Genomic DNA, 72,089 nt, shown 5'->3' with positions numbered 1-72,089 from the left:
ACCTGATGGAGTGGAGTGGCGGTGGTTCTGTTTTATCCTATGTCTTCCTTTTTATTTTTAACTTATGAGCTAAAGAAGAGACATAACAAACAACATCACTGTGTGTTAGCAACCTTGCCAAGTGTAACAGATGAACATACTTCTATTGAGTATCACTCAGTCTTAGCCAGTTGGATTGCTCATTGCTCTGCCTCAACTACTAGGGGAAAGCATCTTTTTAAAGCTATAGATTCTACTTCTGATTCAAAAAGACCTGCTTCCTATGGATTACTAGAACAAATTAAAAGCAAAATCCTGCTTCTTTGGATCAAATTGAATACATTTCTGATTGTCAGGTGTTTACAGAGTTCATAGGTGAAAATGACTCAAAGTAGGGACTCAAAGGATTTGTTTCTCTAATATTTAAGCAAACTAATAGCTTCTAAGTTCTAGTAACAGTTTTCTAACTAAATGGCTTTATGAATGAGGTTTATATCAACTGTCTTTGTATTTGAAGCCTGACTATATTAAAACTCGTTAAATGAACTATACAATGTGGCAGAGTCTATTAGCTGTCCAACAAAATTTGTTCTCTTTTTTGTCATGGTAATAGAGTAGTACCTGAAATGTGGCTGGTCAGCTGAAGATTAAGTTTTCCAAACTTCCTTGAAGTTATGTATAGCCACGTGGGTTATTTCTCTTCATTAGGATGCAGGAGGAAGTGAGGTGTACCACTTCTGGGCCAAGCCCTAAGTTGATGAATGTGCCTTCCACACATATTCTTCCCTCTTGCAATGAGCTGCAAAGGCAATGACTAGGTTGATCTTGGAAGTTGTAAATGTAGATCCCCCATCAGCCTGGGTCCCTGAATGACCATGTGGAGGAGAGACACTTGCCACGTGGGCATTTTTGTGAAAGAGGGATAAACTTATGGGTATTTGAGTCCTTTGGGATTTGTTACAGATGTTTGGCACATTCTAACTAATATAAACTATATTTGTTGTTATATTGGTAATTATCCGATTCAATAATAAGGCAATATCACAAATCACAAGTATACCTGTTGAGATAATTTTCTTTTCTCTCAGAACACACTTTTATCCTTAACAGTTATAATCTTATTTATTTTACCTTTCATTTATGCTGGCTGTAGATGTTAGTTGTAGAAGTAGAGGATATCTGAACTGGAAAGGGTCAGACAGTCCAAATCCTCATTTTACCAATGGGGAAATACCCATAACTTGCCTGCCTGATATGACATGGCTAGGGAGTTGCAGGAATTAAACCAGAATTCAAGTTACCTGTTTTTCATTCCAATATCTTTCCAATATATCTAAGAGGTGTAAATAACTCCATTTAACTTGCCATCTCTGATGTGGTAGTGCCTTTCCAGACCATTGTTTTCAATAGTATGAAGCCACATTCTGGCCCATGGAAGAGAAAAGGAGAGTAGAGACAATTACACATTAATGCAATCTCACACCAAGATATGTTCTGTGATGTATCTTGGCAGTATTGTAAAAGTGATAGTTTTGTTTATCTTTTGAACAGTGACAGTCTGAACTGAATATTCTGATATTGTCATTATTAACAGAATTAGCATCCTAGTGTAGTGAAATGAACATAGGACTGAGTGCAAATCTGTTTTTTTTAGCCTTAGTGTTTTTTTTTTTTTTCCTAACTTGACATTAAGCAGATCATTTTAACACACCTAAACTCAAATTTGCTCATCTGTAAGATAATGTTGTGGTGCAAAATTGTATTCCAAGTGCAAATTTTTGTTATTCTATGAGAAAATTTCAATGATAGAATGTAGTAAATATAGCTTCCTGCTCTTATAAATATATCTGTGTCTATCATCTTTCTGGCATCTATCTATCTATCTATCTATCTATCTATCTATCTATCTTCATCATTATCATCTTTCTATCATAACCTTTAAGATAAATATTTAATCAGAGTAACAAAATATCAAATTTTAATATTATGACTAATTATCATAAAGGTACATATTTATATGGCACTTTTATTTGTATTTTCACATTGATCTCTACGACCACTCTGTGAGGTTGGTAGAGTAACAATTGCCTTTAGTTGGTTTAGATCCTTTTTTGTAACATGGCATGGCATGAACAAAGGACTCCATTTACAGGTAATAAAGCTGAGGCTTGGGAAAAGTAGATGACAAACTCTAAATCACTTAACACTTAAGTGAAGAAACTGGAACTTCATTTCAGACCAGATGTACATTTTCTCTGGATCACACTTCCTTCATAATCTCTGAATTCAAACAGTTGTACCTTGCTTTGAAAAAATTGTTATGGAGACTATTGTGGTGTCTTCAGGGTAATTCAGATTCTGGACATTTTGGGTTTTATTTAGTGAATGTTTGTTGCTGTTGTTGACATATGTCATAGAGATTAATGATGTCCTCTCTTCTGTGTTTAGCAGTTGAAGTCACACTCTGCCACACCTCATCAGAGGTTTCTCTTGGCCCTAGTTCTCTGTTTGTCCATGCTTGGCTTAAGTTAACCCCTCCTACTGAGTCACAGTGGATCTCTGCCACAGCTTTTCAACTTAGCTTCAATGTGAACCTTGGATGGGAAAAACTCAGACTGACCCATCAGGGAGACCAAGATGCTCCACAGAAGAGCATGGAGGATGTAACATCTGTACCGAATCAGAGAACTTGGTTACCAAAATACACTTCATGTGCTTCCCTCTTTTGCTTCTGGGTTGTACTTTCACCAGGCAACACTTAACAACTGAGCTGTTGGGTTGTGTGGTGAACTCTGTACAGCTGGTGTCTTTCACTATTGGAAAAGTTTCATGTTGCTTTACAAGACAGGGTAGATTGTCTATCATGGTAAATGGCTTGGAAAATTACTTTCAGGATTCTATCATCTTCCATTCAAAGGGAAGTCTCTGGTTTGTTTAATATCTCTCATAATGTTCTTTGGGATTAGATGTAGAAATATGGGCTCAGTGTAAGCATGGTTAGGTGGTTCCTTACCTGGTTAAAGAGCGGTTACTAAATGGATCAACTCGTTCCTAGTGGTAGTCTAGCTTGGGCCCTGTTCTGCTAAATATTTTCATTTAAAATTTGGGTGAAAGATATATATATATCTTACATATATAGGTGTGTGTGTGTGTAAATATGTGTGTATATATACATACATATATACATATATACACCTATATATGTAAGATATGTAAGATATATATATACACACACACATATATAATTTGCTTAACAAATTTTGGATGTGACAAAAAATTAGAAGAACAGATAATATTGTATGACAAGCTATTCATTAAAAACTATATTAAGAGTCTACAATAATCACTTGAAACTAACAAGATATAATTCCTGAATTTAGATTTAGAAAATAAAATTCTTTGTGAATGTTCATGAAGAGGAAGACTGAGTTTAGCAGCACTTTGGGACAAAATATTTCTGTTGATTACAGGCTGAATAAAAGCCAACAGTACAGATGCAGCTGTTGGGGAGGCTGCCGCAGTATGAAGGGAGTGCTGAGAGAATATGATGTTTGGATTTATGGGGGTGATGGCTTCATCGTATTGCGCACTGGTCAGAACCCATCAGGAATATTGGGTTTTATTTTTGATGCCATGTTTTAAGTGGATATTGTTAAATGAAATAAATTGGATACTGAATAAGTTAGAACAATTCAAAGAACTGGGATGTTTAACCTGAACAAAGATAGTGATGATGAGACATAATAACTAGCATGACCATATGCTTGATTTCACCTGGGTCATTCCCCGTTCATGCCTGGTTCCCAGTGTCTCATCTGGCTTAGCATCTGTTCCACATGTGTTATTTTTACTTTTTTAGACAGAAACTTATTTTGAAAAATGCTGTCGAGTTACAACTTTTAAATAAACCTCCCAATATATTAAAAACGGATATTTGATTAACAAATATAACTTCCAAAGCTATAATATTTTAATTATTTTAGTGCCACTTTTTATTTTCAAACTTGTCCCCATTTGGGGTAGTAAATTAATAACAGTCTTCCTATCAGGAGGGTTCTCTTTTTGAGCGACTTACTTTTGTGTGAAGATTACTTTTATGTAAGTCACAGGAAAAGGACTTTGATCAATTGGTGGACGTTATAGGAAGTTCAGTTTCAGCTCAATGTAAGCTTTATGCAGTGGTAGTCTCTCATCTCTGGGAAAGTTCAAGTGAAGCCTGATAACCTCTTGCATTCCAACATTTAAAAATACCTTCTTATGGGCTGGGCACTGTGGCTCATGCCTGTAATCCTAGCACTTTGGAAGGCTGAGGTGGGCAGATCACTTGAGGTCAGGAGTTTCAAACCAGCCCTGCCAACTCCATCTCTACTAAAAATACAAAAAAATTAGCCGGGCATGGTGGCAGCTGCCTGTAATCCTAGCTACTCAGGAGGCTGAGGCAGGAGAATTGCTTGAACCTGGGAGGTGGAGATTGCAGTGAGCTGAGATCACGCCACTGCACTCCATCCAGTCTGGGCAACAGACTGAGACTCTGTCTCAAAAAAACAAAAACAAAAACAAACAAACAAAAAAACCACACAAAATTTGTTATGGAAAACTTTCAAATACACCAAGATTTGAGCAAATAATGTAATGTCAGAAATGTTTTGAAGATGGAACTTTGGCATAGTAACCCAAGGGACCTACAGCCATCTAAAGAATCATCTTTGTTAGTGGATATGGGAATACTGGCCAGGATGAGGGTATATGCATACTAGATCACATCACAGTCCATATGATATTAACAACAGGAATTCCATTGCCAAGTTTCACTGATAGAATCACAGTTTCATAGGTATCAGGAGTCTCAATTTTCTTCTATAGTTTCTTTGATGTACAGTTCCTCATGCATAGCAGTTACTTTTTCATTCTGTCTTTCCTGTTCTTCCCTAGTGGAGGGTCTTGTTGGAGATGTGGCCCTTCGCTGCCTCATCTGGCCCCAACCCAGATGACCAACCAGCTACTAATTCACAGTGTCTAGCCCATGGTAGGTGCTAATACACCTTTGTCAACTGAGTGAACGGCCCTCTGGCAAGCTGCTGTCCTTAGAACAATAAAAGCCTAACATAGTTTCTTCCCCTCTAGAAAATGGGATTTGGAAGTAGTAATTTTCAGTAGAGGGTTGAAGAAACTGGAATATAAGAGAACTCTTGGCATTGATGCCACTCTAGGGTGATAGCTTCTGGATTCCTCACTTATTAAACAAACTAATTAGAAAGCAGACATAATCTGTTCTCATAACCTATTATGTAAATTTGAGGAAATCCCAGTTCTCTCTGCATTTAGATGCCACAACCATCATCTTGCATGAAAAGTTTACTGAGGGCAGACACAACTACATTCTCAGAAGGAATTATATACCCTCATAATTGGAATCAGAAAATGAGAAATTATCTTAATTAATGGCTGAAATAGGGCCCCTTGGAGAGCAAGACGTGGGTGTCGTCTCCAAGACCGTAAGGATAGAAGTTTTGTGGGGTTCTGTTTCCTCCTCAAGGAAGGGCAGAGTGTCTCTAAAACTTTAACCAAGCCACATGTCTGTAACACTTGGTTATTTCACCAGTGAGAGCCATTACTAAGATTCATGATGGCATTTCACCAATAAGACAAGCCACTAGTTTCACCAATCAAAACCTGTTTATGACATTTTGCTATGCTAATGTGCAAAGTGTTTGATATTGATCAAGATATGGTAATCATTACAATTGATCGATCTGATATTAATCAAGAACCATTTGTAGTAGTCACTGCTGAAACATGGCATTTCTTTTTTTGTGTGTGATGATGATGATTATTTTTATTTTACTTTAAGTTCCGGGATACACGTACAGAATGTGTAGGTTTTTTATACAGGTATACATGTGCCATGGTGGTTTGCTTCACCTGTCAACTCATCATCTGGGTTTTAAGCCCTGCATGCATTACGTATTTGTCCTAATGCTCTCCCTCCGCTTGTCCCCCATCCCACAACAGGCCCCAGTGTGTGTTTCTCCCTTCGTTGTGTCCATGTGTTCTCGTTGTTCAACTCCCACTTATAAGTGAGAACACGTGGTGTTTGGTTTTCTGTTCCTGTGTTAGTTTACTGAGAATGATAGCTTCCAGCTTCATCCATGTCCCTGCAAAGGGCATGATCTCATTCTTTTTATGGCTGCATAGTATTCCATGGTGTATATGTGCCACATTTTCTTTATCCAGTCTATCTTTGATGGACATTTGGGTAGGTTCCAAGTCTTTGCTGTTGTGAATAGTGCTGCAATAAACATATGAGTGCATGTGTCATTATAGTAGAATGATTTATAATCCTTTGGGTATATACCCAGTAATAGGATTGCTGGGTCAAATGGTATTTCTGATTCTAGATTCTTGAGGAATTGCCACACTGTCTTCCACAATGGTTGAACTAATTTATACTCCCACCTACAGTGTAAATGTGTTCCTATTTCTCCACAGCCTCGCCAGCATCTATTGTTTCCTGACTTTTTAATAATCACCATTCTGACTGGAGTGAGATGGTATCTCACTGTGGTTTTGATTTGCATTTTTTAGTGACCAGTGATGATGAGCTTTTTTTTCATATGTTTACTGGCCACATAAATGTCTTCTTTTGAGAAATGTCTATTCATATCCTTTGCCCACTTTTTGATGGGGTTGTTTTTTTCTTGTAAATTTGTTTAAGTTCCTTGTAGATTCTATATTAGACCTTTGTCAGATAGGTAAAATGCAAAACTTTTCTCCCATTCTGTAGGTTGCATGTTCATTCTGATGGTAGTTTCTTTTGCTGCGCAGAAGCTCTTTAGTGTAATGAGATGCCACTTGTTAATTTTGGCTTTTGTTGCCATTGCTTTTGGTGTTTTAGACATGAAGTCCTTGCCCATGCCTATGTCCTGAATGGTATTATCTAGGTTTCCTTCTAGGGTTTCTGTGGTTTTACGTCTAATATTTAAGTCTCTAATCCATCTTGAGTTAATTTTTGTATAATGTGTAAAGAAGGGGTCAAGTTTCTGTTTTCTGCCGATGGTTAGCCAGTTTTCCCAGCACCATTTATTAAACAGGGAATCCTTTCCCCATTGCTGATTTTTGTCAGGTTTGTTGAAGATCAGATGGTTTTACATGTGTGGTGTTATTTCTAAGGTCTCTGTTCTGTTCCATTGGTCTATATATCTGTTTTGGTACCAGTACCATGGAGCATGGCACTTCTAATAGAATACCTGCTTATCTTCCCTAAAGTCTGAATTCTCAGGGCAACTGGCTGCCTCTAGATTTAAGGCATAAACTCATAATATCATGATCAACTTGATGAAGTATTTTAAGGTAAATTTGCAGACACTGTAATACTAATGTAATTAGACCCGAGCCCCATTCAGTAGACTTGGATCTGTCTTTTTTGCATGACTCTTGTTGGCTTCAGTTTTCATGTTGGTCATTGCCTTTGGTTTTCTCATTAACACCTTGCATCTAGGTTCTTCTTGGCCTATTCTGTCTTTCTGAAGCTATGTCTCCATCCAGACTTGTTAGGTATAATGTGTGTGAGCTTATCTTGAACGGAATTTTGTATATACCCACTGAGATATGGTTATGGTAGATTATTGGTCTTCACTCTTTCTAGAGATGAGTGTCCAAGTGCTTCCCAGTTGCATAACTCCTCTTCTTGTTCGTATGTAGTATTTACTAACTCTGATATGAGAAGCATGTGATGAGGAGGGTGTATGGGGCAAAGTCCCACTATAATGAGAAGGCAGTATTTGAGATGTAGATTTTAGATTATAAAAATGGTTTATTAAAATATAATTGACAGAAGATGAGCTGTGCATATTTAAGGGGTACAATTTCATAAGTTTTGATGTAAATGCGCACCCATAAAACCATCACCACAATCAAGATAATGAAGATAGCCATCATACCCCTTTGCAATCTTATCCTGTCATCTCTCCTTCCCTCACCCCTAACTCCAGGCAATGACTGATCTGCTTTCTGTCTCTATATTCTATGTTCTCATTTTCTAGAATTTTATAGGAAGCAACCATACAGTATGTACTCTTTTTAAATTGTTTTTCTTCACTCAGCATACTTATATTGAGATTCACTCATGTTGCAGTAGGAATCAAGTACCATTGAATGTAGTGGGTTCATTTTCATTAATGAGGAGAATTCCATTGTGCAGATATACTAGTTTGTTTATTTATACACCTGTTGATGGACAGCTGGGTTGTTTCCAGCTTTTGATTATCATAAATTAATTTGTTATGAACATCAATGTATGGTGTTTGTGTAGACATATGCTTTCTTTTCTCTTGATAAAATACCTAGGAATGGAATAGCTGGATCATATGGTAGTGTTTGTGTAATTGTTTAAGAACCTGTCAAATTGTTTTTCAGAGCAGTTATACCATTTTACATTCCTACTAGTGTTCCTGGAACAAAGCCGGGTCCGGCTGCGTTTTCTCAAGTCCCAACAACGAGACACAGACAAACTAGGAAGAAGGGAATTTTTTTACTGTGACTGGATACAGCGAGAAGGCCAGAGGCAATTCCACCAGACCAACTCAGAGTGTTACAATTTTCTTAGTCCTTATATAGATTGGAGTTGTGTGCCTACAGCATAGCATTTGCCTAAGCCTTTTGGTAACTAATTTTGTTCCAACTAGAAGGTCAGGGGCAAAAAATGTTTGCTAAGTCTGATTAAAAGGGCCCCAGTACTTTCAAGGCCTGCCTACTGTGGTACAGGAGTGATTATTTCTATCTTATCTCCTTTACAGCTTGGTCTGGAGAGCTGCCTGAGACTCTCCAATGAATCTATTCAAACAGCTGCCTCTGTTACCTTGTCTTGTCTCAGATTTTGTTGACCCAAGACAGGTCCTGGCACTAGGAATGTAAAACTGTTTATTATTTTGGCTTGCTCCAACAAGGGAGAAGCCCACGCAAGCCTCCTACTGACCATATGTTTCATTTCTAGCTTTGATGTCTGGGCACCTATTTCCCTAGGTTTAACTATTTGCTCAATGTGAAGGCAGCACTGTGGAAATTTGTCTGTGTAACTGGGGTGCTATGCAGGCCTGTCTGTGTGACTGTCATGCAGGCCCATCTGTGTGACTGTCACACAGGCCCATCTGTGTGATAGCCAGGGAGAATTGGCCTGCCACACCAACAATGTATGATTCTTTATAAATTCTAAATACAAGTCCCTTAAAAGAAGTACAATTTGTAATTTTTTTCCTAAGATGTGGCTTCTATTTATTCTCTTTACAGTATTTTTTGAAGAGCAAAATTTTTGATTTTGAGGAAGTCCAGTTTGTTCTTACATGGATTGTGCTTTTGATGTGGTATCTAGAAAATCTTTGCCTAGAAAATCTAGAAAATCTTTGTGGTATCTAGAAAACTTTTGTTTTCTCCTAGAAGATTTTTACAGATCCATGTTGAATGATTTTTTTGTACATTTGTATGTGGTTGGGGTATGAATTCTTTTCAGTGTGTGTGTGTGTGAATGGACATCAATTTTCCGAGCATCATTTGTCAAAAAGACTGTCGTTTCTTCACTGACTTTTTTTGCATCTTTGTGAAAAATCAACTGCCCCTATATGGGTGAGTCTGTTTCTGTACTTTTCATTCTGTTTCACAGATGCATTTGTCTACCTTTATATTAATCCCACTATTTTGATTATTGTAGCTTTATAATAAGTTTTGAAATGAGACTGTTAATTCTCCAACTTTTTTCTTTTTCCAAATTGTTTTGGCTCCCCTGAGTCTTTAGTGTTCTCATATGAATTTTAGAATGTGTTTGTCAATTTCTACGTTGCTGGGATTTTATTGGGAACATATCAAACCTATTAATCAGTTTGAGAGAAATGACATTGAGTACTTCAACACACAAATTCAATATATATTTCCTATATTTCCTTTGTTTAGGTCTTCCTTAATTTCTGTCAGTATTGTTTAAAGTTTTTAGTGTTTCATATTTTTTATAAGTTCCATCCCTGATTATTTAATATATTTTGATGCTATATAAATAGCACTACTTTTTAATTTCAATATTTGAGTTTTCACTGCCAGTATATAGAAAGCAATTTATTTTTGTTATTATTATTATTTTTGAGACAGGGTCTCACTCTGTTGCCTGGGCTGGAGCACAGTGGTGCAAACAGGATTCACTGCAGCCTTGATCTTCTGGGCTCAAGCAATCCCTCCTCCTCACTGTCCCATCCGCGTAGCTGAGACTACAGTTCCTTGCCACCAGGCTTGGCTAGTTTTTTTATTTTTTGGAGAGACAAGGTCTCACTATGTTGCCCAGGCTGGTCTTGACTTTCTGAGCTCAAGCAGTCCTCCTGTCTTGGCCTCCCAAAATCCTGGGATTATAGGTGTGAGCCACCATGCACAATTCAGTTTTGTTTATTGACATTTTGTTAAATTCACTTCCTAATTCTAGTAATTTTTTTCTGTAGATTCCACCAGATTTTCTGCAGAGATAATCATGTCGTCTTTGGATAAAGACAGTTTTACTTTTCTCTTTTCTACTTGGATGCATTCTGTTTCATCGTTTGCTTATTGTACTGGCTATGACCTCTGGTACAATGCCGAACAGAAGCTGTGAGGGTGAAAAGCCTTGTCTTGTTCCTTATCTTAAGGGAAAATAATTCGGTTTTTTCTCGTGATGTTAACATACAAATAAAATATTAGTTGTGAGTATTTGTCAGGTTGATGTAGTTCCCTTCTATTCCTAGTTTGATGAACGTTCTTATCATGAATGGATGCTAGATTTTGTAAAATCATTTTAGTGTTTCTTAAGAGAGATATATATGGTTTTTCTTTTTTAGTTTGGTAATATGGTAATTTATATTGATTGATTTTCTAATGTTAAACCGACTTTACATTCTTGGGATAAGATCATACTTTGTCATGACATCAATTTTATATCTTCTTCGGCTGGGCGCGGTGGCTCAAGCCTGTAATCCCAGCACTTTGGGAGGCCGAGACGGGTGGATCACAAGGTCAGGAGATCGAGACCATCCTGGCTAACACGGTGAAACCCCGTCTCTACTAAAAAATACAAAAAAAAACCTAGCCGGGCGCGGTGGCGGGCACCTGTAGTCCCAGCTACTTGGGAGGCTGAGGCAGGAGAATGGCGTAGACCCGGGAGGCGGAACTTGCGGTGAGCTGAGATCCGGCCACTGCACTCCAGCCTGGGTGACAGAGCGAGACTCCGTTTCAAACAACATCTACAAAACAAAAAAAAAAAAATTTATATCTTCTTCAATTTGGTTTTCTAAATGTTGATTAGAATTTTGAATTTCATGTTCATAAGGAATTTTGGGATATAGTTTTTTTTATTTTTAAATAATGCCTTTATTTGGCATTAAGATAATGCTGGCCCTATAGAACAAGTCAGAAAACATTCTTGCCTTTTCAGTTTTCTGAAAACAGTGTTTGTAGAATTGGTATTATTTCTTTTTTAAAGTTTTAACAGAATTCTCCAATAAAGTCAAGTGTACCCGGACTTTCCTTTGCAGGAATTCTTTAACCTATAAACCCAATTTTGTTAATAGACCTAATGCTTTCCGGCTATTTCTTCTTGAGTGTAGTTTGGTAGTTTGCCTTTCATGGAATTTGTCCATTTACTCTACATTGCTGAATTTATTTGCATAAGATTGTTCAAAATGTTGCCTTACTATCTTTTCATTATCTGCAGAATCTTTGGTGATATAACCTCTCTCATTATTGATATTAGAAATTTTTGTTTTTTCTCTTTTTTCACATTTATCTAAAGTTGTCAACCTAATTGATCTTCTCAAATAACCATTTGTTTTATTGTTGTTCCCTTTTCTATTTAATTGATTTCCACTCTGATCATTATTATTTCCTTCCTTCCACTTACTGTGAATTTAATTTGCTCTTCTTTTGCTAGTTTCTTAAGGTGGAAGCTTAGATTGTTGGTTTGAGACCATTTTTCTTTCCAAATATAGGCAATAGGTACTATAGATTTCTCTTCTAGGTACTACTTTAGCAGCATCTGACTAATTTTGATATGTTTTCATTTTAATTCAGTTCAGAATTCTAATTTTCATTTTGATTTTTTTTGACTCATAGGTAATTTAGAAGTGTGTAATTCTAAGTATTTGAGGATTTTCCATATATCTTTCTGTTAATGATTTATAATTTAACTCATTTGTGTTGATAATATATTTTTATAACTTGAACTTTTTAAAGTTTATTGAGACTTGTTTTATGGTTTAGAATGTGGCTATTATGATAAATGTTCTGAGTGCATGTGAGAAGAATGTATTCTGCATTTTGTGGGTGGAGTGCTCTAAAAATATCAATTAGGACAAGTTGGTTGAGTATCGATAAAGTCTTCTATATTTTTATTGGATTTTTATCTGCTTGTTCTATCAATTAATGAGAAAGGAATATCTGGATATAATTGTGGATTTGTATATTCTTCATACAGCTGTATGAAGTTCTTGCATTATAGATTTGTAAGTTGTTGTTAGTTATATAAACACTTTGGATTATTATGCCCTTTTAATGAATTGATGCTTTATCATTATAAAATAAACTTTTTCATTGCTACTTGTATTCTTTGCTCTAAAATTTACATGATTTCATATAAATATAGCCATTCCAGCTTTCTTTAAATAACTTCCAGCATGATATATCATATACTATCTTTTTACTTTTAGCCTATTTCTATCTTCATATTTGAAGTGTGTTTCTTGTATGCAGCATGTAGTTAAGTCTTGCTTTTTTATTCAATATAATAATCTTTGTCTTATGATATGGACATTTAGACCGGTTATAGTTGATGTGGTTACTGATATGGTTGAGTTTAAATCTATCATCACACTAATTGTTTTCTATTTGTCTTTTTGTTCCTTCTTTTCACCTTTTCTGCCTTCTTTTGAATTGATTGAATATATTTTTATGGTCCCATTTCATTTTCTTTGATGGCTTACTAGCTGTAACTTTGATTATTTTAGCAATTTTATTTTTAGAGTTTATAGTATACATCTATAGCTCATCATAATCTACCTTTAAGTGGTGCTGTATAATTTCATGCATCTTGTAAGATTCTTTCAGCAATGCCTTTCTGATTTTCTTCTCCTGGCATTTGTGCTACCATTGTCATGCATTTTACTTTTATAGGTATATTACAGTTCCATACTACATTATTTTTGTTTTAACAGTCCATAGTCTTTTAAATATATTTAAATAATGAGTAAGTTTTAAAATATTTGCTCACACAGTTACTATTTCTGGTGCTCTTTCTTTATTTGTGTAGATCCATATCACTATCTGTTATCATCTTAATTCTGCCTGTAGGATAATTTTTAATTTTTTTTTGGTAATGTGCCTACTGGAGATGAATTCTTTTTGCTTTTTAATGTGGTTTGTGAAAGATATTCTTATTAGGAATAGAATTTTAGTTGTCTTTTGTTTGTTTGTTTGTTTTTTATTTTCGGTAATTTGATAATGCTGCTCCATTTCTTTCTGATGAGTAATCTGCTATCATACTTTTTGTCCTGCTAAAAGAATCGTGCCCTTTTTTGTCTGCGAGTGACTTTAAAATTGTCTTTTTATTACTCTTTTCGAGCTCTCAGACTATGATTTACTTTTACATAGCTTTTTTCATGTTTCTTGTGCTTGGTGTTTGCTATGTTTCTTGAAGTTGTGGGTTTATAGTTTTCATCAAATTTGGAAAACTTTTGGCTATTATGCCTTCAGGTTGCTTTTTTCATGTTTATTAGGCCATCTGAAGTTGCCTCACAGTTGTTTATTGTTCTTTAATTTTCTTTTTTTCTCTGTGTTTCATTTTGGATAGCTTCTATTGCTGTGCCTTCAAGTTCACTGATCTTTTCTCTTATGATGTAGTTTTGTACTATAGTTTACATTATTGTTTCTACCCTTATCACTGATTTCATATTTTTCCAGCCATGAAACTTTGCTTCACCTGTTTCTCTTCCCCCAAACACCTGTAATACATCACAATACACCAGACCTTGAACTCTCTGGAGAGCAACTGTGGAGGATTATCTCATGATTCAGGAAGAAAATTAAAACTGACTAGTAGCATAATTATCTTTCAACTTTCTCCATCACTGTGCCAATCGGGAGGTTTTCATTGGGTACATTTTTCTTCTAGCTCTCATTCCTTATGCCAAAAATTGTTACTCAGGGCCCTTTTAGTTCTGAGACCTTAGATCACTCTTCCTTGGCTTTTTCCAACCTTTGAGTATTTAAAGGAACTGCTATTAAACCTATCGACTCTGGATCCCTATGTAGGGGCACTATTAAAAATATTTAACAACCAGATAGAAGCAATGCCAGAGATTTCATACTCAGTCAATATTGCTAGTTGAAGATGAGAGAAGTACTAGAGGAGGATATGAGGATGATTAGACTGTAGGAGGGTATGGGCAGGGGGTGGGAGGTCAGCATGCAGTTGTTTATAAGCTGGTAGGAAAGTATTTTAATGATTCGACCAGTGTGATACAGCTGTTAAAGTACCTATCCGTAAATATCAGGTCTGTCACGACTCAAAGCACAAGCAATGCCATGAAATTACTGGCTTACTTGGTTATGTATGAAATCTTAGGCAGGGCTTTCTCATCCAATCCTCTCTATTTGCTAAAGGCAGAGAATATAAAGGTTTATTTTTATTGTATCCAGAGTCAGTCTTCTAAGAACATTTTTTCCTGGTCCCATTGCAAGTTTATGAATCACATGATTCATAATTAGATAGCGTGTTTATTTTTGATGATTATAGCAATTTAAAAATCAAAGCTATGTAATGATACATCGAGACCATCTTTCAGGATCTTCTCCTCACCAAGATGTCCTCCAATCTTTAGAACACCACCTAGTGGACTAATTCAAATGATAATTTCTACCTGTGTGTTTTCTTCACTTAGGATGAAATAACAATAAGAAAAATTATCAAAGTAAATGTATTCTTACCATTTCACTTTCTTGTTCTTATTTTTGATAATTTAGAAATAAGTTAGATTTATCTGAGCTAACTTGTTACTTATAAAGAAGTTTATTTTCTAAGTACTCTGGATTTTTGAGAATCTTGCCTCATTGACATTAATTTTTCATAATCCAGCACAAAATAAGAACATAAAATAAGTTTTCTAAGAACATAAGTTTCTATAATTAATGGGGAAATTCTTTCTCGAGTGTTGCTTTAAAATATTTCTTAAATATTTCTAGTCTCCAGATACTGTCCTGATTCACAGCTGCTCAAAATGGCAATTAATAATTATCTAAAGACTTTGAATGATAATTTAGTTGCCCAAGATGTAATTTATCTGGGCCTAGGAATTTAAATATGTCTAGTTTGAATAATTCTTTTTCATTAACTTCAACTCTGTTTTACCTGTTTAATTTTCAGTTCTTAATGCATTTTGAAATCATGTAAACTTGGACAAATTATACTCTCTTTTATTTCAATTTCACCTGTAAAATAGGGTAAAATATCTACCCTAGGAAGGCATTATAAGTTGAAACCCTGGGCAAACTACAAAACGTAAGTAACTATTATTTTAAAGATCTGTAAAATTATCTGACTTTTTTACTGCTCTTATTGTAATTCTTTTCCCTTCACTTTAAGGGGACACACTTAGTCATTCCCAAATGATCGCCTGCATGTTGGTAATTTGCAAGGAGTTATTATATTATAGTACTGCACTGGGAGGAATGAAACTTAAAAAATTTACTTCTCCAAGTTTTAACAGCTTTCTGTTATCCATATAGGTTGTATTTTCTTTCATTTTGAGTTACCCTTTTGAGTCATTATTTTGAGTGACATTAGGGAATAAGTAAATACAACTGATTTCTCAGCAATAGAGACTATGCTGACTGACCGTTTATGAAAAAGTGGACTCTACAGGAAATCTTTGAAAGTGAAAGGGGAGAAACCATTCCCTTGACGCTGGGCTTTTAGAACTGATAAATCTTAAAATCTCAGACAAACCCATAAACATTGCACAATGAAATGTGCATATCACTTACTGTTGGAATTATTTTAAAGTACCTTGCTTTTTTGTTTGATTGTCAGTGTTGCAAATCCATTTGTCTTACCTCCTGATTTCTCCCTAGCCATCAAAAATCTATATTTATACAGAAATGGTAAGCTCCCAGAATTTTTCTAAATTCACAAGAGAGAGAATTTTGTGATCTTCTGCAACACTGCTATTGATTTTGTAAAAATCAAAAGTTTTCTTTCACTGAAAAAAGATTACTTTTTATTAAGGATGTGAGAGGATGCAACCATAAACCTGAAGTCAATTCACACTGAAATCATTTTTTGGTTATTCTTTGGTGTGTATTCTATACCCACCTGGGCTCCATTACTAAAAGTATGTGTTGCAAATGGATGAAAATTTTAAAATATTTGCTATGTCTGTAAGTTTGTTATGTTAAAATCTGTTCATTTGTCTTATATTCTACTTAAGAGAAAAGGCTAACAATACCTTATGTAATTTTATAATTTCTACCAAATTAATAATGTGCTTTTACTCCCTTTTGGGATATGTATACACGGATCAGTATTTAATATGCATTTAAGATAATGTTCTACAATTAAACATCTGCAAAGGGAAAATATAACTTTGCTAAGTAGGCCCAGCTTGCAGTTAATACTTAAAGCAAATAAAATCACAAGGAAATCTGGTTTTGTGAGCAGTCTAATTCATACATTTAGTTAATAAAGGATAAATTCATGAACTTAAAAGTGCTTTCAAATCACTGTCACAAACTAAAAGTAGTGACCACAAAGCAACAGGACTTCTACAAATATGACAGAACTTCAAGTATCATCTTCCATACAGTCTTCACCTTGGGAGACCCTGCGGTAATTGTGATGCTGGTGTTCCTCTCCAGCATACTTTGCGACTGATCTTTGAAGCACTGTGTTTTGAATATTGGCTTCCGTGCCCACCCCGCCCTCAATCCCCACTCAATTTTTAAATTATCTCCAGTGGTGGCAAAGCTTTATCCTTTGCAGGTGAATTTAACCTTTAGCGAAAGCCAGATGTTAATCAGAACCAGTTTCATTCACTTGTAATCACATCGAGGGCCTGTATTCTGTCTTCTGGTGGCGTTGTCTTTCACATTTTCGTATTCCTGGAGTGATGCATGGAAAATCCTGGGCCCTCCACAGAGGCTTGTGAAACTGTTAGCAATGTGTGAAGTCATGAATTGGATTGACTTCATGATGTGACATATGTGACTGTGCAGTCAAGTGATTTGGAGGGAGAAAGACTTACGTGCAAATACTAGCTCCTCATTTGCTGGCGTTGTGACTTGGGGCCTTTTGGCATTTTACTTTTTGTAATCTCTGTAAACATCAGTTCTTTTCATCTGGAATATGGGGCAAATAATACCTACTTCATCCAGCTGTTGTGAAAGACTTTATTTACATGTGTAAAATGGTTTTTCTAGTGCATGGCACGTGGTAAGGGCTCAATGATTGGCAATTATTGTTATTTGCTCTGGAGATAGTTAACAAAAAGGAGTTACAAAATGTTCTGGGCCAAAATTATATCACGGCATAATTGCCATAGATAAGACTACAAAGGGGAGACTTATTTTAAAAAAATTATTTTTAATTTTTATGGATACATAGTAGGTCTTTATATTTATGAAACACATGAGATTTTTGTTTGCTTTTTGAAAAGTTTTGCTCTTGTTGCCTGGGCTGGAGTGCAGTGGCGCGATCTTGGCTCACTGCAACCTCCACTTCCTGGGTTCAAGTGATTCTCATGCCTTAGCTTCCCTGAGGATTACAGGCACCCACACCATGCCCAGGTGATTTTTATATTTCTAGTACAGAGGGGATTTTACCATGTTGGCCAGGCTGGTCTCGAACTCTTGACTTTTAGGTGATCCTCCCACCTTGGCCTCCCAAAGTGCTGGGATTACAGTCGTGAGCTACTGCTCCTGGCTTATATGAGATATTTTGATACAGGCATGCAATATGTAATAATCATATTAGGGTGAATAGGGATGTCCATCACCTCAAGCATTCATCATTTCTTTAAGTTAAGAACCTTCCAAATGTACTTCCTGTTATTCTAAAATGTCCAACAAATTATTGCTGACTATAGTCACCCCGATGTGCTATCAAATAGTCGATCTCATTCATTCTAACTATATTTTTGTGCCCATTAACCATCCCCACTTCCTCACTCCCAACCCTTCCCAGCCTCTGGTAACCATTATTCTACTCTCTATCTCCATGAGTTCAATTGTTTAAATCTTTAGCTCCCACAAATGAGTGAGAACATGCAGTTTGTTTCTGTGTCTGGCTTATTTAACTTAACACAATATTCTCTAGTTCCATCCATATTATTGAAAATGACAGGATCTCATTCTTTTTATGGCTACATAGTACTCCATTGTGTATATGTAACACATTTTCTTTATCCATTTGTCTGTTGCTGGACATTTGGGTTGATTTCAAATCTTGGCTATTGTGAATAGTGCTGTAGTAAACATAAGAGTATAGATATCTCTTCAATATACTGATTTTTTTTTTCTTTTGAGTATGCATGTAGCAGTAAGATGACTGGATCATATTTTAGTTCTATTTTTAATTTTTAAAAGAACCTCCAAATTGCTTTCCATAGTGGCTGTACTAATTTACATTTCCAACAACAGTATACAAGGGTTCCCTTTTCTCCACATCCTCACCAGCATCTATTATTGCCTGTCTTTTGGATAAAAGCCATTGTAACTGGAATAAGATGATATCCTGTAGTTTTGATGTACATTTCTCTGATGAAGATGTTGGGAACCTTTTCATAGGGGGAGACTAATTTTTATGTGTAGCTTTTTGAAATCAGTTTCACTAAGCTAATCTCACCTTCTATATAGCCTTCTAAGTGACTCTTAGAGTGGTTAAAGACTCAGGATGGTTAAAGGAGCACCTGTTCATTTGACTGTATTTTGAAATCAGCTTGTTAAAAAATAAATTTTATTATTGCCGTAGTAACAACATCAGATGGCCTGTATGATTTATTTTTAGTCTTATGTAAGCAAGAAGTATGAATCTCCTTTTGAAGAAAGGATGAAAGAGTTTCTTTAGAAATATTTCTGATCATTCTTATTCTGATATATACTATGACAAGGTCGTTAGTTTGTTTGACTAATTGGAGTTTGTTGCTTTGATATCCATTTTTTCTTTCAGATACTATTGTTTCTTAAAAGCACAATTGTGGGCCGGGCACGGTGGCTCACACCTGTAATCCCAGCACTTCGGGAGGCCGGGGCGGGCGGATCATAAGGTCAGGAGATCGAGATCATCCTGGCTAACACGGTGAAACCCCATCTCTACTAAAAATACAAAAAAAGTAGCTGGGCGTGGTGGCGGGAGCCTGTAGTCCCACCTACTTGAGAGGCTGAGGCAGGAGAATGGCATGAACCCAGGAGGCAGAGCTTGCAGTGAGCTGAGATTGCACCACTGGACTCTAGCCTAGGTGACAGAGCGAGACTCCATCTCAAAAAAAAAAAAAAAAAAAAAAAGGCACGATTGTGTTCAAAACATGGCCAATGTATTTTTAGAAATGTGGCAATGCCCTTGGTTGGTAATTACTGGTGCCTTCCTTTTCTGATTCCTGTTTCTCCCTCATGTAATTGAAACACCGGACTTCGATATGTGGGTTGGATTCTGTAATTGCTAATAGATAAATATTCTTATTGCTGTTCTGAGTTTGGTAATTTTAAACATCATAAACATTTTACTAACGAAATATCATGCCACAGAATTAGGGTTGCAAAAGAATGAAAGTAGGCATGATAGGGTGGAGAAGAGGAGATGCTGAGCTTTATTAACTGTGGTGAGTAAGTAGCTACAAGCAGCTAATGAATAATTCTAGGATCAACAGTGTATGGTTAACTCTATCTTGAAGAAGAGTTTTAGATGTGAGGTCAAAACTCAGGAGCTGTGTCTGGTGGCAAATGTAAAGGAGGAGACGTGATCACAGATCTTAGAGGCAGGGTGATGCAGTACGACATGCCACCAAGACACTTGATAAACGAGCTTCATATGCCAGACACACTCCCATAGGCTTATCAAAGTCTTACTGTTCCTTCTATAGCAATTTTATTCTACTGGAAAAAACATTTCAGAACATAAATTGAGCAAGAGATATATTTTTATGCAGACTACTCTTTACATGTAAAAATAAATTATTTGCAAGCTTTACATGTCATTTCTAACGAATGATTTGTGATGGTCTTACAGTGGATGGCAGTATGGTGGTTGGCCCCTACTAGTGTGATGCTAGTTAAGTCAATATGCTTTGAACAGCTAGGCTAAGGAATCACTTTTCTCCTTGTTATCTATGTGCAGTTGAAAAAGATCAATTAAGCTCTCTGGGTCATAGTTTGTAACTTTAAAATAGAGATAATTTTAATCTTTGGCTATTTTACAGAGTTCTTGAGAAAATGACAAACAATGTATGTAAAAGTGCTTTATAGACTCTAATGTAAAGACACCAAAACTAGGGAATTAGTGCAAAAGGGCAAATAAATCCATGCAGGACTCTGCATTATCCTGTTTGTCCAAGTTGGCGAGATATTTGCTGACTCTTCAAAATGCTTTGTATTATAAAATATTGCCTCAGATGCATCCCTAACTGTAATAAAAAGAAGTTTCCTGAAGTGACTCAGAAAACATTTCCCCCTTTTCCCTCATTACTTGCTAACTATAAGTCTTTCCACTTATCATTCTTCTTGCAATATGACCATGAGAGCAAAGGAAGAGATACAAACACATATTCAATTTGTTTTGGGAATAAAAACTGCTGTGGTGGGGAAAAGCAGTGCAATGTATGTTTCAGACTTGTACAGGAATGTTGCATGAGAAATAGGGGAATGTAAAACTGTCTTTTGCCTTATAGAATTAAGGTATGTAAAACAAAACAAAACAAAATGAAATGAAACACTCTAGGACTTGATGAAAACAACATTAGCTGTATGAGTATTTAGATTTAGTTGTGGTTGCTGGACTGTGCTGGCTAAACTCTCCACTTGAGCACTGGAGGATTTATTCTCCCAGTTGCTGGGAAGATTGAGTCCTGAGAGGTCTCCTCAGCCCTCTTTGAGAATTGCCTCCATGGAAGAGACCACTTTGACCAAGGGTGCTTCCTTCTCAGGAAGCCCACATTCATAATTGATCAATTCATGGGTGTAAGATATGGTTCTCTCTTGGGAGGAACAGGGTCACCCTTGCCCCAGAGCTCCTACTGGGATCAGAGCCTCATTATGACTGCATTGCTGGCTAGCTTCTTCCACTGCCCAGTCCCACTTCCTTCTCTGCTCTTGAACATATTGTTCCTGAGAGCACTCTCAATAAATGTCCTGCACAAAAATCTCGAGTCCAACCTGCATCGGAGGCTCTGACCTCTCAGATTTTTCTGAAAGTTCTTTAGGCAATTGAACTTTTCATTGAAATTGTTACACAGTTTCCCTGGAAGAGGAACATGGTATCATCCAGAATAGGTACCACATTTTCAGAGGGTCATGTTTAGGTCAAACCAAGAGGCTGGTATGAATTAACTAGCATTCTATAGACTTGTCAAACTTTTGATGAACTTGACTCACTAAAAAATATTTTTTTGTTACATTATGGAGTAAAAGTACAAAAATTGGTGAAAGATCAACCCCAGCTTGTAAAAATGGAATTCATAAAACCAGCACACAACATAGAGATTACAATTTCTTTGCAGTTCATTCATTTAGCACATAATTATTGAGTGCCTATTTCACGATCGGAGGGCAAGTGATCAGTATGTAAGATGTGATTACTGTCCTTATCTTATAAGAGGGATAATACATATGCCTATTATATGATTAATGCAACAGAATAATACAAAAGAAAAAAGCTACAGGAATTGAAGAAAAGAAGCAATGAGTAATGATGATTATAGGGAAGATCTTGAGGATGATATGAAATTTGAGTAGAACCTAGAATAGTAAGCAGAGATGGTTGGTGAAGAGTGTGCCAAGCAAAGGGGAGAATAAGAATAAGGTGTAGACAAGAAGAAATAAAAGGTATGTTGGAGGATATTGATTTAGCTGAAGTGTTTGTCTTATACAGGTCTGTCGGGAGAAATGTAAGTGAAAGAGGTAGTTTGGGATTAATCGTGAAGGTCTTGAAAGGCAGGATAAGAAATTTAGATTCTCTTTGGGAACTAGTGAGTAGCTACTGAAGGTTTCTGGGTGACATTATCAGATGATGCTATAGGAAGATGGAGCTGGAAATGAGAGAACAAAGCCTTGGAGATGAGACAGGAAACTGTTGTCATGGTCCAAGGTAAGGCACACAAACTTCCTTGTTCCCGAAGCCTGATTTTAACACTGCTCTTCATCTACCCCTAAGCCTGTACTTCCAGGAACTCTCCAGAATAAAAACTCTGGTTAAAGGGCTTGAAGGGAGGATAGTTTTCTTTCTTTCTAGGTTAATTTTTATGTAGAATTAATTTTTATGTATAATTTTATTTTGGGTGAAGTCTTTATGTTTCCAGCTGAAACAACTAGCTAATAATGAAAATATTTGCTAGAGACAGGGACTCACAATGTTGCCCAGGCTAGCCATAAATGAAAATAATTTTAAAGGAAAATATAATTGATCAGAATTGAGTTTTCCCATTGTTTTGTGCTAATGGAGAGCTGTCCCAATGTTTACTGTTGAGGTAGAAGATCTTAAACAAATACATGCATAGAAAAAGCTTGATCCATAGGGGAGTGTGTGCAGGAAATCACCCACCCTCCCGTCCCTGGGAACGGCAGCAGCGTGTTTTTCTTTTGAGATGAAAGTGATTTGGTGCTACATAAATTTACAAGTGATTCTCTAAAAATGAACTTCTCACAAAAGGCTGACTCTGCAGCTGCGTCTGGCACTCTTTATCTGTGCTGATTCCTTTTCATTGTGCAAAGACTATTTAAAGTGTTTTCCAGATTTTGACTAAGCAGGTCTAGGAAAGTAGTAAACTTGCTAATTAATGTATTTTTGATGTTGAATGGTTCCTTGTTTAATCCTCTCACTCTTTTTGTACTCTGTAATATTCTATGAAATATAACGTATACATTATTATGTTTTCTAAAAGTTCTGAGAACTGCCATACCATAGTCATTTTTTGTGTATCTATAAATATCAGTGTTTAAAAATGCTTTTGTTATGATTAAATTTCAACAGCATGCTTGTTGTCTGGACTCTCATCTGGTCAAAAAATCCAAAATAAACATTTTAAAATAAATAAAATTACAAAGAAGCAGAAGTAATAATGCAGGCTAAAAATACCTGGTCAATTTAAAGATCTTTTCAAGGAAATATGATTGGAATAAGAACTTGGAGGAAAGGTAGGATCTTGATTAGCATGGAGAAGTATAAGATATTTTTGATAGGGTACAGCAGTTTGAACAATGTTAAGAAAAATGAGCAAAACTTTAAAAAAAGAGATTAGTGTTAAAATAGTACAGTTTTCAAAAAATTAAAAACATAGCAGTTTTACAGACTTAAAATAAATATGGGAAAGACTTTATTCATCTCATTAACTAATGAGAAAATTAGTATAATGGTATGGCTGGTTCTGAGCCCATTAGAGGAACTAGAGATGTTTACTAATTTAATAAAGCAAAGGTAGGATGTGATTGCTAGGTTAAACACAAAACCAGGTAATATTCTATGAGATAATAAGTGGTAACCACGGGGTTTATGTTTTCGACTGGACAAAAATCTACATGTCAGCATGTGACTTCACTACATCTAGGTCTTTAATGATAAACATAATTTGAACAAGGTATATACCCCTAAATAATCATTCAGTGGACCTTTGAAGTAATGACTCCAAATGAGTTTTAAAGGACATGGTACTCACCCTTTTACTTCAATTTCAAGTTTCGGATAGTGTTTTTTTTTTTTTTTTTTTTTTTTTTTACCAATGGGAAGATCAGCATACTTGGAGGATTTTGTTTTCTTCAAGTGGAGTGAATGGAATGATAACAAAAGGAAAACAGAAAAGAGATATTTGAATGGTAGGCTAACAAATTTAGACCTGCAAGAAATGGCGGAAAGGGATCACTAAAGGTTTAGATGTGGATTTGATTAAGGAATATTTTAGATAAAATTAATTATGCTAAATAATATAAGAATTATGAGACCCTCTAGGACATTCTTTCAACAGTTAATGATTAAGGCTAAATGTTAAGGACAGGAAGAAGTATACACGAAGGGGCAAGTGTAGGTGCCTATGGAAAATACAGTACAACGGAGATAGTAATGGGAGTGAGTCATTCCTCAATTATAGAACAGGGATTAATCTATTAATACTGAGTAGGAGACTCATAACTTTAAAAGCCATATGCATGATGGGACTAGAAGTTGATTTGAGATGAGACATAAAGCTCTCTGAGCATAATTGGGACCGCATAAGTCTTCTTAAATCATTTAGTCTACTTGCCTCTTACCCACCTGGGACCAAAGAGATTCATTACTCAGTTGTTCAAGTAGATAGTGAGTGAACAAGACTTAGAATCCAGGTCTTCCATCTCATAATACAGTTTCTCTTTCTTGTTTACCTTTATGACTGTGGTAGATTGAGTTATTTGTATTGCTTCTTCGCCTTTCAGTAGTTCAGTAGTAGTTTTATGTATCTACATTCTTGCCATCACTTTAGCATGGGCAGAGTGTATTTCCATGACCCTTGACTTTGGACTTGGCTATGTAACTTCGTTTGGACAATGGACCTACACATTTGGGCTTGCCTTCTTGAGCTTCTTCTACTACCATGAAATAAACATATTCCAATTTGTACTCCAATGTAGGCCCCAGATTGACACGGGTAGTCATAATACCAAGATATCCCTGCTGAAATGTCTTGTTGGCTGTTTGGAGCCGCAGTTTTTTCTAATGACTCTGAAATGTGTGATTATTGAGTTACCAGAGTGAATTTGATCATCACAGGAGGCAATGTATTCATAAACATAAATTTCATAATGAAATTTCTTAGACAGGTTTTAGTCTTATGTGAATTACTATGTGACAAATAAATTTTTATTGACAAATGAAAATACTAGCTTCAGGTTGATGGAGAACCCAGAGACAGCTCGTGGATGAGTCAATCAAATAAGATTTATTAATCTAAAGAATATAGAAGGAAGTCCACATAGTTAGGATACTTAGCAGGAAGATCAGCTGGATTCTCCAAAAATTATAAACTTCCATATGGCAAGAACCTTACCAGAAGAGCACAGTTGTGAACGATAATGGCTGAGTGAGTGAAGGTTACACCAGAACTTCTGGAGGCTCAAGTGCCTGCCTTCAAGCCACCAAAAGCTAGAGCAATTATTCATATAAGCTGCCCTGGTTATGTGCTGGGTACCACCTTATGGCAGGAGGAGCATCTCAACCATCTTGGTGATAGAATGTGTACAACCAGAGATGCTAGTACAGTGCATTTGGGAAATACCATTTATTCTTCTCTTTCTGATGGTTATCTCACATAGATTCTCAAAAACTTAGTGAAGTTTTCTCAGGAGATGCTGGGTTTTGCAGGTTATTACTGGTACAGCCATTTTCATATTTATAGTTATGCATATGTGCACACTTACATGCAGGTATCTTCGTGTGCTTTCCTGTTCTTTATAGTATGTTTGTCAATAAACATGGTGGAATGAACTGATAAGAGACTTACTGTCTTCTTGATGGTACAGCACAGTGGGACTCAAAGCCCTATAGTTAGAACTGTAATCAGGTTCCCATGAACAAATATATGTAGTTCACATTCGCATTTAACTTACTGATAGTTATTACTTACTTGCTTTTAGGATGTGTCATAGGTGTTATCCAGTTTTAGTTCAGTTTAGTTTAGTTTAATTTAGTCAGTTTATAGTCAGTCTTCTGTATTTATGGGTTCTACAAAGCATGGATTGAAAATATTCAGAAAAAAATAGTTGGTTGGATCTATACTGAACATGTACAGACTTTTTTGGTCATTGTCCTCTAAACAATATACTAAACAACTATATACATAGCATTTACATTGTGTTAGGTATTATAAGTAATCTAGAGATGTTATAAAGTATATGAGAGGGTGTGCATAGGTTTTATATAAATACCATGCCATTTTATATCAGGGACTTGAGCATCCACAAATTTTGGTATCCACAGGGGGTCCTGAAACCAATTTTCCATGGCTACTAAGGGACACCAGTATTCATAATACAAAATTAACATCTGATGATTGGATTTCCTTGGTGGCTATGATTCATCATTTTATTAAAACATCTGTCTTCTTAGAAACATTCCAGTTTGCAAATATTTTCTCCCATCCTGTTATCAACAAAGTAAACAGAAAACATATAGGATATATCTTTTGCTGTGCAGAAGCTCCTTAGTTTAATTAAGTCTGGCTTGTCAATTATTATTATTACTTTTTTGCAATTGCTTTTGAGGACTGCTTTAGTCTGTTTCTTTTATAGAGAAAAGAGGTTTAATTGGTTCGCAGTTCTGTACAGAAAGCATAGCAACTTCTACTTTTGGGGAGGCCTTAGGAAGGCAAAGGAGGAGTGAGGCATCTCACATAGTGGGAGCAGGAGCAAGGGACAGGGGAGGTGCTACACACTCAGTGAGATCTCATGAGAACTCACTTTCTATCACAAGAACAGCACGAAGGGGATGGTGCTAAACCATTCGTGAGAAATTGCCCCCATGACCCAATCACCTCCCACCAGGCCTCCCCTCCAACATTGGAGATTACAATTTGACATGAGATTTGGGCAGGGACAGAAATCCAAACCGTATCAGGGACTTAATCATAAATTATTTGCCAAGGCTGATGTCCATATTGGTATTTCCTAGGTTTTCTTCTATGGTTTTATTGTTTTAGGCCTTACATTTAAGTTTTAAATCCATCTTAAGTTAATTTTTGTCTATGGTGAAAGGAAGGAGTCCAGTTTCTGTCTTCTGCATATCCTGCAATTTAGCCATGTAAAAAACCTGCACATGTACTCCCTGAATCTAAAATAAAAATAGAAAAAAAGGAAACTTTCCAGATCTTCTATTTTGCAGGCACAATGGCAGGTCTTCAGAATTCCCGTGAAATGGGTGAAGTAGGTGAGAGAATCATACCCATAATATTGTCCCTGCATATGGTTATAGTACCTTATGGTACCACTTCAAATTTTAAAGGCTATAGTGTTACATAGTTATTTTAAAAGGTTTATGGGACTGTAACCTCTGTAGCCTCTATGCACTAGGAAAACATATACTCCTGTGAAATATTAGATATACATAACTGATAGGATAACATATGCATTAGGGAAGCACACCCATGAAGCATCAGATACCATATTTCAGCTATCTTCTCGCTCTATGTGGAAGTGGGGCATGGTTCGCATTCTTATCTGCTCAAGGAGTTATTCTCATGTATTCAACAGACCCAAGTTCCTCTTTGTGTGCTCCTTCCCAAACCCGTAGTTTGAGCGAGTCACTGTATTTTCTGGATCAAAATTGGGACACGATTTAATACAAGATTCAACACCTGTTGTGGGATATAGGAGGAGTGATTTAAAATGTAAATAACAAGAACATTTAGAACATGTGGTGGTTAGACTTCCCCCTACCCACATACAAATCAATTTACAAAAATAGCCCTGAGTTTTGCTATAATTACTTGGGCTATCTATTAAAATTGCATGCTAATTGTGACCATAGAAAATACAAAAGCATTTTTTTTTTCTTTTGAGATGGAATCTCGCTCTGTTGCCCAGGCTGGAGTGCAGTGGTGTGATCTCAGCTCACTGCAACCTTTGCCTCTTGGGTTCAAGTGATTCTTCTGCCTCAGCCTCCCGAGTAGCTGGGACTACAGGCGTGCACAACCATGCCCAGCTAATTTTTGTATTTTTAGTAGAGATGGGGTTTCACCATTCAGATTTCTCAATAATTCAGACTGATCTATCCATTAATTAAATCGTTTTAGTCTTTATCTTTTCTTATTGTGTAACAAACTGCATTTGAGTCAAACGTCATTGCTCTAGAATACTTTCTGTGTTCTCTAGGCTAATAAAAGAATATTAATTATGTCTTACTTGATATCCAGTCTATCACTGTGTCACATAACTCTAAATTCCAGCCACCAAATTATACTTTTTCTGCATTTTTCAACAGTAACGTTTATACAAATGGGTCCACCACTTTCAAGATTGTTTAATATGATAAAAAGAAAAGAGGAATGATGAGATTTAATACAAATGAGTCTGGAACTCATCTTCTATTAAGGAGAATGATGTTTGGATATACCTTAAGTGCTACTTCATTTCAGCTCAGACTAGGGGAACTGGATTTCTTCCAGGGGTTGTTTACTCACAGAGCTCATATCCCATCCAGGCTCCTGGTGATTCTCAGAGCCAGATAGATTCTGCAGTACCAGTACTATCGAGAATATCCATTGGAGGACACTAGAACACAACAAATAGATGAGAATGCAGGAATATGTAAGTAACTTAAAGTAAATCCTCTACAAAAGAAAAAAATACAATTTACTCTCCAAAGTTAAATCAAATTGCTCTCCAACTATAAAAATACAGCTAGTTATTAATATCTTCATTAAGAAACAAATTCTATCATGGGTGTTTCTTGTCTTCCAAAACTGTGATTTTAGAAGTGTGATGGATAGCTTCCTTGGGAGGTAAATGGATACATTATTTTAATTGCCTGAACATTTACTTAGGAATTTGCTTGGAAGTTGTGCTTTATAGCCTAACCTTAATCAAATCTTCATTGAGACAGGTGGGGCCCTTTGCAGGTTGTTGGACTGGATTTTTCTGACAATCCTTCTGAAAATGGAAAACTTTATAAGGTCATGGCAAAAACCATGACAACTTAGGGGTCCTCTGCTGTGGAAAGGTGATATCTCAGGCAAATTAATTTAGGTAAAAGCCCTGATGAGAGAAAGCCTTTGACGTGCATAATGAGAGTTGGTAAACTTTGTCATAATATGTTGTTAGGTGTTTGAACATTCTAGTAGTTATTTTAAATCTCAAATTATAATTACTTATAAGATAGAAATATTTAGTTATTTGGGCTTCTGAATTTTGAGTTTAGAATAAAACAAGACTTGTGTTTTGGACTTGTCCTCACTCCTGAGACCCCCAACTCCAATTGTAAACAGTACATATGCTTGACTCAAAAACAATGATGCCAACAGTACAACAACTTATTAAACATGTTTGTTTTAAAAAGCTGCCACTCAAATTATATGTTTTTGTTAGCAAAATAAGCACTCACACATAAACTTATCTTAGTAATATTGTCAACAGTGGAGATTTGTTTTTACTTTATACACAGGAGGGCACTCTGGGCTCTATTTGGAAGGGAAGGAGATAAAAAACTCAGGGACTAACTTCCTTCTGGAAGCCTCCTTTTGATCCAGAACACGTAATTGGAAGTAGGATTGACAGGGCAGCACACTTTTCCAGTGTGTGATATTATTAATTTAAATTCACCTCTCTGATTGCAGCTTAGGTTATCAGGCTATGAAAGCCATCACTTATCTTAGCGAGCTAACACTGGTGTTAAGTCAGGCATATTAAAGTTTGTGGGGAGGAATTATGGTCAGATAGAAATGTCATTGAGGCCACTTAGAATCTGTGTGGTGAGTTTAGATCCCAAAGTGGGTTTCTAGCCTCCTGTGAAACTCTAATGTTCCAAGTCTTTTAGTCATTTTGGACCAGGGTTCAGTTTCTTCATCTCTCCAAGGGCTAAATTGCTTGCATGCTTTGGGGGTGGGAGTGTGAGTGACTAAATGATTTAGAGACTAGGCAAAAGCACTCTGCAAAATATAAACTTATTTCAGAAGCACAAAATAATTAAAATGATGGTGTTCATTATAATTTAGTGTATTTAACTATAGAACATTTACTTAATAATACTTTTTTCACTAAAATGAAAACGTTAACCCTGATTGGGAATGGTGGGTGGCTGAGTCACCTACAGAGCAGTTAACATTTATGCATGTGTCTCTTCCTCATGTTGACACTGCACTTTTCTTCCTCTCTTCCTTGGACAGCAACAGGACCTTCACAGTGAATGATTTGAAAAGAGCCTAATAACAATGTGGGCAAGTTTTAGGGAAACAACCTCTGCAGTCCCCTTAGGCTAGGAACTGTGGGGAGACCATTTCTACCTCTGAACTTGAAGGTCAGGGACCGGGGAGTGATGGTCGAAAATGGAACAGGGTGAATCTGACAATTATGTGTCTTGGAGTTGCTCTTCTCGAGGAGTATCTTTGTGGCATTCTCTGTATTTCCTGAATTTGAATGTTGGCCTGCCTTACTAGGTTGGGGAAATTCTCCTGGATGATATCCTGAAGAGTGTTTTCCAACTTGGTTCCATTTTCCCCGTCACTTTCAGGCACAACAATCAGACGTAGATTTGGTCTTTTCACATAATCCCATACTTCTTGGAGACTTTGTTCATTACTTTTTACTCTATTTTCTCCACACTTCTCTTCTCGCTTCATTTCATTCATTTGATCTTCAATCACTGATACTCTTTCTTCTAGTTGATGGAGTCACTGAAGCTTGTGCATTTTTCACGTATTTCTCATGTTATGATTTTCATCTCTATCAAAGTTGAAATGAAGGAAAAAATGTTAAGGACAGCCAGAGAGAAAGGTCGGGTTACACACAAAGGGAAGCCCATCAGACTAACAGCAGATCTCTCAGCAGAAACTCTGCAAGCCAGAAGAGAGTGGGGGCCAATATTCAACATTCTTAAAGAAAAGAATTTTCAACCCAGAATTTCATATCCAGCCAAACTAAGTTTCATAAGTGAAGGAGAAATAAAATCCTTTACAGACAAGCAAATGCTTAGAGATTTTGTCACCACCAGGCCTGCCCTACAAGAGATCCTGAAGGAAGCACTAAACACGGAAGGGAACAACAGGTACTAGCCATTGCAAAAACATGTCAAAATGTAAAGTCCATCGATGCTAAGGAGAAACTGCATCAACTAGTGAGCAAAATAACCAGCTAATATCATAATGGCAGGATCAAGTTCACACATAACAATATTAACCTTAAATGTAAATGGACTAAATGGTCCAATTAAAAGACACAGACTGGCAAATTGGATAGAGTCAAGACTCATCAGTTTGCTGTATTCAGGAGACCCATCTCACATGGAGAGACACACATAGGCTCAAAATAAAGGGATGGAGGAAGATCTACCAAGCAAATGGAAAACAAAAAAAAAGCAGGGGTTGCAATCCTAGTCTCTGATAAAACAGACTTTAAACCATCAAAGATCAAAAGAGACAAAGAAGACCATTACATAATGGTAAAGGGATCAATTCATCAGGAAGAGCTAACTATCCTAAATATATATGCATTCAACACAGGAGCACCCAGATTCATAAAGCAAGTCCTTAGAGACTTACAGAGACTTAGACTCCCATATAATAATAAAGGGAGACTTTAACACCCCACTGTCAACATTAGACAGATCAACGAGACAGAAAGTTAACAAGGATATCCAGGAATTGAACTCAACTCTGCACCAAGCAGACCTAATAGACATCTACAGAATTCTCCACCCCAAATCAACAGAATATACATTCTTCTCAGCACCACATCACACTTATTCCAAAATTGACCACATAGTTGGAAGTAAAGCACTCCTCAGCAAATGTAAAGGAAGAAAAATTATAACAAACTGTCTGTCAGACCACAGTACAATTAAACTAGAACTCAGTACTAAGAAACTCAATCAAAACTGCTCAACTACATGGAAACTGAACAACCTGCTCCTGAATGACTACTGGGTACATAACGAAATGAAGGCAGAAATAAAGATGTTCTTTGAAACCAATGAGAATAAAGATACAACATACCAGAATCTCTGGGACACATTTAAAGCAGAGTGTAGAGGGAAATTTATAGCACTAAATGCCCACAAGAGAAAGCTGGAAAGATCTAAACTTGACACCCTAACATCACAATTAAAAGAACTAGAGAAGCAAGAGCAAACACATTCAAAAGCTAGCAGAAGGCAAGAAATAACTAAGATCAGAGCAGAACTGAAGGAGATAGAGACACAAAAAACCCTCCAAAAAGTCAATGAATCCAGGAGCTGGTTTTTTGAAAAGATCAACAAAATGGATAGACTGCTAGCAAGACTTATAAAGAAGAAAAGAGAGAAGAATCAAATAGACACAATAAAAAATGATAAAGGAGATATCACCAGTGACAACATAGAAATACAAACTACCATCAGAGAATACTATAAACACCTCTACGCAAATAAACTAGAAAATCTAGAAGAAATGGATAATTTCCTGGACACTTACACTCTCCCAAGACTAAACCAGGAAGAAATTGAATCCCTGAATAGACCAATAGTAGGCTCTGAAATTGAAGCAATAATTAATAGCCTACCAACCAAAAAAAGTCCAGGACCAGACGGATTCACAGCCAAATTCTACCAGAGTTACAAGGAGGAGTTGGTACCATTCCTTCTGAAACTATTCCAATCAATAAAAAAAGAGTGAATCCTCCCTAACTCATTTTATGAGGCAAACATCATCCTGATACCAAAGCCTGACAGAAATACAACCAAAAAAGAGGATTTTAGACCAATATCCCTGATGAACATTGGTGCAAAAATCCTCAACAAAATACTGGCAAACTGAATCCAGCAGCACATCAAAAAGCTTATCCACCATGATCAAGTGGGCTTCATCCCTAGGATGCAAGGCTGGTTCAACATATGCAAATCAATAAACATAATCCAGCATATTAACAGAACCAAAGACAAAAACGACATGATTATCTCCATAGATTCATAAAAGGCTTTGACAAATTTTAACATCCCCTCATGTTAAAAAACTCTCAATAAATTCGGTATTGATGGAACGTATCTCAAAATGATAAGAGATATTTATGACAAACCCACAGCCAATATCATACTGAATGGACAAAAATTGTAAGCATTCCCTTTGAAAACTGGCACAAGACAGGGATGCCCTCTCTCACTGCTCCTATTCAACATAGTGTTGGAAGCTCTGGCTAGGGCAATCAGGCAAGAGAAAGAAATAGAGGGTATTCAGTTAGGAAAAGAAGAAGTAAAATTATCCCTGTTTGCAGATGACATGATTGTATATTTAGAAAACCCCATCATCTCAGTCCAAAATCTCCTTAAGCTGATAAGCAACTTCAGCAAAGTCTCAGGATACAAAATCAATATGCAAAAATCACAAGCATTCTTATATACCAGTAACAGACAAACAGAGAGCCAAATCATGAATGAACTCCCATTCACAATAGCTTCAAAGAGAATAAAATACCTAGGAATCCAACTTACAAGGGATGTAAAGGACCTCTTCAAGGAGAACTACAAACCACTGCTCAGTGAAATAAAAGAGGACACAAACAAATGGGAGAGGAAGACTCAATATTGTGAAAATGGCCATACTGCCCAAGGTAATTTATAGATTCAATGCCATCCCCATTAAGCTACCAATGACTTTCTTCACAGAACTGGAAAAAACTACTTTAAAGTTCATATGGAACCAAAAAAGAGCCCGCATCTCCAAGACAATCCTAAGTCAAAAGAGCAAAGCTGGAGGCATCACCTACCTGACTTCAAACTATACTACAAGGCTACAGTAACCAAAACAGCATGGTACTGGTACCAAAACAGAGATATAGACCAATGGAACAGAACAGAGCCCTCCAAAATAATACCACACATCTACAGCCATCTGATCTTTGACAAACCTGACAAAAACAAGAAATGGGGAAAGGATTCCCTATTTAATAAATGGTGCTGAGAAAATTGGCTAGCCATAAGTAGAAAGCTGAAACTGGATCCTTTCCTTACTCCTTATACGAAAATTAATTCAAGATGGATTAGAGACTTAAATGTTAGAACTAAAACCATAAAAACCCTAGAAGAAAACCTAGGTAATACTATTCAGGACATAGGCATGGGCAAAGACTTCATGTCTAAAACACCGAAAGCAATGGCAACAAAAGCCAAAATTGACAAATGGGATCTAATGAAACTAAAGAGCTTCTGCACAGCAAAAGAAACTACCATCAGAGTGAACAGGAGGCAACCTACAGAATGGGAGAAAGTTTTTCAATCTACTCATCTGACAAAGGGTTAATATCCAGAACCTATAAATAACTCAATCAAATTTACAAGAAAAAAACAAACAACCCCATCAAAAAGTGGGCAAAGGATATGAAGAGACACTTCTCAAAAGAAGACATTCATACAGCCAACAGACACATGAAAAAATGCTCATCATCACTCACCATCAGAGAAATGCAAATCAAAACCACAATGAGATACCATCTCACACCAGTTAGAATAGCAATCATTTAAAAATCAGGAAACCACAGGTGCTGGAGAGGATGTGAAGAAATAGGAACACTTTTACACTGTTGGTGGGACTGTAAACTAGTTCAACCATTGTGGAAAACAGTGTGGCGATTCCTCAAGGGTCTAGAACTAGAAATACCATTTGACCCAGTCATCCCATTACTGGGGATATACCCAAAGGATTATAGGTCATGCTGCTATAAAGACGCATGTACACATATGTTTATTGCGGCACTATTCACAATAGCAAAGACTTGGAATCAACCCAAATGTCCATCAGTGACAGACTGGATTAAGAAAATGTGGCACATATACACCATAGAATACTATGCAGCCATAAAAAAGGATGAGTGTGTGTCTTTTGTAGGCACATGGATACAGCTGGAAACCATCATTCTCAGCAAACTATCACAAGAACAGAAAACCAAATACTGCATGTTCTCCCTCATAGGTGGGAACTGAACAATGAGATCACTTGGACAGAGAAAGGGGAGCATCACACACCGGGTCCTATTGTGGGGAGGGCGTAGGAGGAAGGGATAGCATTAGGAGATCTACCTAATATAAATGATGAGTTAATGGGTGCAGCACACCAACATGGCACATGTATATACATGTAACAAACATGCACGTTGTGCACATGTACCCTAGAACCTAAAGTATTAAAAAAAAAATTAGAAAATGGAACTGGGAGCTCTCAGGAGAGGGTTTCCCAAGGAGTATCAGCCACAAGCAGAGAAATCGGTGTGTCTGCTGCAAACTGGGAGGTTGGGAGCCAGGGGCACAAATGCTTGACCTCATTTTCTTCCTCATTCTATTCTCCTGCTGCTGTTCTCTATTGACTAAAACCATCCATAGGCCAACAAGAGGAGGGAAAGGAATCTGTTGATGCAGTGCTGCAGGTCAGCTTCAGCTACAGAGCCCTGGAGAAGGGCAGGATGCGTTGTGGACCAAAGGGACAGACAGATGACATCCTGTTTCCCTGTTAACTCCTACCCTCCTAGAGAGCCACCTGTTGCTAATGGGATTGTGGCTTCTGAGACCCACCTGTCTACAATGCCGAGCAGTCATTTTTAGGTCATTTAGAATCTGTTTGATGAGTTTAGATCTCAAAGAGGGGGGTTCCAGCCTCCTGTGAATCTCTCATATTCCCAATCTTTCAGTCATTTTGGGCCAGGGCTCACTTTCTTCACCTCTGCAAGGACTAAAGTGCTTACATGTTTTCGGGGCGGGAGTATAAGTGACTAAGTGATGTAGAGACTGGGCACAAAAGCACTCTGCAAAATATAAACTTATTCCAGAATCATAAACTAAATAAAATACTAATTATTTTATGACTAGCAATATTAATAAAGATTTCTAGCATTCTCTACACTTGCATTTAGTAAAGAATAGTGACTTTAGGCTGGGCGCAGTGGCTCACACCTGTAATCCTAGCACTTTGGGAGGCCGAGGTGGGCGGATCACCTCAGGTCGGGGGTTTGAGACCAGCCTGACCAACGTGGAGAAATCCTGTCTCTATTAAAAATACAAAATTAGCTGGGCGTGGTGGCAGGCACCTGTAATCCCAGCTACTTGAGAGGCTGAGGCAGGAGAATTGCTTGAACCCAGGAGGTGGAGGTTGCAGTGAGCCAAGATCGTGTCACTGAACTCCAGCCTGGGCAACAGAGTGGGACTCTGTCTCAAAAGAAAAAAAAATAGTGACTTTAAAATAACAGAAGATGGCGGTTAATCTACTGAATCTTGACCTTTATTCTAATCTAGGAGTCTTATCTATATTGTTTTCTCATGAATCTTGATACTGATGAATATTCCCAATATTAGAGGACAGTTAATATTGCAGTTTAAAAAGAGAAAAATATTATAAAAATTAATAGTGGTAGAAATTATGCAGATAAATCATAAATCTCAGTTTCCTTTTTATGCTAGAAAAGTTCAAAAACAAGCAAATGTACAAGTAAATATATTTCCTTTAATATTTTATTTTAAAATTATTTTTATATTTTTAAGGCTGGAGCACAGTGGTACAATTTTGGTTCACTGCAACCTCTGCATCCCAGGCTCAAGCAATCCTCCTGCTTTAGCTTCCTGAGTAGCTAGGACTACAGGTGTGTAATACCACATTGGGCTTTTTTTTTTTTGTATATATATATATATATATATATTTATATGTGTATATGTGTGTGTGTGTGTGTATTATATTTGTAGATATTGGGTTTCACTATGTTGCCCAGACTGGTCTCAAACTCTGAGGCTCAACAGATCCACCTGCCTTGGCCTCTCAAAGTCCTGGGATTACAGGCATAAGCCACCATGCCTGGTTTCCTTAAATTTTTTTAGAGGATATTTGTAATTATTTCGATTCATCTTCCTTTATGCTTTATGTTATGATAATGAATATTCTTGCATTCTTGGCTTTGTTTGTTTCTGTTTGTAACTATAATATCATACTTTTCAATGATGTGATGATGATAATAATAATATACTGATGGTAAACATTAATGCTGGATTGACTAACCTGCATTTTTTAGTTCTTTTTTTGGGTATTTGAAATACAACTTGATTCTGATTCTAAACAAAAAGGAATGAGAATAAGAGTAAGACACATTTCACCACTGAATATTGCGATGTGACTGTATAGGTCTTATACAGTATTTGAAACTCAGGAAGGAAACAGCTGTATTCCAACCAGCTAATTATGCAGGCTTAAAAATTTTTTTTAATGGCTGCATTTACTCTGAAGTCCATTCATCTCCTTCAGTATCCCAAAGATAAAGCAGACCTTCTGCTTAGCTGTATAATAAAGTGGCAAACATGCTCCACCATGACACCACAGGACAGTTGTCTATGAAGTTAGACTTCTGACTCTGGGCTCCAGCTTCATTTTCTCACAGGTCATCCTTCTCATCCAGGAGAGCAGTTGTCTGAGCAAGCTCTAAATCATGCTCATATTGCACTGCCAAAGCTGGGTCCAGGACAACTTGTGGAGGGGCAAGAGCAGGCATGGCTACAAAATTCAGGTTGGGGTCTCCAGTGAGCTTCTTAGCAGGCCAGAGGAAGGGCTTTTCAAAGTTGTAGTTATTTTAGTCATAAATGTTATAGTACTAAAGACTCTTTGTTTAATAGAAGATAATAAATTTTGTCTTCATTTTTCTGGCTTAACATCTTTTTTTTTTTTTTTTTTTTTTTGCCACACACAGAACATGATGGGGATGTTTTCATACACTCATACCAGATCTTTACGTCAGGCACTTTCTTGTAACTCTCAATGTTACATCAAGCATTAGGGCACATTGGGCTTGGATATAATAGCCATCAACTATCTCTCAGTTCGCCAAATTTCTCTGTGCCAGCTATGTCCCATCCATTGAACTTAATGGGCCCTTTGTTGGCATATGAGTCCATTCTCACAGTTATAAAGAACTACTTGAGACTGGGTAACTTAAGAAAAGAAGTTTAATTGAGTCATAGTCCCATAGGTTTAATAAGAAGCATGACTGGGAGGCCTCAGGAAACTTACAATCATGGCAGAAGGCAAAGGGGAAGCAAGGACCTTCTTCACATGGTGACAGGAGAGAGAGTGAAGGGGGGATGTGCCACACATTTTAAACCATCAGATCTTGTGAGAACTCACTGTCACGAGAACAGCATGGGGGAAATCTGCCCCCATGATCCGATAACCTCCCACCAGATCCCTCCCGCAACATCGGGAATTACAATTCAACATGCGATTTGTCTGGGGACACAAAACCGGACCATATCAGTGTGGAACAAAAGGGGATGGAGCTCCACACCCAAGGTGGTTATATCTCAAATTCAGCAGTCAAATGATATTTCATGAGGGTAGTTTTCCAGTACCACCATCACCAACCAATACAAGTTTGAACTAAATTTGAGATTCTCCTTAGGTAGTTATCATATTTCTTCCAGAAGCAACTCTGCACCCGTCCAACTCTGTATCCTTTAATTCTCATTAGAATGCTATGAAATACACCCAATTAATATTAATGCCATTTGAAAGTTGATAAAATTGAAGGTTAAGGACAAATATTAATCTTTACAGTGGATATTTTTATTGTGGTAAAAAACACATAAGGTAAGATCTATCTTCTTAATAAATTTATGAGTTTACAGTAGCACATTGGTAGCTAAAGCACATTGTTGTCTGGTAGAGCTCTAGTTTTTTTTTTGTTTTTTTTTGTTTTTTTTTTTTGAGACAGAGTCTTACTCTGTTACCCAGACTGCAGTGCAGTGGTGCAATCTCTGCTCACTGCAGCCTTCGCCTCCCGGGTTCAAGTGAGTCTCCTGTCTGGGCCTCCTGTCCTGGCCTGTAGCTGGGATTAAAGGCACATGCCACCACACCCAGCTAATTTTTGTATTTTTAGTAGAGACGGGGTTTCACCATGTCGTTCAGGCTAGTCTTGAACTCCTGACTTCTGGTGATCCACCTGCCTTGGTCTCCCAAAGTGCTGGGATTACAGGCATGAGCCGCTGCGCCCGGCCCTCTAGAACTTTTGTATCTTGCTTGACTGAAACTCTATATCCTTTGAACACCTGTTTCTCTCCTCCCCCAGCAACCACCATTCTACTTCCTATTTCAACATTTCCAAACTCACTTTCCTTAATTTTTAATTAGCTTTCAGTATCGATCATAGGGCTTGTATATTCCAAAGTACAACCTAAAGCTTTTTGAATACTGTTTTAGCTTTTCATTGCAAGTGGTTCTCTGTGTGAATCGTTACTGTATTAATTATTTTTTTAAACAGTGTAATGGCAATGGCAGAAAATATGACAAACACCCATGTGTTTTGTGAGAGATATCAGCTTTATCAAATCTTAATGTTTCTCCATGTTTGGCTCAGATTTTAAAATTTATTTTTATAAAATAAATTTATTTATCTGTATGATTTATCTTGTATCTTAGTAAAATAAAAGATCTAACTCTTGAAAACCTCAGTTCTCCTTGGTAATCCAATTCTCCTCTCTCCTTCCCTAGGGGTAAATACTATTCTGAATTTAATATTTATGAGTCACATGTGTGTTTCAAAGTTTTAACCAGGGCCAGGTGTATGAGCATGTAACCCTGTTGCACTGAACCTGTGTTGATAATGGCCCCATGTTTATTTTAATACACGGCTGTCACTGTTTTGAAGTGTTAATAATTTTTGAACAAGGCAAGTGGCCTTTGTTTTGAAAGATTCAAAAACTCTTTTGATGGTGGGATACAACACACTGACATTTGGATAGATGAAAGGCAGAACTTTTTGTTTCTTACAGCTGTAAATGAGAGAAGGATGTCACACAGGACCACACAGAGTTGCCTTCAGGGGACAGGATAACAGCAAGCTGGGGCTGTAGAAGGCAACTTATCTAAGACAAGTAGGGTGGCATAGCTAGGTCTCCTGGGGTCCTTGTGGATTGGCTAATTTGAATAATTTCACCTGCTCTAGGGCTGTCTCTAGTTGTCTGTTACTGGACCCTAGAGTATTGGACCTCTATGAGGGACACACTTGGGGGATATGCATGGTGGCCCTGGAGAGTGAGAGTCTAATAAGGGTAGTGGTCGGTGTGGAGGCTTAGCAAACTGCCAGTGAAGGGAAATTGAAATACATGACTTCAAAACTGGGTCAAGACAACACTTGTCACACTTGTCAAATAGTGTATCAGAGTTCACACTTTCATTTTTTATTAAGCCCTGCAAATTATGTAGCCAATCCCAATTTTAATTATGTATTTATCTATAAACATTGTATAGTACAGTTTTGCATGCTTTTAAACTTTGAACATTTAGGTTGTTTCAATTTTTGTGGGATTTTTTTCTATTATAAACAATACTGCAATAAATTTCTTGAAGATATCTTCTTGGACACATGTGTTTCTTTAGGGAATACAGCTATGAGGGTCATTGCTTGGCACAGAGTATGTACATATTTACAATCCAAAGTCCTTGTAATCCCCACATTTATTTAAATTTTAATTCTGAGGTTAAATGTATTGAATGCACACTATCCGTCATTTTGCTATGTTTTCTCCAGTTCTCTCTCAGTTGGTTAGAATTTGTTGCCTAGACATTTCCTCCAAAGGGCTCTTGAGAAAAATATTCCCTGATTTATATTTTCAACACTGTTTTTCTGTAGCCTCTATTCAGAAAGATAGCTTGGCTGGCTATAGAATTCTTGCTGACATGTTTCCCCTTGAGGATCTCGTAGTTGCCGCTTTACTGTCTTTTGACTTTGAAGAATGCTGTGGAAAAATCAGTTTGAGTCTGGTTCTTTTCCTTATAGGTGTCCTGATTGATTTGCCTGACAAACCAGGTGATTTCTTTTTAATCCTTCAAGTTCAATAACTCTACTACAATTTGTGTCAGTGCTGACTGTTCTGGGTCAATTTTCACAGGCACATGGTGTGCCACTTCAACATGAAAATTCAACTTTTATTTCAAGAAAATGTACATGAATTATAATTTCAAAAATTTCTTCTGACCTACTGTTCTTTAAAGACAATTATATTTATGGTGGATCTCATTAGCCTGTTTTAAAAAAAATCTTTCAATTTCTCCATCTTCCTTTTCAAACTTCTCCTTATTTGTCTTGTTTTGATTGCTTTTCTAATATCTATAATCTATGGTAATCACAGTTTTCTCCCACAATATTTATAATCTCTCTGGTTTTCATTTGAATTTTGTTTTTATTTATATAATGATTTTTTTCTTTGAATTTTCTTCTGAGTTCTTGCAATACTTAATTCACCTCTTTTTCTCACCATTTCTTCTTCTTACAATCTGTTATTTGAGATTCTGTGGACTCAACTTGTTAAAGAGACATACATTTTTTAAAGTTCATGACAAAATACTTTTCTTGGTCTAGCTATTTGACAAGTTTTTTTCTTGGTCTAGCTATTTGCAGGAGCTTCCTTGAGGGAGATTGTTTGTCCTAATGTGTTTTCAGACATTTTGATCACAGAATATTTTATTCTTCTCCTTGAGTCTTCTTTGCCTTTATCTGCCATGGAGCTTCTTTTTTTTTTTTTTTTTTGAGACGGAGTCTCGCTCTGTTGCCCAGGCTGGAGTGCAGTGGCCGGATCTCAGCTCACTGCAAGCTCCGCCTCCCGGGTTTACGCCATTCTCCTGCCTCAGCCTCCCGAGTAGCTGGGACTACAGGCGCCCGCCACCTCGCCCGGCTAGTTTTTTGTATTTTTAGTAGAGACGGGGTTTCACCATGTTAGCCAGGATGGTCTCGATCTCCTGACCTTGTGATCCGCCCGTCTCGGCCTCCCAAAGTGCTGGGATTACAGGCTTGAGCCACCGCGCCCGGCCTATCTGCCATGGAGCTTCTATCTTTCTCTCTCTCCTCCCAGTCTTTCCCACATCTCTCAGCTCTTGCAAATGATATAGTTTATTTCAGGGCAAACTTTTCCTCTAGAAAGGACTTTTTTGGGCTTTTTTCTGGAATCTCCTGCCATTAGGCTGACACTATTGACTGTTTTGGGCTACTTCCTGATCCACTTCTAGACTTTTTCTTACATGTTTTGCCTGCATAGTCTTTGGATCACCTGTTCAAAGAGAATAGAAAGATAAGTTAGCATTTCCTCTGGAATGGATCAGCAATGATTATTTTTCATTGTTCATTATTTTAAAGTTTCTATTGGTAGTGTACATTTTTGGGGTGGTCAGATTTGGCAAAATTTCTATCAAGTTAGTTTCTTTCATATTGGAAGTAAAATTTAAAATAATTTTTTTACAGATCAGCTCCTGATCCCTTTCATGTCAATACTTGTCTTCCCTTCAGTACCTCTGTACATCTGGTGCTGGGTATTGTAGGCTCTGTCATATTGTGATGCAATGGTTGGCCCTGCAGTGAGATGTTATGATACTGGCTGAGTCAGCACAGGGGCCAGTTGAATTCCCCGAAGTCATTCTCCCACTGGAACATTAACTGTGCTATCTCTGTATTGACTGTCAACCATATGAATAGATCCCTCTTAATCCAAACCAAATATATGCCCAATTCAACCCTTCCTTGGATTCCAGAATTGCCTAAAGCCACTCCCATGCCACCTACATTAGGAGAAATATAACGGGGGAAGGTCAGAGTAGGAATATAGAGTTAAAATATTTTATTTTGAAAATTTTAGAAACACCTGAGTAGCTGAGCACATTGTGAGGACCCAGATGAGGGAAGGGAAGGGAATTTTCTTGTTTGTGTGGTTGCTAGCATCAGGAGCAAATTTTGAAGCATAAACTGATGTATCCTACTGTGGGGGCTTGAGGGTGTTGGGTGCATGGGAGAGAGGAGTGGTGCTGAAGTTTCTTGGCATGTGAATAACTCCAGCCAGAGTATTTAATGCCAGGGTAAGTTTTATCTCTACTTTGACTACTTATTTCATTGGAAATTAATTTGGTGGTGGTGGTGCTGGAGGTTTGAGAGGTGATAGAAATGGGTAGTCATGGCTGTAACTGCAGTCAAACTGCACCTAGTTCAGTAGTCCTATGTCAGGTTTGCTTTTTTTTTTTTTTTTTGAGACAGGGCCTTGCTCTGTTGCCTGGACTGGAGTGCAGTGTTGCAATCACAGCTTAATGAAGCCTCAACCTCTCAGGCTTAAACAATCCTCCCACCTCAGCCTCCTGAATAGCTGGGACCATAGGCACATGCCACCATGCTTGGCTAATTTTTGAAATTTGCTGTAGAGATAGAGTCTTGCTATGTTGCCCAGACTGGTCTCAAATTCCAGGACTGAATCTGTCTTCCCACATCAGCCCTGCAAAGTGTTGGAATTACAGGCATGAGCCACTGTGCCTGGCCAGTCCTGTGTCTTTTAATTCAACCAAATTTTAAGCAGGTCCTAGAGGGTAGATATCTCATCTCATATAGTTTTATATCGGACATAGTTTCTTGCAGATATAGTAAGCACTGAATAATTATTTGTGGCTTTTACATTGGACTATAGTTTTGAGATTTTATAAAGAGAATAAACATAGATAACTAATAAATTCACAATCATCCTCAAAAGTTTAACACATCGAGAGGCGGTTCCAAGATGGCTGAATAGGAACAGCTCCAGTCTACAGCTCCCAGTGTGAGTGACGCAGAAGATGGTGATTTCTGCATTTCCAACTGAGGTACCGGGTTCATTTCACTGGGGCTTGTCCAACAGTGGGGGCAGGACAGTGGGTGCAGCCCACCGAGCATGAGCTGAAGCAGGGTGAGGCGATGGAAGTGCAAGGGATCAGGGAATTCCTTTTCCTAGCCAGGGGAAGTGGTGACAGACAGCACCTGGAAAATCAGGTCACTCCCACCCTAATACTGTGCTTTTCCAACGGTCTTAGCAAACAGCACACCAGGAGATTATATCCTGTGCCTGGCTCAGAGGGTCCCACACCCACTGAGCCTTGCTCATTGCTAGCACAGCAGTCTGAGATTGAACTGCAAGTTGGAAGCAAGGCTGGGGGAGGGGTGCCCGCCATTGCTGAGGTTTGAGTAGGTAAACAAAACAGCCAGGAAGCTTGAATTGGGTGGAGCCCACCTCAGTTCAAGGAGGCCTGCCTTCCTCTGTAGACTCCACCTCTGGGGGCAGGGCATAGCCAAACAAAAGGCAGCAGAAACCTCTGCAGACTTAAATGTCCCTGTCTGACAGCATTGAAGAGAGTAGTGGTTCTCCCAGGATGGAGTTTGAGAATTGAGAATAGACAGACTGCCTCCTCAAGTGGGTCCCTGACCCCTGAGTAGCCTAACTGGGAGTCACCCCCCAGTAGGGGCAGAATGACACCTAACATGGCTGAGTACCCCTCTGAGACGAAGCTTCCAGAGGAACGATCAGGAAGCAACGTTTGCTGTTCAGCAATATTCACTGTTCTGCAGCCTCCGCTGCTGATACCCAGGCAAACAGGGTCTGGAGTGGACCTCCAGCAAACTCCAACAGTCCTGCAGCTGAGCATCCTGACTGTTATAAGGAAAACTAACACACAGAAAGGACATCCACACCAAAACTCCATCTGTACGTCACCATCATCAAAGACCAAAGGTAGATGAAACCACAAAGACGGGGAAAGAGCAGAGCAGAAAAGCTGAAAATTCTAAAAATCAGAGTGCCTCTCCCCCTCCAAAGGAACACAGCTCCTTGCCAGCAAGGGAACAAAGCTGGACGGAGAATGACTTTGACAAGTTGAGAGAAGAAGGCTTCAGATGATCAAACTTCTCCAAGCTAAAGGAGGAAGTTTGAACCCATCACAAAGAAGCTAAAAACCTTAAAAAAAGATGAGAAGAATGGCTAATTAGAATAACCAGTGTAGAGAAGTCCTTAAATGACCTGATGGAGCTGAAAACCATGGCACGAGAACTACGTGACGAATGCACAAGCTTCAGTAACTGACTTGATCAACTGGAAGAAAGGGTATCAGTGACTGAAGATCAAATGAATGAAATGAACCTAGAAGAGAAGTTTAGAGAAAAAAGAATAAAAAGAAACGAACAAAGCCTCCAAGAAATATGGGACTATGTGAAAAGACCAAATCTACGTCTGATTGGTGTACCTGAAAGTGACGGGAGAATGGAACCAAGTTGGAAAACACTCTGCAGGAGAACTTCCCCAACCTAGCACGGCAGGCCAATGCTAAATTCAGGAAATACAGAGAACACCACAAAGATACTCCTCGAGAAGAGCAACTCCAAGACACATAATTGTCAGATTCACCAAGATTGAAATGAAGGAAAAAATGTAAAGGGAAGCCAGAGAGAATTGGGTTACCCCCAAAGGGAAGCTCATCAGACTAACAGCAGATCTCTCAGCAGAAACTCTACAAGCCAGAGGGGAGTCGGGGCCAATATTCAACATCCTTAAAGAAAAGAATTTTCAACCCAGAATTTCATATCCAGCCAAACTAAGCTTCATAAGTGAAGGAGAAATAAAATCCTTTATGGACAAGTAAATGCTGACAGGTTTGTCACCACCAGGTCTGCCCCACAAGAGCTCCTGAAGGAAGCACTAAACATGGAAAGAAACATCTGGTACCAGTCACTACAAAAAAACATGCCAAAATGTAAAGACCATCAATGCTAGGAAGAAACTGCATCAACTAACGAGCAAAATAACCAGTTAACATCATAATGACAGGATCAAATTCACACATAATATTAACCTTAAATGTAAATGGGCTAAATGCCCCAATTAAAAGACACAGACTGGCAAATTGGATAAAGAGTCAAGACCCATCAGTGTGCTATATTCAGGAGACCCATCTCACGTGCAGAGACACACATAGGCTCAAAATAAAGGGATGGAGGAAGATCTAACAAGCAAATGGAAAACAAACGCAGGAATTGCAATCCTAGTCTCTGATAAAACAGACTTTAAACCATCAAAGATCAAAAGAGACAAAGAAGGCCATTACATAACTCTTCTTCAACAAGAAGAGCTAACTATCCTAAATATATATGCACCCAATACAGGAGCACCCACATTCATAAAGCAAGTCCTTAGAGACCTACAAGGAGACTTAGACTCCCACACAATAATAATGGGAAACTTTAACACCCCACTGTCAACATTAGACAGATCAACGAGACAGAAAGTTAACAAGGATATCCAGGAATTGAACTCTGCTCTACACCAAGCTGACCTAATAGACATCTACAGAACTCTCCACCCCAAATCAACAGATATACATTCTTCTCAGCACCACATCGCACTTATTCCAAAATTGACCACATGGTTGGAAGTAAAGCACTGCTCAGCAAATGTAAAAGAACAGAAACTATAACAAACTGTCTGTCAGACCACAGTGCAATTAAACTAGAACTCAGGATTAAGAAACTCACTCAAAACCACTCAACTATACGGAAACTGAACAACCTGCTCCTGAATGACTACTGGGTACATAATGAAATGAAGGCAGAAATAAAGATGTTCTTTGAAACCAATGAGAACAAAGATACAACATATCAGAATCTCTGGGACACCTTTAAAGCAGTGTATAGAGGGAAATGTATAGCACTAAATGCCCACAAGAGAAAGCAGGAAAGATCTAAACTTGACACTCTAACATCACAATTAAAAGAACTAGAGAAGCAAGAGCAAACACATTCAAAAGCTAGCAGAAGGCAAGAAATCACTAAGATCACAGCAGAAATGAAGGACATAGAGACATAAAAAACCCTTCAAAAAATCAATGAATCCAGGAGTTGGTTTTTTGAAAAGATCAACAAAATGGATAGACCGCTGGCAAGACTTATAAAGAGGAAAAGAGAGAAGAATCAAATAGCCACAATAAAAAAGGATAAAGGGAATATCACCACTGATCCCACAGTAATACAAACTACCATCAGAGAATACTATAAACACCTTTATGCAAATAAACTAGAAAATTGAGAAGAAATGGATAAATTCCTGCACACACATACTCTCCCAAGACTAAACCAGGAAGAAGTTGAAACCCTGAATAGACCAATAACAGGCTCTGAAATTGAGGCAATAATTAATAGCCTGCAACCAAAAAACGTCCAGGACCAGATGGATTCACAGTCGAATTCTATCAGAGGTAGAAGTAAGAGCTGGTACTATTCCTTCTGAAACTACTCCAATCAATAGAAAAAGAGGGAATCCTCCCTAACTCATTTTATGAGGCCAACATCATGCTGATACCAAAGCCTGGCAGAGACACAACAACAAAAAAAAGAATTTTAGATCAATATCCCTGATGAACACTGATACAAAAATCCTCAATAAAATACTAGCAAACGGAATCCAGCAGCACATCAAAAAGCTTATCCACCATGATCAAGTGGGCTTCATCTCTGGGATGCAAGGCTGGTTCAACATAGGCAAGTCAATAAATGTAATCCAACATATAAACAGAATCAAAGAGAAAAGCCACAGGATTATCTCCATAGATGCAGAAAAGGCCTTTGACAAAATTCAATAGCCCTTCATGCTAAAAACTCTGAATAAATTAAGTATTGATGGGACGTATCTCAAAATAATAAGTGCTATTTATGACAAACCCACAGCCAATATCATACTGAATGGGCAGAAACTGGAAGCATTCCCTTTGAAAACTGGCACAAGACAGGGATATCCTCTCTCACCACTCCTATTCAACATAGTGTTGAAAGTTCTGGCCAGGGCAATCAGGTAGGAGAAAGAAATAAAGGGTATTCAGTTAGGAAAAGAGGAAGTCAAATTGTTTCTTTTTGCAGATGACATGATTATATATTTAGAAAACCCCGTTGTCTCAGCCCAAAATCTCCTTAAACTGATAAGCAACTTCAGCAAAGTCTCGGAATACAAAACCAATGTTCAAAAATCACAAGCATTCTTACATACCAATAACAGACAAACAGAGAGCCAAATCATGAGTGGACTCCCATTCACAATAGCTTCAGAGAGAATAAAATACCTAGGAATCCAACTTACAAGGGATGTGAAGGACCTCTTCAAGGAGAACTACAAACCACTGCTCAGTGAAATAAAAGAGGACACAAACAAATGGAAGACCATTCCATGCTCATGGATAGGAAGAATCAATATCATGAAAATGGCTATCCTGCCCAAGGTAATTTATAGATTCAATGCCATCCCCATCAAGCTACCAATGACTTTCTTCACAGAATTGGAAAAAAACTGCTTTAAATTCATATGCAAGCAAAAAAGAGCCCACAGAGACAAGACAATCCTAAGCCAAAAGAACAAAGCTGGAGGCATCACCTACCTGACTTCAAACTATACTACAAGGCTACAGTAACCAAAACAGCATGGTACTGGTACCAAAACAGAGATATAGACCAATGGAACAGAACAGAGCCCTCAGAAATAAAACCACACATCCACAACCATCTGACCTTTGACAAACCTGACAAAAACAAGAAATGGGGAAAGGATTCCCTATTTAATAAATGGTGCTGGGAAAATTGACTAATCACATGTAGAAAGCTGAAACTGGATCCCTTCCTTATACCTTATACAAACATTAATTCAAGATGGATTAAAGACTTAAATGTTAGACCTAATACCATAAAAACTCTAGAGGAAAACCTAGGTAGTACCATTCAGGACATAGGCATGGGCAAAGACTTCATGTCTAAAACACCAAAAGCAATGGCAACAAAAGCCAAAATTGACAAATGGGATCTAATTAAACTAAAGAGCTTCTGCGCAGCAAAAGAAACTACCATCAGAATGAACAGGCAACCTACAGAATGGGAGAAAAGTTTTGCAATCTACTCATCTGACAAAGAGCTAATATCCAGAATCTACAAACAACTCAGACAAGTTTACAAGAAAAAAACAAACTACCCCATCAAAAAGTGGCAAAGGGTATGAACAGACACTTCTCAAAAGAAGACATTTATGCAGTCAACAGACACATGAAAAAATGCTCGTCATCACTCACCATCAGAGAAATGCAAATCAAACCCATAATGAGATACCATCTCACAGTAGTTAGAATGGCAATCATTAAAAAGTCAGGAAACAACAGATGCTGGAGAGGATGTGGAGAAATAGGAACACTCTTACACTGTTGGTGGGACTGTAAACTAGTTCAACCATTGTGGAAGACAGTGTGGTGATTCCTCAAGGATCTGGAACTAGAAATACCATTTGACTCAGCCATCCCATTACTGGAGATATACCCAAAGGATTATAAGTCATGCTGCTATAAAGACACATGCACACGTATGTTTATTGTGGCACTATTCACAATAGCAAAGATTTGGAATCAACCCAAATGTCCATCAGTGACAGACTGGATTAAGAAAATGTGGCACATATACACCATGGAATACTATCCAGCCATAAAAAAGGATGAGTTCATGTCCTTTGTAGGGACATGGATGCAGCTGGAAACCATCATTCTCAGCAAACTGTCGCAAGGACAGAAAACCAAACACCTCATGTTCTCACTCATAGGTGGGAACTGAACAATGAGAACACTTGGTCACAGGAAGGGGAATATCACACACCGGGGCCTGTCATGCGGTGGGGGGAGGGAGAAGGGATACCATTAGGAGATATACATAATGTATATGATGAGTTAATGGGTGCAGCACACCAACATGGCCCATGTATACATATGTAACAAAACTGCAGGTTGTGCACATGTACCCTAGAACTTAAAGTATAATAATAATAAAGAAATTTAACACATCAATTGCCTAATATCTTAATTCACCAGTGAGAAGTATTTATCACTTATTATTTAGCGTTTAGTTGATAAAATTCATTTTAATATGCAGCAGTGTGATATAAAATATTGAAGCACCTTCTTTTTCCCTTCCCAATATGTATATCATCTGATGAAAATAACAGATTTTCTTACAGTTAAAAGCAACCTTGATTTACATATACTAATTTTGGGAGGTTATAACCAGCATGCAGAACAGTGGCACCCTTGGAAAAACTAATACAACCCAGAATAAAATTAGTCTGTGTATTAAAGAAACATCTAACATATATTTTTGTCATGATATGATTTGAACTAGGAGTATTCACCAGTCATTGCCACATGCTTTTCTGGTAGTTACTCAGGAATTCCCATGGACATTGAATATTTTGGTATAGATTTATCAAAAGAGCCCAAAGTAGTGACATAAAAAAGGCATCACATAAGTCTTGGCCTTAAAAGTCAATCATGAAGTGTTTGTTTGACTATTCCATGTCCAGTGTTGGGTAGAGGCTAAGAGAAGAGAGATGTGTTCATGCTCTGAAGGAGTTTGTAGTTCAGCTTAGTGCTTTTCAAGTGAGAGTTGTGAAATCAAGTTAGTGTGTTACTACCAGGTTAACAATAGCGGAATAGAAAGTATCAGAGTGTATTTAAGGTAACAGTCTGTATCACTTTGTCTATCTATCTATCTATCTATCTATCTATCTATCTATCTATCTATCATCTATTTATCTAGTATTTTTTTTTTTTTTTGTGTGTGTGTGTGTGTGTGTATATATGTATATATATTTTGTGACTATGTAAAATATTTTTGTTACTGAGCTTACTGTCAAAGAGTTTCAAACCTGTTGACTGCTAGGTGGAAAAACAACACAAATACACCAGGAACAGTTAGTCACCCAGAGTCCTGTCTTAGTTAGCTAGGGCTACTGTAACAAAGTACCACAAATGACTAGCTCAAACAATAGAAATTTGTTGTCTCACGGTTCCAGAGGCCTGAAGTTCAAGCTCCAGGTGTGGGCAGGGTTGACTCCTCCTGAGGTCTGTGAGGGAGTCTGTTCCATGCCTCTTGCCTAGCCTCTCTCTGGTGGTTTGGTGGCAATCTGTAGTGTCCCTTGGCTCGATCTCTGCCTTCATCTTCACACAACATTCTCTCTGTGTATGTCTCTCTGTATCCAAATTCCCCCTTTTTGTGTATGTCTGTCTCTGTATCCAAATTCCCCCTTTTAATCAATCATGTTGATTTAGGGCCTACTTTAACTACCTCATTCTGACTTGATTACCTCTATGAAGATCCTATTTTCAAATAAGGTCACATTTTTGAGGCATCGAGTATTAGGATTTCAACATCTCTTTATTAAGGGGACACAACTTAACTCGTAACAATCATAATGGCCACCATTTAAAAATATGTGCTCACTAGTCTTTGTACTAATTGCCTTACTGGTCTTTATAGCCACTTCAAGAAGTAAATGTATTATGTTAATTTTACAGAATTTATTATGTTAATTTTACAGAATAATAAAAGTTCTGAGAGGTTCACTGTTACAATTTGGGTCTGTTTTACTTCAAAGCCTGTGTTCTTTCCACTCTGCTTGTTGGTTCCTGGGAGGCGAGAGCTGGCAGGGATCTCAGAGGCCATCTGGTATAATCCCCTCTTTTCATATGTAGTGGGCCAAAGTATAGAAATGATACTGTTTGTAAAAATCTGGTGTGTTTTCTACATTTTAGTGAAGCCACGAAGTTAATCAGGGAAGCAATAGTGGTGTGTGTGTGTGTGTGTGTGTGTGTGAGACAGAGAGAGAGAGTGAGGCTATTCTTTTATAAGCTTCAGATAAATGACAATTTAGTCTAACGAGCTAAGATGTATTTATTTTTTTCAAAGGTAAATATGAAATATATATTATTACACTTTTATTACTGTACAAATCTTTTTACTGCCTGATTAGTAATCTCATGGTAGATTATTTGCATAAAGTATAACTAGAATCAGAGGAATTTTGCCAGAGTATAAATGAAAAAGATTGTTTGAATCATGAATACCTACTTCTCCTTACCAGTAATGAAGGGAAATGAGTGAAGACTTGGGATCTGATAGCAAACCAATGTGATTGTAGGAAGGGACTGGGTTTTAAAGTCACACTTAGCCTTGCCATGTTTTAGTAGTTTGAGCTTGGGAAAAATACTTAACTTCTTTGCACTTTTTTCTTTGACTTAAAAATGTGAGATTATCACAATATAATCTACTCCAGAGAGATGATGGTTAGATTAAATAAATTAGCATATATAAAAATGAGTAACATGGCACTCAGAACATGGTAGACTTTTACTTAATCTATGCATTCCCTTATCAGTTTGGTCTTATTTTAGACTTGATTTTCCAATATTTGGTTATTATCACTCATTCATTAATTCCACAAATGTTTGCTGAGCCCCTACTTTTGGGTATCCAATGGGGACAGAGACAGGCAAGGTCTCTCTCTTTTTTTCTTGAGATGCAGTCTTGCTACGATACCCAGGCTGGTCTTGAATTCCCAGGCTCAAGTGATCCTCCCACCTCAGCCCCCTATTTGTTCTCTTATGACATACATTCATAAGAATGTATGTATGTTCATGACAGACAATAAATAACTGAATAAATAAACAATAAAAACCCATCATATAGTGATGAGGGATTTGCAACACATTAAAAAAAGGGGAGATGTGGCTGGGTGCAGTGGCTCACACCTGTAATCCCAGCACTTTAGGAGGCTGAGAGGGGTGGATTGCTTGAGTCCAGGAGTTTGAGACTAGCCTGGGCAACATAGTGAAACCCTGTCAGTACAAAAAATACAAAAATTAACTGACTACAGGTGGCATGTACCTGTAGTCTCAGTTACTCAGGAGGCTGAGGTGGGAGGATTGTTTGAGCCCAGGAGGTTGAGGCTGCAGTGGGCCATGATTGCCCCACTGCACACCAGCCTGGGCAACAGAGTGAGACCCTAAAAAAGCTTCTCAAAAAAAAAGGGTGGAGGGGGGAGAATGAGAAAAGTTTCTAGTATCTTTATTAGTTTAGGTGGTCAGGAAAGTCATTGTTGAGGATCTGAGTGTCAAGAAGAGCTGTGTGTGGACCAGGGGTTTGAGCAGTCTAGACCGGGGGAAGAGATCACACAGAGGCATGGAGGTAGAAATGACATGATATGATTAATGTGAAGAGCAGAGAATTGGGAGCTGAGCAACAGAAAAAAAGCCATCATGAGAGAGGTTGAAGGATTGTAGAAGAGAGTGATGTGGAGGCTTGGACTAGGGTGGTGGTGGTGAAGGTGGAAAGTAGCACACACATTCAGGATATATTTGAAGATTAAGTCAGGAAAAAGAAGAATCAAGGATAACTTCTAATTTTTTTTTTTCTTGAGCAACCAGAAGAAAGTTGAGGTCATTTACAAACATGGGAAACTCGGAGGGAGAAGCAGATTTTTCAGTGGAAAAATCAAGCATCATTCAATATTTGAGATACTTATTTGACATCCAAGTAGAGCTTTACATAGGAGACCCATATTTCATGGGAGAGGACACAGATGCAGATTTGGGAATTACCAACATAGAGATGGTTTAAAAAGTCATGGTGCTAGGCTAAGTGCACCTAGATAGAGATGTGGGTCCAGGGCAGCCTCTTGTTTTCTATGGCCAGGTAGCCTTTTTTGATTCTCCACTTTCCTTCCCTTGCCCTGTTGTTACATTAGGACTCATAGCTAAAGAAGGCATTAACTTGTACAGAGGGCAAACTCTGGGTGGTCCAGATGTCACCTCTTTTCCTAAAACAATCTTCATTTCCTAAAATAATTTCTGTTATGCTTTGGATATATGAGAAATATTTATTGACATATTCAATTAATCACTTTCTAGGTGAACACAACAGAATCTTTCACGGTAGAATTATCTTTCACAACAGAATAATAAAAAGGAAATTTATCCTTTCATCAAGAGTTATGGTTAGTGCTCAGTTATCAATATTGACCTGACTGTAGAACTATATTTAATTATCTGGGCACCTATTTACCTTTGCTTTGCATATGCCACTTCAAGGGATGCCAGCAGCAATGCTGTATATGCCAATTTAAGACAAATTAGAGGCATAAAATCTAACCTGCTGTTATAATTTTTGTATTTATGATTTAGGCTCCATTTCACATGTTTTATGTCTAGTTTTATAGCAACACACTCATCACCAGCACCTCTGGGCACAAGTACAAAGCAACACTTACAAAAACAACAGATTGGCAAAAATCAGGCTCCACAGCTAACCCCTGTCACCCTTTCTCAGGCACAAGCTTGAGTCAATAAATGAACCTCCTTCTGTGAGCCCTAAAGGCCTACATGCTTGGGCTCTTAATGAACCAAGTCAAAAGGGAAATAAATGTTTGATTCAGGGATGCTGTAAGCCTGAACTTCTTTGTGTTCAAAGTTAGGATCCCTTAGAAACTTGTCCAATCTTAATCAATGTAAGTTGTATAAAAGGGAAATAAGAGTTAACTTGCTACTGTATAGTAGTAATAAAAATAATACTAAATATAAGAATAACAGAGAATAAAATAGCACTTATCAGGTATCAATGATGTTCTGTTCTAAACACTTTACATATATTAATTCATTTAATCCCCATGATACTACTATGAAGTAGGTTATATTTTTATCCTCATGTAATAGATGATGAAACTGAAGCACAGAGAAGTTCAGTGACTTGCAAGATCCTACGAGTTAGTTGTTGCAGGTTGGGTGCTCTAAGAAGTGGACTCTGATTTGGAGATTTGCATGTGGGAGTGTTTCTAGGGCCAACACCTGGGAGGAAGAACAGGAAACAGGAATGGGCAGAGGGAGAAGTTGGGATGTGATGCAGTCTCAACAAAGGCTTCTGGCACCTCCATGGAGAGTTCTGGGACAGAGTTGGCCCTGCATTACTTTTTATAATTTGGACACGAAGAATATAAAATATTATGGAAGTTATCCCTGAAGAGTCAGGCAGTTCTCTTCAGTGGAGGACTGTTCCTGGAGGGGGCTGACAGCTGACAGCAGTCTGCTGGCAACACTCCCAACAACTGGGAGAATCAATCCTCTTTAGTTCTGAAGGGGGATCTGGGTGGCATGCCGCAGAGTCTACCGTGTAAGTGGAGCTGGGATTCAAAGCTAGGATGTCTGGCTTCAGAGTAGTCAAAAGAAGACCTGAACAGCAAAGTGTTGGGAAGACAGGGATACAGCTGGGCTTCAGAGAGCTGGAACTAGGGAATTGCTGCTAGGTCCCTACCTCTGTGTCTCACTCCACACAGATTCATCTCTCATAGTTGGAACCATGAAATATCAGAACAACCAAAGACTCTTGTCAAGCTTTATTATCATCTCAAGCCCAAGGGTCCTGGAGAAGAAATCCATTAGCTCAGCTTGCCAAGGCAGCTACTCCTGGGGCCAGTTGTTGAGGTCACTTTGTATTAAGATTGTAGCTCTGGATTTGATTATGCTGATGGTGGAGAGAGGCAGTTCCTAAGAGAGGGGTGCTGAGTAGTATTCTTAGAAAGTGCTAGAAGCCTTATATACATATGAAACAAATTATCCTACATCTGACCAGTTTGATATAGTCAGGATAAACATGATAAACCATTGATCCCTAAGTTTAGCGCCAGCTGAATTCCAGCCATCCCAGCTTCTCCATTTCTGTGTGGTATTTGACATCATCTTTGCGGATATTTGTGTATTTGGGAGATATCCCTGATGTGTTTCAAACTAAAGTCTTTTAGGTCCCATTTAGCGTTTTGGTTTTCTTGGCTGCTGAGGTAACTTATCCCAGTGAAATCTGAGCATGTATCTCAGTGACGCTTTTAAGTACTTTGGAAACATTTTCTATTTCCCACTCTCTTCTGCTTCTTGTCCCGTAAACTCTGTGCCAGGGGCTAAGGCAAGGCTGATGGAAAAGCCTGACCTTGAACGTAAGCTAGAGACTTAATTGTCTTGAGCTGCTTTTATAGTTTTTAGTTTGTTTATGTTTTATTTTCATCTCTAGTTCAGCTCCCTGCCCAATGACAGAGTGCATTTCAGCTTTCCTTACGGCATCCCCACCCATCCATCCTTCTGACCAGTCACCACTTTCCTCCTCCCTCACAGTAAGGCATAGCTTTTCTGCAGACATCTGAGTAATAATTTGGTTCACCAGAAAGCTTTCCCTTTCACTGTTAATATTATCTTGATTTTTACAATAAAAGAAACTGAGTTTTAAGAGAAGTATGCAAATGACCCCTACCACGCCACTAGTAAGCCATAGAGCAAAGATTTAATCCTAAATATGTGTGAGTCCAAAGACTTACTGTTTACTATAAAAGTAAAATATTCTCAAAATTTTGAAAAACACAATGTTTCTCAACATCTACATTCTTTAAATATCTGCACACTTAAACAACATTGAGAAAATAACCTATTTGTTCTGTCAATGGAAACAAAGATAGTTACCATTTTGATTTATCCTTTCTATCTCTATGCCTGGCATGGATTTCCATTTGTTTCATGGAGTTACATCCTGGTGTTTCCTGTTTTTCCAGGTGAGGGAGGAGTTAGGTGAGAATTGTTATCCTGGACAGAGTTGTCTGGACAGACTGGCATCCTGATGCTTTGTGGAACCCCTGAAAGTCTTCTCATGTCCAGATTTGAATTCTGGAATTCTTGCGAGGGTTTTCTTAAGACGACGCAGAAACCTGACATCCTGGAAGACATTCTCTAGGAGTTTATAACAAATGTGTATCTCACAAGTTCTTAAATGTTTTGGGCATCTGAATTACCTGTAAGTCTTTAAAAACATATAGGCTCCAGTATCACCTAGAGCCCACGGAATCAGATACCCCAGGGATCATACCAGATCATCCATATTTTATAAAACTCTCATGGTGGCTCAGAAAAGTATCTGTTGTCCTTTAGAATTATTGGTATATTTTAACAAGTTTCTTCCACAAGGGTTACTTGGCAAGCCATTGGCGATTTGAGGTTGGCTAATTGTGGCTGTAGGGCTGCCATTGGCAGGGCGTGGGTGAGAAGTTGTCACTGATGCAGATACTGGTTCTCTCATCATCTTGCTCTTCCCTCATCTCTGTGGAACTTTCATATTTTAAAAAGACTTCAGATGTTTCCTCTGATAAAAAGTCCCCTTCTGTGGAAGGAACTGTTCTGTAGAACTTAGACATCGAGAGAAACATCAAAAGACAAAATGTAAATAGCTGCTGTGTTTCGAGAAACCAGCAATTATTTTTCTGGTCCTTTATAATGTATACAGGCATCAACAGCTTGATCCTGGTGATATGGCAGAATTGATAGCAAGAAAAGACACAGTAGCAAAAGAAAATATGCCAGGTTATAGTACATAACTGAACTTCAGGTTGTGTCTATGTATTTACTCTTAAAATGTTTTTTTAAAGCTTCTGAAGAGAACCTGATGCATAAAACAGCTGCATTCGAAAACCACTGAGGCAGACATGTGTGCCTTCTGAGGTGTAGGAGGAGTCAGACATTGCAGAACATTGCCACACATGTTAGAGTTTGGGCTGAATTACAGAACAATGGGAAGACATTGAAGGGATTTAAGTAATGAAATGACAGGAAAGATCACTTTGGCTACTCTGAAGAAAATATATTAGGGAAATAACTGAGTTGAAGGAGGAGGAGAGCTGGGAGATAATGCAGTGGTTTGGGCTAGGATAGAGCCAGTAGAGATGGCAACAAATGGACAGATTTGGGAAATGCTTTGTAAATAAGATCTCCAAGACTTATGATTTATTGGTTGTTGGGACTGAAGAATAGAGTTTAGAATGATGTGTGTGTTTGTGGATTGGATAGCTAAACTGTCATTCTCTAGTTTTGGAAACCCAGTACAAGGAACAGATTTAACATGGGAGAAGATGACCATACAGTTTGGGATAAGTTGAGTTTGAGGAATCTGTGGGCTGTGCAGGTGGAGAGTGCAAGTTGGCAGTGGATACATGGTCTGACACACTGGAGAGGGGTCCAGGAGAAAGACAGAGATTTAGGAATTATCAGTTCTGGCAAGAGTGGATTTTGCCTGATGGAGATTATGTAGAAGGGGAAGAGAAGAAGGTCTATGACAGAGACCTAACAATTAACATTTAAGTGAAGGCAGAAGAGAGCTTTCTAGGGCAATGTCATCAGAAATATTCAGAAAATCAAGGAACTGTGTGTTGAGTGAAGAGAACAGAATTTTTAAGACTGAGCAAATAGGCAATAGTGTCATTTGGGGAAAAGTTTCTGTTCCTGGGGGATAGAGTCAGGGAGGCAGAACTCAGATTGTGTTGAGAAGAAGAGGAAAAGGAGGAGGAAGAGGAGAAGGAGGAGGTAGGGGAGGAGAAGGAGGAGGAAGGTAATAAAAGGAGACTTGGATGGGACTCTCTGGATCTGTTTATCTTTTTTTTTTTTTTTTTGAGACAGAGTTTCACTCCTGTTGCCCAGGCTGGAGTACAATGGCGCGATCTCGGCTCACTGCAACCTCTGCCTCCCAGGTTCAAGTGATTCTCCTGCCTCAGCCTCCCAAGTAGCTGGGATTACAGGCACCCACCACCATGCCCAGCTAATTTTTTGTATTTGGTAGAGATGGGGTGAAAAAGATGGAAGACATTATTTTCTCGGTTTTCTAATAACTCTTGTAACACTCTGTGATTTGATGTTTTGAAGTCACACACTTTCAGGTTTACAATTACAAGCTTCTTTCAGGCTGGTATACATATTTAATAGAAGATAAATTTTGTTTTCCAAGTCCAAGATTCATAATCTTATGTAAATTGGATACTGTGCATTTTTGCGGTAAGGCTAAAAGTTTGGCAGTTAACATGCTGAATTTTCCATGTTGTTTCCCTGCATGCATCATATTAAACTTCAGTGTAATTCTCCTATATGACTCCATGAAATCACAAATTTTCATGAGTGGAAAAATCACGTCAGCTACGCCTTGAGTCTTCTTTGACTTTCCTGGATGTGAACCCGGACCGGAGCTATAAAATCATTTTCGAGCACAGCCCTAGTAGGAAGCATTAGTTTCCTAGTTTGGAGCATTAAGCCATTCGAATTAATGTCTTAGAAGTGTTTTTTCAAGCTTTCAGTCTGCGGTTGCTTAACTAGTGAGCTCAATGCTTTCCCCAAATGACATTTTTCCTTCTAACTTTAAATTATTCATTACTTTTTCTTCCTTCAGGTTGTTAGAAATTGTCTCATGTAAAAAGGTATTTTGGTAGTACCCCATTTTATCTCTGTGCTTTTTTGTTTGTTAAACCCAAAGTAGAATACATATGAGAATGGAATGGACATCTCAAGGCCTTTCTGCGTGGCCTATGCCCTCTGGTTTCCTAGTTAATCTGAGAACTGATTGGTATAAATTTGGGATGCATGGGCAGTGATTTTGGGGGAGGAATTAAATGTTAAAGTATTATTCTCTTTGTGACTGGCCTTGTCCAGTGAGAGTGGAGAGAGCCAGTGTATACATACAAGGGATTTCCTGGTGATAGAATAAATCTTAATTAAATAGTTAGTAGAATATTATTCAGATTGTTGGGTTATAAGACTTAGCCATTGACCTCTAGCAATTATCTTAATTGAGGAAATGTCTAAACCTTGTTAATATTAAACTCTGATATGCCCACCTTCACAAAACTCCTATAGCTTCCAACATTCTTTCCCTGGAAAGATCTAAGAACAGAGAAATAAAGGATGAGTTTTGTGATCACCATTTAAAACAAGAGGCTCCCTGAGGCCCTTTATTAATTGAAAGGAAGGAGCAAGGAGTCAATTGGCTGGTGAACCTACATGGTATTTAACCCAGCTCTTGGAATATAGGGCTGACTGCATCAGAGACAGGCTTCATTCTGGGAATTTCCATTCATTAGGAGCTGCTACAATGTTTTAATAAAACTGGGCATTTGATCTACTCAGAACTATTTTCTCTTTCAACATCTGCAAAAGCGGGGTTGAACACAAGTGGGAAAATGTCAAACTCACTACATCTACCTGGGAAGACAACTTTCCAGTTTGGGAGACCTTGAATTTGGGCCCATTGGGAATAAAAAAATGGGCCAATGGGCTAGTGGATTCAGGGACTGCATATCAAACTGAAATATAAATTGAATTTGTTGAAATCTGGAAGTAGGCTCTGAATTATGACTTTCCTGGAAAAAAATATCTGGAAGTTATACTAATTTGTGCTCCCCAAAATGTGTGATAAGCATTTACCTAGAGTTTTACGTTATGTAAACTGTTTATCTATAGACAACTTCTGTGAGAAAACAATTGGGGGGATACCTTAGGCCCACATTGGAGTCATCTAGATCTGAGTTATAGTCAGTTTCTGCAGGCCAGGTTGGTGTGGGACTCATCATCATGTTGCAGAGACGTATAAGGTGATAAGGGGCTACACAAGGAGGGTGAAGAATGGGTAGTAGAGTCATTTGGGGAAAAGAGTTTCTGTATGTTGATTTATGTCAGCTCCAGTCCCTCTCACTTTAGTGGTGGCTTGGAAAACATTGTCTTTGAAGCAATGTGTTTTTGTGATTTCTAATAAACACTTCAGGTTTTAAAGGTCACTATAACTATCTAATTACTCTGGGAGGCATAGCCACTCAACTTTTACTAACAAGCAATGGTTTGTGTGGGATTAGGATGGGGCCAGGGGTGCAGTTTAAGACTGAGAAAACAACCATAAAGTTGAGGGTGAGATAGACTGGTATGGGTGGGGAGGGTTGGTACAGGAGCTGGAATGAAGTCACCAAGAACTAAAATAAGGGCATTGACATAGGAAATGCAGCCTTTTGTTTTCTTACGATTTTCTGTGGTACTGACCTTGACAAATTTATCTGAAGGGTAAAAGACAGACTGTCCTAAGAGGGTGATTTAAAGACTCTGCCAGGTGAGAAGTTTGCTAAGTGGGGTTGCCAGAGTAAAGGCTGCTTTCTGTTATTTGCACCAAATTAGTAAATCACTTCATGGCTCTGTGAAAACCTGGTTAAGCAGATTTAGTGAATTCATATGGAGAAAAAGTATTTTATTCTGTCCTGGAGGGGAATTTAGGTTCTGTCTGCCTGATCATACCATGTGCTTGCCATTACTTACTCCTGTAAACATTCTGTGACTGTGGCCAAGAAGAAACATACATTATAAACTAGTAAAGCTTTAAAAAAATGTTATAGCCCATTGATAGTGTATTTATAATAGCAAAGAACAGAACCTATGCATATCATTGCTAAAGATGAAAAATTCCTATTTAACATATCAGTGACTATTTAATGAAGAATAAACTGTAAATAATGCCAACGAGGATTCCTTGAAAAATTAATTTTCAGGTTAATTGAGCAAAAGTGAACCTTCAACTAGAAAGTTTTGTAGTGCTTTACAAGTGTGGCCACATGGAGGAGCTGTTGAAGGCTGGTTCACCTTCCATAAGCAAGTTCCTAGGGATAATTGCACTTGGTCTTGAAACTGACTGCAGATTTAAGTTAGTCATGGCTAAAGCTAACTGACATTAAACATAGAAGACAGCGTAGAGCATTTTACTTACAAAAAGACACTACAACTCATTTGTAAAATTCTAAAGCATTACTTAATATTATGTTTTGAAGTCTACCTATTCTAGGCAGGTATTTATAATCTATTTTATTCCTAATTTCAGGAGTTTCTTTTTTCTTCTTCCCCTGACTCACTTATCTCTTTTTTTTAAAAATTATTTATATATTTGAATCCTGTGCTGGGAATTTAGTGTAAATAAATATTTAAGGGTAAGAATCTAATTTAAATACAAGAGACAAGTTATTTGTAAAAGGTCAACATTATTAGCAGAACAAAATGAAATTTATATTTAGTTGCAGGCCAAAAAACTGGAGGGTAATAAACAGGCATTCATTTGCGTAGACAGTTTTTTTTTTTTTTTAATACTTTAAGTTCTAGGGTACATGTGCACAACGTGCAGGTTTGTTACATATGTATACATGTGCCATGTTGGTGTGCTGCACCCATTAACTCGTCATTTACATTAGGTATATCTCCTAATGCTATCCCTGCCCCCTCCCCCCTCCCCACAACAGGACCCAGTGCGTGATGTTCCCCTTCCTGTGTCCAAGTGATCTCATTGTTCAGTTCCCATCTATGAGTGAGAACATGCGGTATTTGGTTTTCTGTTCTTGTGATAGTTTGCTGAGAATGATGGTTTCCAGCTTCATCCATATCCCTACAAAGGACACAAACTCATCCTTTTTTATGGCTGCATAGTATTCCATAGTGTATATGTGCCACCTTTTCTTAATCCAGTCTGTCACTGATGGATATTTGGGTTGATTCCAAGTCCTTGCTATTGTGAATGGTGCCACAATAAACATACGTGTGCGTGTGTCTTTATAGCAGCATGATTTATAATCCTTTGAGTATATCCCCAGTAATGGGATGACTGGGTCAAATGGTATTTCTAGTTTTAGATCCTTGAGTAATCTCCACACTGTTTTCCACAATGGTTGAACTAGTTTACAGTCCCACCAACAGTGTAAAAGTATTCCTATTTCTCCACATCCTCTCCAGCACCTGTTGTTTCCTGATTTTTTTAATGATTGCCATTCTAACTGGTGCGAGATGGTATCTCACTGTGGTTTTGATTTGCATTTCTCTGATGGTGAGTGATGATGAGCATTTTTTCATGTGTCTGTTGGCTGTATGAATGTCTTCTTTTGAGAAGTGTCTGTTCATATCCTTTGCCCACTTTTTGATGGGATTGTTTGTTTTTTTCTTGTAAATTTTATTGAGTTCTTTATAGGTTCTGGATATCAGCCCTTTGTCAGATGAGTAGATTGAAAAAATTTTCTCCCATTCTGTAGGTTGCCTGTTCACTCTGATCGTAGTTTCTTTTGTGGTGCAGAAGCTCTTTAGTTTCATTAGATCCCATTTGTCAATTTGGGCTTTTGTTGCCTTTGCTTTTGGTGTTTTAAACATGAAGTCCTTGCCCATGCCTATGTCCTGAATGGTATTACCTAGGTTTCCTTCTAGGGTTTCTGTGGTTTTAGGTCTAACATTTAAGTCTCTAATCCATCTTGAATTAATTTTCGTATAAGGAGTAAGGAAAGGATCCAGTTTCAGCTTTCTACTTATGGCTAGCCAATTTTCCCAGCACCATTTATTAAATAGGGAATCCTTTCCCCATTTCTTGTTTTTGTCAGGTTTGTCAAAGATCAGATGGCTGAAGATGTGTGGTATTATTTTGGAGGGCTCTGTTCTGTTCCATTGGTCTATATCTCTGTTTTGGTACCAGTACCATGCTGTTTTGGTTACTGTAGCCTTGTACTATAGTTTGAAGTCAGGTAGGTGATGCCTCCAGCTTTGTTCTTTTGACTTAGGATTGTCTTGGCAATGTGGGGTCTTTTTTGGTTCCATATGAACTTTAAAGCAGTTTTTTCCAATTCTGTGAAGAAAGTCATTGGTAGCTTAATGGGGATGGCATTGAATCTATAAATTACCTTGGACAGTATGGCCATTTTCAAAATATTGATTCTTCCTATCCATGAGCATGGTATGTTCTTCCATTTGTTTGTATCCTCTTTTATTTCACTGAGCAGTGGTTTGTAGTTCTCCTTGAAGAGGTCCTTCACATCCCTTGTAAGTTGGATTCCTAGGTATTTTATTCTCTTTGAAGCAATTGTGAATGGAAGTTCATTCATGATTTGGCTCTCTGTCTGTTACTGGTGTATAAGAATGCTTGTGATTTTTGCACATTGATTTTGTATCCTGAGACTTTGCTGAAGTTGCTTATCAGCTTAAGGAGATTTTGGGCTGAGATGATGGGGTTTTCTAACTATACAATCATGTCATCTGCAAAGAGGGACAATTTGACTTCTTCTTTTCCTAACTGAATACCCTCTATTTCTTTCTCTTGCCTGATTGCCCTAGCCAGAACTTCCAACACTATGTTGAATAGGAGCGGTGAGAGAGGGCATCCCTGTCTTGTGCCAGTTTTCAAAGGGAATGCTTCCAGTTTTTGTCCATTCAGTATGATATTGGCTGTGGGTTTGTCATAAATAGCTCTTATTATTTTGAGATACGTTCCATCAATACCGAATTTATTGAGAGTTTTTAGCATGAAGGGCTATCAAATTTTGTCAAAGGCCTTTTCTGCATCTGTTGAGATAATCATGTGGTTTTTGTCCTTGGTTCTGTTAATATGCTGGATTACGTTTATTGATTTACGTATGTTGAACCAGCCTTGCATCCCAGGGATGAAGCCCACTTGATCATGGTGGATAAACTTTTTGATGTGCTGCTGGATCGGTTTGCCAGTATTTTATTGAGGATTTTTGCCTTGATGTTCATCAGGGATATTGGTCTAAAATTCTCTTTTTTTGTTGTATCTCTGCCAGGCTTTGGTATCAGGATGATTTTGGTCTCATAAAATGAGTTAGGGAGGATTCCCTCTTTTTCTATTGATTGGAATAGTTTCAGAAGGAATGGTACCAGCTCCTCCTTCTACCTCTGGTAGAATTCTGCTGTGAATCCATCTGGTCCTGGACTTTTTTTCGTTGGTAGGCTATTAAGTATTGCCTCAATTTCAGAGCCTGTTATTGGTCTATTCAGGGATTCAACTTCTTCCTGGTTTAGTCTTGGGAGAGTGTAAATGTCCAGGAAATTATCCATTTCTTCTAGGTTTTCTAGTTTATTTGCATAGAGGTGTTTATAGTATTCTCTGATGGTAGTTTGTATTTCTGTGGGGCCTGCGATGGTATCCCCTTTACCATTTTTTACTGCGTCTATTTGATTCTTCTCTCTTTTCTTCTTTATAAGTCTTGCTAGCGGTCTATCCATTTTGTTGATCTTTTCAAAAAACCAGCTCCTGGATTCATTGATTTTTTGGAGGGTTTTTTGTGTCTCTCTCTCCTTCAGTTCTGCTCTGATCTTAGTTATTTCTTGCCTTCTGCTAGCTTTTGAATGTGTTTGCTCTTGCTTCTCTAGTTCTTTTAATTGTGATGTTAGGGCGTCAATTTTAGATCTTTCCTGCTTTCTCTTGTGGGCATTTAGTGCTATAAATTTCCCTGTACACACTGCTTTAAATGTGTCCCAGAGATTCTGTTATGTTGTATCTTTTTTCTCCTTGGTTTCAAATAACATCTTTATTTCTGCCTTCATTTCGTTATGTACCCAGTAGTCATTCAGGAGCAGGTTATTCAGCGCCAATGTAGTTGAGCAGTTTTGATTGAGTTTCTTAGTCCTGAGTTCTAGTTTGATTGCACTGTGGTCTGAGAGACCGTTTGGTATAATTTCTGTTTTTTGCCTTTGCTGAGGAGTGCTTCACTTCCAACTATGTAGTCAATTTTGTAATAAGTGCGATGTGGTGTTGAGAAGAATGTATATTCTGTTCATTTGAGATGGAGAGATCTGTAGATGTCTATTAGGTCCGCTTGGTGCAGAGTTGAGTTCAATTCCTGGATATCCTTGTTAACTTTCTGTCTCGCTGATCTGTCTAATGTTGACAGTGGGGTGTTTAAGTCTCCCATTATTATTGTATGGGAGTCTAAGTCTCTTTTTAAGTGTCTAAGGACTTGCTTTATGAATCTGGGTGCTCCTGTGTTGGATGCATATATATTTAGGACAGTTAGCTCTTCCTGATGAATTGATCCCTTTACCATTATGTAATGGCCTTCTTTGTCTCTTTTGATCTTTGATGGTTTAAAGTCTGTTTTATCAGAGACTAGGATTGTAACCCTTGCTTTTTTTTTTTTTTCCATTTGCTTGTTAGATCTTCCTCCATCCCTTTATTTTGAGCCTATGTGTGTCTCTGCATGTGAGATGGGTCTCCTGAATACAGCAAACTGATGGGTCTTGACTCTCTGTCCAATTTGCCAGTCTGTGTCTTTTAATTGGACCATTTAGTCCATTTACATTTAAGGTTAATATTGTTTTGTTGAACTTGATCCTGTCACTATGATATTAGCTGGTTATTTTGTTCACTAGTTGATGCAGTTTCTTCCTAGCATCGATGGACTTTACATTTTGACATGTTTTCGCAATGGCTGATACCTGTTGTTCCTTTCCATGTTTAGTGCTTCCTTCAGCATCTCTTGTAGGGCAGGCCTGGTGGTGACAAAATCTCTAAACATTTGCTTGTCTGTAAAGGATTTTATTTCTCCTTCACTTATGAAACTTAGTTTGGCAGGATATGAAGTTCTGGGTTGAAAATTCTTTTCTTTAAGAATGTTGAGTATTGGCTCCCACTCTCTTCTGGCTTGGAGAGTTTCTGCCAAGAGATCTGCTGTTAGTCTGATGGACTTCCATTTGTGTATAACCCGACCTTTCTCTCTGGCTGCCCTTAACATTTTTTCCTTCATTTCAACTTTGGTGAATCTGACAATTATGTGTCTTGGAGTTGTTCTTCTTGAGGAGTATCTTTGTGGCATTCTCTGTATTTGCTGAATTTGAATGTTGGCCTGCCTTACTAGGTTGGGGAAGTTCTCCTGGATGATATCCTGCAGAGTGTTTTCCAACTTGGTTCCTTTTTCCCCGTCACTTTCAGGCACCCCAATCAGACGTAGATTTGGTCTTTTCACATAATCGCATATTTCTTGGAGGCTTTGTTCATTTCTTTTTACCCTTTTTTCTCTATACTTCTCTACTCGCTTCATTTCATTCATTTGATCTTCAATCGCTGATACTCTTTATTCCAGTTGATCGAGTTGGTTACCGAAGCTTGTGCATTTGTAACGTAGTTCTCGTGTTATGGTTTTCATCTCTATCAGTTCTTTTAAGGTCTTCTCTCCATTGATTATTCTGGTTATCCATTCATCCATTCTTTTTTCAAGGTTTTTAGTTTCTTTGTGCTGGTTACATAGTTCCTACTTTAGTTTTGAGAAGTTTGATCGACTGAAGCCTTCTTCTTTCAACTCGTCAAAGTCATTCTCCATCCAGCTTTGTTCCATTGCTGGCAATGAACTGTGTTCCTTTGGAGGGGGAGATGTGCTCTGATTTTTTGAATTTCCAGCTTTTCTGCACTGCTTTTTCCCCATCTTTGTTGTTTTATCTTTCTTTGGTCTTTGATGATGGTGATGTACTGATGGGGTTTTGGTGTGGGTGTCCTTTCTGTTTGTTAATTTTCCTTCTAACAGTCAGGACCCTCGGCTGTAGGTCTGTTGGAGTTTGCTTGAGGTCCACGCCAGACCCTGTTTGCCTGGGTATCAGCAGTGGAGGCTACAGAAGATAGCATATTGCTGAACAGTGAGTGTACCTGTCTGATTCTTGCTCTGGAAGCTTCATCTCAGGGGTGTACCCCACCGTGTGAGGTGTGAGGTGTCAGTCTGCACCTAGTGAGTGATGTCTCCCAGTTAGGCTACTCAGGGGTCAGGGACCCACTTGAGCAGGCAGTCTGTCTGTTCTCAGATCTCAAGCTCCGTGCTGGGAGATCCACTGCTCTCTTCAAAGCTGTCAGACAGGGGCATTTACCTCTGCCGAGATTTCTTCTGCTTTTTGTTTAGCTATGCCCTGTCCACAGAGATGGGGTCTACAGAGACAGGCAGGCCCCCTTGAGCTAAAGTGGGCTCCACCCAGTTCGAGCTTCCCGGCTTTGTTTACCTACTTAAGCCTCAGGAATGGCAGGTGCCCCTCCCCCAGCCTCGCTGCTGCCTTGCAGTTAGATCTCAGACTGCTGTGCTAGCAATGAGGAAGGCTCCGTGGGTGTGGGATCCTCTGGGCCAGGTGTGGGATATAATCTCCTGGTGTGCCATTTGCTAAGACCCTTGGTAAAGCACAGTATTAGGGTGGGAGTTACACGACTTTTCAGGTGTTGTGTGTCTGAATTTTCTTTGGCTAGGAAAAGGAATTCCCTTCCCCCTTGCGCTTCCCAGGTGAGGCGATGCCTCACCCTGCTTCAGCTCTCGCTGGTTGGGCTGCACCCACGGACTAGCGCCAACAGTCTGATACACCCCAGTGAGATGAACCCGGTACTTCAGTTGAAAATGCAGAAATCACCCGTCTTCTGTGTCCCTGATGCTGGGAGCTGGAGGCTGGAGCTGTTCCTATTTGGCCGTCTTGGGTGTGCCCCCGACAGTTATTTTTAACCTAGAATAAATGGTGAATTTAAAAATATAATGCAATTTGTTTTCATAAATCTGTATACATGTTTACTTGCAGATTTTCTATAGTGGAAAAGAGAAACATCTTTGGCATCAGCCAGATCTGGGCTTAGATCCTGGCTCTGCTACTTACTAGCTGTGTGACCTTGGTTTAAATTAATTAACCTGCTTGAGTGCCCAATTTCCATCTCCCAATACTGCTTACCTCACATGTGGTTGTGGGGATTAATTGAGCTATCATATACAAGAAACTTTGAGTATACTAATGATGTATATAAGGAACTTCATGGGTATTTGAGATAAAAATGTGATTTCTTCTCCTTAAACTTATTCTAGGCAGATGGCATCTCATAAAGAAGCATTATGGAAATTTAGGCTTGAAATGAATTTTGGGAGGCAGTATAATGCTGAGGTTAAGAGCAGTAGCTTTGGAGCAAGACCAACCTAGGCTTGAATCCCAGCTTTGTCATTTGCTAGCAGTGTGTCCTTGTGTATCTAACACTGTCCCTGAACCTCAGTCGTGACACTTGGCATTGAGGCTTCAGCACTGCTTTTGCTGGAGTGTGGTGTGTGTGAGGGGAGGTGGGGAGTGTGAGTCTCAAGCTGCTTCCAATCTGTCCCACCTTGTTTGTTTTGGTTGTGTTGAGCAAACTCTGAGTGCATCAATGGACATTATTGTCACTGGATGATCAACAAGGGACCTACTGGCCACTGCAGATGGAAAATGCACACTGAGCGGTTCTTGGTACAAACAACTCTCAGGGTGCACTTCCATGGCAGTGCACTACTAAGTTAGGCTAGGCTCCCTTTGCTTCATCAGTGCTAAAAAGGAAGTATCTATATAGGCAGAGGCTGGCACTCTTTTAAAGAAGATTCCCTTCCTCTTTCCATGACCCCGTCTGGCCTCGTGACTCTCCTCTATCATAATTGCCCCTCCATGCCTCTTCCCTCTTGGTAGATGAGCTTGGGCAACCCTCGTCTACTTAAATCTATGTCTTTTCCTCTTATTTCAATCACTTGCTTAGGGCATAAACTCCAGGCTTTGCTTACTCAAGTATTAACACTGGATTCTCAATTTGTTCTTTTCTCAGGAAGCCTGCTTTATAAAAATAAAATGCTTTGGTCTTCAGACTGCTATTTTTGCTATGGTTTTTAAAATTGATTTAGCAACTAGAGACCAAAGCACTATTGGTTTCTTTTTGTACTCCTGTTGAGCAGTCCTAACTCTCTGAAGGAAAAATGAGGCCTCTGAGAGCAATGAGAGATGGGATAGAAGATCACAGGGCCAATAAGGAAAACTTCACATTTTATTTTGCTGCATCTGTTTTAATTTAGAATGCACTTTACTTTGATGTGGTTATTTTAGCGGAGAATCCTAAGTATAATCTTGACTTAGGTTTTGTGCTTCAAGAATACTTGAATAGGAACTACTGATTCCTAACTTTCTATCTGCCTTGTGAAGACAGGCATGTTTTATTATCTTGATCTCGTCCAGTTATTTTATTATCCGTTGTTGTAACCATGGAATGAATGAAGTTGTTATAGAATTAAGATAAGAACTTTTTTTGGACAGCATTATTGCAAAAATCATGCTTTAAGGGACAGGTTACTACTTGATGTTTCCTTGCTTCTAACGTTCTCAGTCCATTAGCAAAATTTCTAGGGAAAACCAGTGATCAGATGGCAAATATAAAAAGTGTTCATGCTGTGCCTTCTACAGCGATTAGTACTATATGTTATAGTGGAGTCTTTCAATGAAATGAGATATTCTAAATGAATTAAAATGAATCATACCATAGTCTAGTCCAGCGTTGGTGAACTGTGGCCTGTGGGCCAAATTTGGCCCATGACATGAGCTTTTAAGCCCAAGAGCAGAGAATTTTGTCTTTTTAGAGAACATTTTTAAAAAGTTGTGAACAAAGCAAAACAAAACAAAGGGGAATGTGACAGAGACCTCATGGCCTGCAAAGCCTAAAATATCTAGTAACTTGTCTTTCACTGGAAAAGTTTGCTGAACCATGGTATAGAAAAAAATAAAACAAAACAAGAAAACCTCCTAGCATCCTACCTATCTTTATAAATGAGCTGTTTAAACAATGACACATATTTCTGATCACAAATCAGGTTACTAACCGTGTTTTCTCATGTACAAATTGAAGATGATAATAACAATGAAATGATAGGCATTACAGTGTTTGTGGCACAGTAGATATGGAATAGAAAAACCCTCTTTATTTTATTTTCAACTTTGTGTCTCTGAAATTTTGCAGAGTGCCTGGCCCCTTGTAAGTGTTAAAGATTGTAAATGATTTTCCTGGGATGGAAACAGAAAAATATTATCAATAAGAAAGGAAGTCTTAATTTACAACCATTATGTCAAAAAGCCTTGAAACATGACAGCTTTAAACTATTTTCATCATCAACCAATGGGAGGATGGGCATGTGTTTGGCACTTAGACTTCATATGGCTTCCTTTCAGAGTAGAGGAAAAACGACCTATAGCTCAGCAGGCCTGTGGCTGTTTTTTAATGGATGTATTAAAAATCTTAGGGATGTATTAGGGAGCAGTACTTTTATTCACTTATTTTAAAAATTTTAAACTTATATTAAATTTATATTATTAAACTTTATGTCATGGAAAATTTTGAACATATATGAAAGTAGAGAGACTAGTGTGATGAACCTAGCTTAAACACTTATCAACAGACACCCAGTTTTGTTTCATCTATATCTTCTCCCATTCCTCATGATCTCATCATATAGATTTTTTTTTTTTTTTTTGAGACAGACTCTCACTCTGTCACCCAGGTTGGAGTGCAGTGGTGTAACCTCAGTTCACTGCAGCCTCTGCCTTCCGGGTTCAAGTGATTCTCCTGCCTCGGCCTCCCAGGTAGCTGGTATTACAGGTGCCCGCTATCATGACAGGCTATTTTTTTGTATTTTTAGTAGAGATAGGGTTTCACCACGTATGGCCAGGCTAGTGTTGAACTCCTGACCCTGGGTGATCTGCCACCTCGGCCTCCCAAAGTGCTGGGATTACAGGTGTGAGCCCCCGCATCTGGCCAATATAGATTATTTTGAAGCAAATTTTAGAGAATATATTACTTTAATCTGTGTTTTTTCCAGCATGTATGGCTAAATATTTCAGTATGTATTTTTAAAGACCTCTTCAAAAACACAGTCATAATACTATTAGCATGCTGAAGAAATTGACAAGTCCTTAATATCAACAAATGTTGAGTGAATTCAAATTTCTTTTTTTTCTTTTTCTGTTAAAACCAGGATCTAAACATCATCTACACAAAGCTTCTAGTTGACATGTACTTAATTTTTTTTAATCTAAGTTTATCTTTATTTTAGTTTTATCCCGTGAAATTTATGTACTGCTGAATTCAATTTGTTAATATTTGGGTGAGACACATTTGTGTCTATGCTCATGAGGAATATCAGTCTGCAGTTTTCTTTTTTGATTGTATTTTTGACTGGTATTTATAGGGTAATAAACTCATAAACTGAGTTGGCAAGTGTTTTCCCTCGTTCACTTTTCTGGAAGGGTTTGTGTAGAATTAATAACAATTGTTCCTTACATGTTTGGTAGGATTCCTTAGTGAAATCACCTAGGCTTGGTGTCTTTGTTGCAAAATTCTAAACTACGAATTTAATTTTTCAATATATTTTGGATTATTCATGTTATCTATTTCATTTTTAGTAAACTTTCATAGCTGGTTTCTTTCAAGGAATTTGTCTATGCTATGTGAGTCATCAAGTTTATTGGCATAAAGTATTCCCTTATTATCCTTTTAATGCCTCTGGGACCTATAACGATGTCGTCTTTTTTTATTCCCAGTTTCAATAATATGTGTCTTCTGTTTTTATTATTTGTCAGTCTTGCTATCAGTTTATCAGTTTTATTAGTCTTTTCAAAGGACGAGTTTTAGAACTAAATAAATATATTTATTATGTTTCTGTTTTGAATTTTATCAGTTTATGCTAATTATTTTTCTTTCTTCTGCTTGGTTTTGGTTCAGTTTGCTCTTCTTTTTCTTGTAAGGTAAAAATTCATATAACTGATTTGAGACTGTTTTTCTTTTCTAATATAAACATTCAATGCCACAATTTACCATGAAGCATTGTTTTAGCTGTGATATGATTTGGCTGTGTCCCCACCCAAATCTTATCTTGAATTGTAGTTCCCATAATTCCCACATGTTGTGGGTGGGACCTGGTGGGAGATAATTGAATCATGAGGGCGGTTTCCCCCTTAATGTTCTTGTGGTAGTGAATAAGTCTCACGAGATCTGATGGTTTTATAAGGGAAAACCACTTTTGCTTGGTTCTGATTCTCTCTTGTCTGTTGCCATGTAAGATATGCCTTTCACCTTCTGCCATGATTGTGAGGCCTCCCCAGCCATGTGGAACTGTTAGTCCATTAAAC

General features: G+C 38.0%; 1 pseudogene; it reads right to left on the bottom strand.

Annotated features, from left to right (window-relative positions):
* Positions 1-37,287: 37,287 nt before the first annotated feature.
* LOC112619409 lies at positions 37,288-56,640 on the bottom strand (annotated as a pseudogene).
* Between the last annotated feature and the right edge of the window lie 15,449 nt (positions 56,641-72,089).

Source organism: Theropithecus gelada, chromosome 2, assembly GCF_003255815.1.
Source record: "Theropithecus gelada isolate Dixy chromosome 2, Tgel_1.0, whole genome shotgun sequence".
NCBI lineage: Eukaryota > Metazoa > Chordata > Mammalia > Primates > Cercopithecidae > Theropithecus > Theropithecus gelada.
The sequence above is the reverse complement of the archived record's forward strand: the minus strand, read 5'-3'. Positions and strand labels throughout refer to the sequence as shown.